Source organism: Aythya ferina, assembly GCF_964211825.1.
Source record: "Aythya ferina genome assembly, chromosome: 26".
NCBI classification, from domain to species: domain Eukaryota; kingdom Metazoa; phylum Chordata; class Aves; order Anseriformes; family Anatidae; genus Aythya; species Aythya ferina.
In genome coordinates, this window is record NC_140324.1 from 1933991 (window position 1) to 2000289 (window position 66299).

General features: G+C 65.7%; 3 protein-coding genes across 4 annotated transcripts; 2 read left to right on the top strand and 1 right to left on the bottom strand.

The window, feature by feature from the left end:
- The first annotated feature begins 2264 nt into the window (after positions 1 to 2264).
- MEX3D (mex-3 RNA binding family member D) lies at positions 2265 to 13021 on the top strand. Its single transcript, XM_084498593.1, has 2 exons — positions 2265 to 2904; positions 11543 to 13021. Exons 1-2 carry the CDS (start codon positions 2331 to 2333, stop codon positions 12808 to 12810), a joined length of 1842 nt encoding a protein of 613 aa, XP_084354719.1. The 5' UTR covers positions 2265 to 2330; the 3' UTR covers positions 12811 to 13021.
- A 2389-nt stretch (positions 13022 to 15410) lies between these two features.
- On the top strand, positions 15411 to 29439 carry LOC311423937 (unconventional myosin-Vb-like). The gene is made up of 37 exons (XM_084498559.1): positions 15411 to 15454; positions 16406 to 16516; positions 16771 to 16933; positions 17019 to 17163; positions 17297 to 17453; positions 17599 to 17739; positions 17865 to 17946; positions 18126 to 18227; positions 18453 to 18565; positions 18645 to 18910; positions 19097 to 19178; positions 19394 to 19534; positions 19613 to 19735; positions 20023 to 20106; positions 20586 to 20729; positions 20823 to 20920; positions 21050 to 21136; positions 21212 to 21323; positions 21584 to 21795; positions 21901 to 22057; positions 22326 to 22565; positions 23131 to 23340; positions 23465 to 23558; positions 23675 to 23820; positions 24163 to 24276; positions 24411 to 24638; positions 24716 to 24810; positions 26118 to 26304; positions 26472 to 26565; positions 26780 to 26914; positions 27076 to 27227; positions 27472 to 27561; positions 27815 to 27965; positions 28317 to 28587; positions 28673 to 28847; positions 28932 to 29012; positions 29100 to 29439. The coding sequence occupies exons 1-37, from the start codon at positions 15428 to 15430 to the stop codon at positions 29256 to 29258; spliced, it is 5169 nt and encodes a 1722-aa protein (XP_084354685.1). The 5' UTR covers positions 15411 to 15427; the 3' UTR covers positions 29259 to 29439.
- Positions 29440 to 30344: 905 nt separating this feature from the next.
- On the bottom strand, positions 30345 to 59484 carry UNC13A (unc-13 homolog A). Of its 2 annotated transcripts, XM_084498561.1 has the most exons (40): positions 59389 to 59484; positions 56536 to 56565; positions 56180 to 56279; positions 55843 to 55960; positions 55492 to 55615; positions 55291 to 55364; positions 55158 to 55212; positions 54656 to 54691; positions 53948 to 54158; positions 51513 to 52076; positions 50399 to 50492; positions 49567 to 49616; positions 48953 to 49031; positions 47660 to 47731; positions 47201 to 47420; positions 46726 to 46953; positions 46168 to 46309; positions 45824 to 45993; positions 45403 to 45518; positions 45137 to 45300; positions 44802 to 44952; positions 42957 to 43025; positions 42740 to 42829; positions 42518 to 42652; positions 42205 to 42338; positions 41897 to 41982; positions 41536 to 41662; positions 41350 to 41446; positions 41076 to 41219; positions 40498 to 40581; positions 40182 to 40259; positions 39858 to 39946; positions 39580 to 39732; positions 39337 to 39460; positions 34455 to 34511; positions 34264 to 34344; positions 34007 to 34154; positions 32150 to 32242; positions 31892 to 32051; positions 30345 to 31430 (listed from the first exon to the last, which is right to left on the bottom strand). In XM_084498561.1, the coding sequence occupies exons 1-40, from the start codon at positions 59408 to 59410 to the stop codon at positions 31142 to 31144; spliced, it is 5058 nt and encodes a 1685-aa protein (XP_084354687.1). In that variant the 5' UTR covers positions 59411 to 59484; the 3' UTR covers positions 30345 to 31141. The 2 variants fall into 2 exon arrangements, with proteins under 2 accessions (XP_084354687.1, XP_084354686.1); XM_084498560.1 differs by lacking the exons at positions 48953 to 49031; positions 49567 to 49616; positions 50399 to 50492; ... (8 more) ...; positions 56536 to 56565; positions 59389 to 59484 and adding an exon at positions 47818 to 47890.
- Positions 59485 to 66299: the final 6815 nt, after the last annotated feature.

Sequence of the window (66299 nt, forward strand, 5' to 3'; positions counted from 1 at the left end):
ATGGAAAACCCACTATTTTTAGTAGTTCAGCGGGGTGTTTCAACTTAGTGAATTCAATATTTTGGGAAGTGAGAGGAGGAGATGTCTCTCAGCCAGCCTGCGTGGCTGAGATCTGCTGGTTTTGCCACATCTGTCCCTCAAGGAGAAGCCTCAGCCTGCAGCAGGGCGAGCTGTCCCTAACGCGCCGGGAGCTGCCAGCCCGTGGCACGGGGATGGGAAAGGGGAAGAGGAGGCTGAGGTGGGAGGAAGCAAGGAGATGTGCTCGTGCTGGTGCATCTCTGCAAGAGCTGAGGAGGTTGGGCAGACGCGGCCTGATCCTGGTGAAACGGAGCTGTGAATGCCTGGGGAAGGAGAAGTTGCAGCCGTCTCCTTTTTGCAGCCACCCAAGAAGAGCCGGCCAGCTCAAAACCAAGAAAGAGCTCTGAGGTGAAAGGAGGAAACTTCACATATTTTCCAGGTGCTGAAAATCCTTCATGGAAACATTTTACATTTAGATGGGTAGGTAAGAGGAATGGAAAGAAGGACGGGGGCAGTTCCCCATGGCTGTTATCTCGCTGAGAAGATGACATACAAGTTGAACCATCCGGAGTGTCAGAAGTATGGGGTGAAAGTCCATCCCTGTAGCAGAGTCACCAACTGAAGGGCAAAATGTGGAAGCCGAGGGACTGCCCGTGTGTTTGGGCTGCTGGCTGGCAGGAGTTAATGTTTACAGGGCTCTGTGAAACGCAAACAGAGCGCGGCTGTTTGGAAGGGGGTTTCTGGACCAGACGCGGGTGGTGGTGCTCGCAATTAAAAACAACCCCAAGCTGCCTGGCTGAATTAGTCCCAAAGACAGCGCTTTGGGAAGGCAGTTACGTGAGAATGGAGAAAATGAAGCTTGAGAATGGGACCTGTGGAATTTGAGCAGGGAATCTGGGCATGTGAGGTAGCGGGTGACCTAACAATTGGTGCATTAGGGTGAGTTAGCGTGTCGTCACTGCCAGGAAGGGTTTCTTAAAGCTCCGTCTGTGGAAATTCCCTATAACCCCGTGGCCCAGGTGGAGAAAATGATTTGGGGGAAGTTGTTCTGCAGGGAGCTGGTCGGTGGGGGGCAGCCCTACAGTGACAGCGTGGTGGGCAGCAGTACGTTGGAAAATAACGGGGTTCTAACAAGCTCTTCCTTCTTCCCCAGTTACTCAACAAATTTCTTTCTCTACCTGAAGCCTGCTGCAGAACAGCTCCTACAGAGGTGGCAGCCAGGGGAGCTCCCAGAACTGGGGGGCACAGCTGGGGAGCCCCCACACTGCACCCTCGGCTGGCAGAGAGGAAAGGGGCTGGAAAGGAAAGCCGTGAGTTAGCCTGGGGGGGCAGGAGGTGTTTTATGCCTGGAGCCAGCCCTTTGGGGACCTCTGTGGGTGTCAGGGGCTGTAGGGCTGGAAGAGCAGCTGGGCCGGGAGCCCAGACCCTTGAATTTGTGACCATGGGGGCTTGACCTGGGCTGGCTGCCTGTGTTTGGGGGGGGGAGCGGGTGGGCTGCGGCCGACCCTTTGCTGCTGTGTCCTCCGTCCTGGGGGAGAGGTGCCGCAGCAAATAAAGGGCTGTGCAGAGCCGGACATGCTGTGTCCCTGCTGTCACTGCTGGGGGCTCCTGGGGTGGCTGGGGTGGGACTGGGGGGGCTGGGGAGAGCCTGGGGGTCCTGAAGGCAGCCCCCAAGCTGGAGAGTCCTGGAGCACTGGGGTCCCGCATTGGGGGTCCCGAAGGCAGCCCCTAAGCTTGGGGGTCCCCGCACTGGGGGTCCCGCAGGCAGCCCCCAAGCCTGGCGGTCCCGGAGCCTCGGGCCCCAGCCCCGGGGGTCCCGCAGCCCCCCCCCCCGCCCACCTCCCCCATTCTTACATCGTGTTCCGGACCCTCCCCAGGCGGGGCCGGGCTCCGGCTCCCTCCAGCCCCCGGGGGGGTCCCCGCGGGGCCGTGGCCGTGCCCCGGGGTTCAGCTCCCGGAGCCGGGGGGGGGGGCGGAGCCACGACGAAAGTGGGCGTGACCATGGAACGAGGGGGGCGGAGTCACGCGGAGGGGGCGGGGCCGAGGAGCGAGGGGCGGGGCGGAGCCGTGCGAGCGGCGAGGCGGAGCGCGAGGGAGGGGGCGTGGCTCCGTTAGGCCCCGCCCCTCCCCTTGCACGCGCAGGCGCGCGGCGGGGCGCGGCCCATTGTCGGGGCGGGGCGGGGCGGGGCCGAGGGGGGGGGCGGTGGCGGGGTGGGGGGGGGAGGGGGCGCAGAGCGGCGGCGGCGGCGTGCGGCGGGCACCGGGCCCCGGGCACCGGCACCGGCACCGCCCCGGCCGCTCCTCCCGCCGCCATGCCCGGCTCCATCTACCAGCCCGACGGCGGGCAGGCTGCCCGCGGCCCGCCCCGCTGCCTGGCGCTGCTCAGCCCTCCGCCGCCGCCACCGCCGCCGCCGCCCAGCGGGCAGGAACCGGAGCCCGAGGCGGAGCGGGAGGAGCAGCAGCAGCCGCCGCCAGCACCGCCGCCGGACGAAGCGGCCGCCCTGCGGTTCGCCCTGTCGCAGCTGTCGCTGCTGGGGCTGGACGAGGCGGCGGGGGAGGCTCTGGAGGAAGCGGAGCCCGGCGAGGCTCGGGGAGGCCACCGGGGGAGCGGGGGCAGCCCCCCGCTAACCGGCACCGCCTCCCCCCCCCCCCCTCCTCCCGCTGCTGCTGCCGCTGCTCTTCCTCCCCCCCCTCCTCCTCCTCCTCCTCCTCCTCACCCTCACCACCCCCACCCCCCCCATCCCGGCGTTTTCGGGCCCTTCGCCCCGCCGCTGCCGCTGCCCGAGCAGATGAGCATCCTGGGCGGCAGGAAGAAAAGCGTCAACATGACCGAGTGCGTGCCCGTGCCCAGCTCCGAGCACGTCGCCGAGATCGTGGGACGCCAAGGTAACGGCCCCGGGACCCCCCCCCCTCGGGACATCCCCCCCCTGACCCCGCTCCCACCCTCGGGGACCGGCCCCGGGGGATGCCCGGAGCCGCCCCCCCCCCCCCTCGGTGCCGCTCCGCTCCCCCCGTTTGGGTTTTTCTTGAATTCTTGCTTTGTCCCCTCCCCTCCGATTTGGGTCACTTTTCGGGCTTTGTCTCTTTTTTTCCCCTCGAAGCGGCGCGGAGGCGGAAACTTGACGGCAATAAATCCCTGCCCCCCCCCCCCCCCAAAAAAAAAAAAAACACATACAAAAAAAAACCAAAAAAAAACAAAAAAACTCTTCCTGGCGGCACCCGCTCGCCTCGGGGCTTTTACGAGCGAGCTGCGATTTTTATGGGGGGGGGGGGAAATTAAAAAAAAATAAAAATAAAAGCAAGGGTAAATATGAATTAAAGCACGTAGGCCAGCACGGGCGGAATAAACGCCTGGCGCGTAGGGAAAGTTCTCGGGATGGCTGGACTTCTCGCAAGTCGGTGGCAGCGGGGTGGGTAGGGACGGGCACGGCCTGCGGGGAGAGCCTTGATTTTATTTTAGCCCAGAAACCTCCCCCCCCCCCACCACCACACCCTCCCGTCTCTCCCCCCTTCGCCCTGCGCTAACGCTGGGCGTTTCGGAGCCCGCGGCCAAAGGGCGCCCATCGGATGGATCCGCTGGTGGAAATAGGTGAAACTCCCCAGATTTGGAGCAGTTTGGGGCGGGGGGGAGCCCAGCTCGCTGGGATCTGTCACAAAAGGACACCCGGGCACGCCTCAGCCCTGGGCGTGTGTGTGCCAGGCGTGGGCTTTGTCTCGAGGAAATCCCAAATAGCCGTTTCCCCGAGTTGCACCTTGAAGGAAAAAGCCCCCCGGTAAGGAAATTAAAAGTAAAATTAAAAAAAAAAAAAAAAAAAGACAGAAAGGGGGGTAAAAAAAATAAAATAAAAAGGAAGGGAGCTGCTCCCGCAGAGATCCAGGTGGAGCTGGGTCCTGGGGCTGCTCGCGCCCCGACCTGGGGGCGTTTTGGTGCCGCTCGCCGCTCCCGCTGCCCCCAGCCCCGCTGCCCCGGCCCCGTCCCTCCCGGAGGGGCTCGGTGCGGGGGTCCCGGGGGGCATTTTATCGGCGGGGAAGCGGGGCGCTGGGCAGCCTCATTGTTCTCTTTGTTAGCCCGAGCCACGCTGCGATGAGCGTGGTGACATCATGCTCTGCGCTTCCCATTGGCCTGCGCTGCCTCCCCGCCAGCCGCGCTCCCGGCCGGCCCCAACTTTTCCACCGCGCACCCCTCGCCGGCACACCGGGAGGCCCAGCCCGGCACAACGGCACCGCCGAGCCCGGGACGTCGCCGGCGGCTCGAGGAGAGGGGAGAGGAGCGCCGCGGGGAGAGCAGCGCGCTCCGCTCGGGATGCGGGCGTGGATTCGGCTGCGTGGCGAGGGGCTCGCGGCCCCCCGGGGGTCCCTCGGTGGTTGGCGATCCCACGGTGAGGTCCGTGCCTCCGCTGGGAAGCGTCTTCGTGGGTGGGTTGGGTGAACCTGACTTTGTCCAGGTGTCCTGCCTCCGGCAGCACCTGGCCTCGGGGTGGCTTCTGCTCCCCGAGGAGCTCGCCGTGTGCCCGGGTACCCGCACACCTCGCTCGGAGCTCAGGGTGCTCGGGGAGCCCCGTGGGGCTGCAGGGAGAGATGCTTGGTGCTACGTCGAGGTGGGGTGAGTGGGGTGCTGCTGCGGGGTTTGGGGGGACACGGTGCCAGCGATGGGCCGTGGGTGCCCCAGCCCGCCCACAGCGCCCGTCCCCATGGGATTTGCTCTGTGGGTGCCTTTGGCTCCCCGAGGATGCTGCGGCCCCTTTGTGCTGGGGTTTTGGTGTGAGGAGGGGTCAGCATTTGGCACCCTGTGTTTCTGCTGGCAGGGGGCTGCTGTGGTATATAGGGGCTGGTTCAGCAGCACGTGGGGGCACAGGGGTGTCACCGGGGTGTCACCAGGGTGTCTCTGTGCTCCCGCTGCGCTCTGCTTCCTCCAGTGCTGCTGGCAGCTGCTCTAAGTCAGGGAAGTGCAAGGCCATTGCAGCACCGGGGGCTTTAAACTGAGCAGAGCCCTTCCTCCTCAGGGCTCCTGTGCCTCGTCCTCCTGCGGCAGCACTGGCACCGTGTCCCTCGGGTCCCCAGGTCCCCCTGTGGGTGCAGCAGTGTGCTGCGGGTGTCCCCTGGGGGGGCACCAAGCCTGGGGTGCTTTGCAGTGTCCGCGGTCGTTCCAGCAGCGAGCCGTGCTGTGGGCTCAGGTCGGGTCCCACCAAGCCATGTCCCCATTGCTCTCGTTTCTCCTGTGCCTGCTTCCATCCTGAGCGCCCAGCCCGGCCAAGAGCCTGGAACAGGCTCTTGTGGTGCCACGCGTGGGCAGGGACCGGGATCCCTGGTGGCTGAAAGGCTCGGGAGGCTTTGTCACCTCCCCGCCACCCGGGCTCTGCTCCCTGCCTCCCATCCCCTCAGCTCCGCCGCAACAAAAGAGGCAGCGCCATCAGAAATGTGTGTCCCAAAGGTGCTGCCCTGGGGCATCGCTGGTGGCTCTGGGGTGATGCTCGGCTGCGGGGCCAAGCCCGCGGGGTCCCTGCGTCCCCGGCCAGGCGATGGCTGGAGCAGGAGGGCTGCGCTCACGAGCGGTGAGGTGCAGGTGCTGAGCGTCTCTGCGAGCTGGGGGTGGGTGTGTGCACCTGACGGCACCTCGTGTGCTGGAGCAGCTCTCGGGGTGCTTTGGGGACCCATCTCCTGTCCCCAAGGCCCAGCAGTGCCTCTGCCCATGCCGCTTATCGGGGTGGAGGCAGGTCCCGTAGGCAGGCAGCGCTGTCCCCATCCAGCCGGCGCGAGGCTGTCCCATGGGCTGCTGCGTGACAGAGGGCGTTGGCCGGGATTTCTCCAATTCCTCCTTTTTCTTTGATTTCTCTCCTCCAGACCTGCTAAGTTACACCTTTCCCGAAGGGAGCAGCAGCTCAGGAAGCAAACCTTTGCTGCGCAAAGCACCTCGGTGTTGTGTCGGCTGGGCCGGAGGCTGTGGCTGCAGCCCCTCATGTCCAGCCTGGCTCCGGTGGCAGCGCGGTGCCTGCCTGCATCCGAGGCCCTTCTCGTCCCTGCCCACACCGCTCCCGAAAGGCAGCGTGGCCGGGCAGGATTACGTGGTCATGCCTTCGCGTGCAAGCCCATTCATGACTCTTGCCGTGGGAGGGACTGTCTCCAAAAAGCGCTGTGGGCATTGATCGCGTTCTGCTCTTTCCAGCCAGCAGAAGTAGGGCGGTGACGTGAAGGTGATCGAAGCCGTGCCGGGGAAAGGGGAGGCTGGGGCACGGGGCGGGCTGGCTGCTGGAGCCCCAAGCCCCGTGCGGGCATTGCTGGGGGGTCCGTGCCCAGCAGCGTGTGTCCTGGGGGCTGCCGGAGCATCCCGAGGGCTTGGGGTTCTGCTTTTGGCTCTGCCCCGTGCAGCTTCGCTGCCTGGTTCCACTTCCCCGCTGCGACATGCGGGCACTTCTCAGCTCTGTGCAGGATTTTGGGAAGTTGCTGTTTATAGGAGACGCTGGGATGCTCGAAGGGGAGATGCAGGAAGGATGAAATGCGGCCGCTCTCCTCCCTGCCGGAGTGCAGCGGGTGTTTCGGTGCTTGGAAAATGTACAGAGAGACTGTGGGCCTCATTTTTTGAGCCAGCCCCAGCGTCTGCAAACCAACCTGCGGCGTTTGGCTGGGCCTGCCGGTGAGCCCCTCGCCGCGCCGTCCTCCGCCCGCCGTGCCATGTCCTTTCGGCTGGCCCGGCCACCTCCTGCTGCCTCGTCTGATCTGAGCAGAGCCAGAAAGTCCTGGGGTTGGCAGCTCAGGTTGGGCCGGTCGCTGAAGGCTCTGCCTCTGGATCTTGTCTCTGGCACCAGCTCCCTCCTCTCCGTCTCGTGGCGAGGAGCCCAGCCTCCCTGCCTCGCTTTCCCCGGAGTCTGGAGAAGAAACAAAGGTGTGAGGTGCCCGCCTCCCGCAGAGCTGTTGTGAGGGAGAATTAATTACTGTTTGTAGAGAGGTGGAGAGAAGCGCTCAGCAAGAGGGGAGAAGAGATGCGGCAGAGGAGCAACGTGTGCTTCTCCACGTCTGGTCCTGGTGCTGCTCGCGCGGACCAAAGGGGGCCGGTGGCTCCGTGGTGCAGGGTCGGAGGCGAGGAAGTGCCGGGGAAGAGGAAGGCCAAGGTCTTCTTGGAGGCTCTGCAGGCAGCAGTCCTGCTGGTTAACGCCACCAGGGACTCCTCCAGAGAAGCCCGGTTGCCCCCTGGGTTTTCGTAGCTCAGGGTTGGGGCACCACAAGCCAAAGCTCCTCGTGCAAACGGAGACGTGGCCTGGTCACCAGCCAGGGAGCCAGCTGGCGTTGTCCTCCTCACGTGGAGGGGCCACACCGTGTCCCAGCGGGCTGTGGCCAGGCTGTGCTTGGGACCAGCGAGCAGATTGGCCACGTGCCGTGGTGGGTTTCTTGTCTCCTGCCCAGATGACTCCGGGAGTGTGGAGGATGGCGAGGTGCCTCCCATCCCACTCTGCAGGTTTCGTGGGCACCTGCGATGCTCACAGCCCCGAGCGGCGTGGGGCTGCTGGCAGAGGGCCGGGGCCTCGTTGGCGGTGCCGTGCGAGGGTGCCCTGAGTGAAAAACCCCCCTCGGTGGGTGCCATCACGGCGATGATCCCCCGGGTTCTGTTCTTGTAACCTGCTAGCGAGGGGCAGCCCCGTGGGCAGGTGCCATGGGCGCATCCGTGGGGCTGGCAGAGGGCGGCTCGTAGACGGAGGGTGTGGAGACTGCGGGTTGGGAGCATTTTGGAGAGCAGCCTCCAGCTTGCGTCCTGCCGCTGCCGTTTGCAGGCAGTCAGGGCAGGTCTCTGGTGCAAGGGGCTTTGCCCCGTGGCTGTCACCTGGTGGGGGTGCGCGTGGCAGACCCCTGGAGTGAAGGTGCTGGCTGGCAGCATCACGGGGCCGTGGGTTGTTGTAAAATAGGGTCCACGGGGCGCCGAGCTGTCCCCAAGAGCCGTAGCTTGGAGACAGAGCAGCTCCTGGGGCTGGCGGGGATGTGTCGGGAAGGGATCTGTGCGGGCTGCAGCTCCCCAGGGTCTGCCCCCCTGTTTTGTTGGGTTGGTTTTTTTTTTTGGATCCAAAACACACTTTTAAAGCCACCTTATTTATAGACTCGTAGCAAAGTCTGGCACCTTGTTTTCCTCCTCCCTCATAATTACTGCTGCGCGTCGGCCACCCCAACAAGCTAAACCCTGGGAATGCCAACCGCTGCCACGTGGCTGGGGCTCGGTGCTGGGTCTGGGGCGAGGGCTGGCGACACCGCAGGACGCCCGGACCTCCCCGCAGCCCCCGTCCCGCACGGTCCCCGCCCGCTGGGGTTGCGCTGTGCGGACTCGAGATGGATGCGGCCATCTGGGATGGAGGCTTGCGCAGCGCGCTTGGGTGGGGGCGTGTTGAGACTGATCTAAAATAGCTCGTACTGGTACAGAGCATTCCCCCAGTTGCAGGTTGCGGGTGAAACCATGTGTGGTGCGCGGTCTGAGGCCGCCGGGCTCAGTTGGGGTCCCCCAGGCGGGCTGCGGGGTGCTCGGCACGAGCGCTTTGGCACCTCCCAGAGCCCCCTGGGGAGGAGCAGGATCAGCTCAGCCACCTCACCAGGGAGAGGGTTTGCTGGGGTCTGTGCCAGTGCAAGGCTGGGTGTCCTCTGCAGTCCCCAGGACTCGCAGACCCATGGTTCACTGTGCAGCGTGGGTTTAAATGTGGTCCTGAATCTGAGCCCGGGGAAGCTGCCCATCCGCCGGTGGTGGCCGTGACCTTCAGAGCACCGCAGCTCCCACCCGCTGCTCGGGCAGCCCCACAGCCAGCAGCTGCCAGCCCCGTTTCTCTGGCTTAGGTGGAGTTTGGGGACCAGGGACGGATGCAGCCAGTCCCCAGCCGGTCCCTGCAGCTGCTCGGGGCCGTGGGGCTCTCCCGGTGCCCGTCCCAGCAGCGAGCACTTCTCTGACATCCCCGTGGTGCCCGTCTGTGAGTGCTCGTCTGCTCATCACGCCAGGCTCCTCGCATGGAGCCGTGAGAGCGCTGTTCCTGCACAGGCACGGAGGTGGCCGCAGGTGAGCAGCTTCCCCAGCCCCTGCCTCGGGTGCTCAATCACTCAGAAACCCCCGTGCGGCTCCGCGAGCAGCTCTCGGTGTGTCCCCAGGGGCCGTTGTCACCGAGCAGCTCCCAGAACTGCTGGCAGCTTTTGATAGCTCCTTGTCTTGAAATCACTTTTCCGATCAAAGAACAGTTTCAGATCTCAGCTGCAGGGATGGCATCCGGGGAGGGGGGACCAGCAAAGTGCCCCTGCAGCTCTCAGGGGGGCAGATCCTGCCTGCTGCCCCTGTGGATGTCACTTCAGTGCCACCGTGTCCCCGGAGGGGGCTGGAAGGAGGGTGCTGGCAGCTATGTGGGATCTCAGGGCACCAAACATGCTGCATCCCCCCAACCAGAGCACCTGTCCCCGCAGCAAGCGACACCCTCAGAGCCTTGCTGCTGCCTCCAGCATTTTGGGAGAGTCTCTGTGGGCTCCCACGGGCTTGGTGCAGCTCTCCCCACCCCGAGCCCCCCCAAATGGTGCCAGGTGGTTTTAGCACAGATTTATTTCCCCGCCATACCCCAGAGCAGGGTGTGAGCATCCCTCTGCTCCACTTTACGGCATCGCCTGGGCTTGAGGTGCCCCTCTCCATAACCGGGCTGAGCGTCGCCTCGGGGGAGCGAGCCCCCTGCTTGGTGCTGCTGACACCGCCCGTGCCGGCCTCGTGCTGCCGAGACGTGGAGCAGGGAGGGAGCTTGCAGCAGGTGCTGGAATAAATCTGGGAGGGCAACGTGGGGCTGCCAGGCTCCCTGCTCCAGGCAGCCTCGCCAGGACTGACACATGCTTGTTTAAAAAAAAAAAAAAAAAAAAAAAAAGGGTCTTTGATGGTTGCTCGTTCTGCCCTGCCCTGGTGACTGGGCCATTGCTTTCCCCACCCCTGTGCTGCCCCCAGCCATAAATACACCTTCCAGTTGTTGTCCTAAATTAGGAAAAGCCCAGACAAACCCTTCTCCACCCACATTCTTCCTCTGCGAGCTCCCGCAGCCGCTCAGTGGCTTTCCCATCTCCAGGAGCCGGCGTGGGACCGGGCAGCCCCGTGCTGAGCCCTGCTGCAGGAAGGCTGAGCCTGGGCGGGTGCTAATCCCCGGGGCAACACACGGCAAGAGGGGCTCGAGGTGGTGGATTGCAACAAGTGCTTGGAGGTGGCCTCCAAAGACACTTGGTGTGGCCCGTGTGAAGTCCCAGCCCGTAGCTGGTGGCTTTGCTGTGTCCCCAGTTGTGCCTGGTCGCTCCTCTCTCTGCCCCAGAGCCGGGCTGCTGGCACAAGCCACAGTTTTTTGGAGGTGGTGTCCGGACAGGCTGGCTTCGTACCCCCTCAGTTCCCCCTGGACGTGGCAAACGGAGGGCTCAGCGCAGCCACAGAGCGGGGTGTGACACCTGGAACGGCCGCTGCTCGCTGATTTTGACAGCTTTTTAACTTTCAATTATTCATGACACTTAATGCCCTGCTGAGCACGCTGGTCTCCAGGAACAGCGCAGCCTGTCAGGGCTCTGCTCGCTGGCGGCAGTGCCGAAAGGGAGCCGAGCGTGGGTCGGTGCCCCTGCGTGGGACAGGGCTGCCCGGGTGTCCTGCTCCAGCCCTGGCCCCGGCTGCGTCGCGGCAGCCTCCCGGGGCTCTGCTTTTTGCAGCCTCGCTGCTGGCAGAGCAGCCCTGCCCTCCCACGGGGCAGGAGGAGGAGCGATGCCCTGAGCCAGCCGGGTGCTCGCAGCCGCCGTGTCTGCGTCCGCGAGCAGCCGAGCCCTCCCTGGTGCCGTGCAGCAATTTCGTGGGTTATCAGCAGGGGTCTGCAGCAGCCGAGTTGGCGGAGGGCAGGGATGGGCTTCGGGCTCCGTTCCTGCAGCCTCCGTCCCCACAGGCTCCCAGCTTTGCTTCGGGTGTGATGTGCAGCAGGCGCCTGGATCGTGTGCGCTTGGTGAAGCGTGGGCAGAGCCGGAGCAAGCAGCGGGGCTGGGAGGGTGCTGCGGGGACAGGGGCTCAGTCGGGTGGGAGCAGAGGGGCAGGGGCTCAGCCGGGCTGTGCGAGGCACCAAACCCCAGGCTCCTGTGTCCCAGCACAGGCTCTGCCCGCTGAATCACGCTCCTGGTGCGGGGCGAGCAGGTCTTTCCAGAAACAGGAGTGCTGGCAGCCTGTCCCTCATGCAGTGTCCCTGCATTGGTGTCCCCTGTGTCCCTTCAGGGAGGAATTAGGGAGGAGGCGAGGAGGGGGTGCTGGTGCTTGGCTCCCCCTTCCCTCCACATACATCCCCGCTGCCTTTGGGCACGGCTGGGGCTGTTTCCTGGTGTTGGCAGCTGGTGCGAGGTGCAGGCAAACCAGCAAGAGCCCTTTCCAGGGGTGTCTGTGCTGCTGCTGCAGAGCTGGGGGACCTGCTGGGACCTGCTGGGTCCCGCTGGGTCTGCATGTCCCCCCCAGGCGGTGAGCAGGGGTCCCCGTGGGGTCTCGCTTTTGACGTGATGTTTCTTTTCCGCTCTCGCTCTGCAGGCTGCAAAATCAAAGCCCTGCGTGCCAAGACCAACACGTACATCAAGACGCCGGTCAGGGGCGAGGAGCCCGTTTTCATCGTGACCGGGAGGAAGGAGGACGTGGAGATGGCCAAGAGGGAGATCCTCTCGGCCGCCGAGCACTTCTCCATGATCCGGGCGACGCGCAACAAAGTGAACGGGCTGACGGGCGCCATGCAGGGGCCCCCCAACCTGCCGGGACAGACCACCATCCAGGTGAGGGTCCCGTACCGCGTGGTGGGGCTGGTGGTGGGCCCCAAGGGAGCCACCATCAAGCGCATCCAGCAGCAGACGCACACCTACATCGTGACGCCCAGCCGGGACAAGGAGCCCGTCTTTGAGGTGACGGGCATGCCCGAGAACGTGGACCGGGCCCGGGAGGAGATCGAGGCGCACATCACCATGCGGACAGGCTCCTTCATCGACGTCAACGCCGACAACGACTTCCACACCAACGGCACCGACGTCTGCCTCGACCTGCAGGGCGGCGCGGCCGTCTTGTGGGCCAAGGCCCCGCACCCTGCCCGGCGCCCCGCCGCCGCCCTGCGCAACGACAGCCTCAGCTCCCTGGGCAGCGCCTCCACCGAGTCCTTCTACAGTGGGCGGGTGGCGGACGCCAGCCCCACCAGCCCCTACAGCACCAGCAGCGGCTTCGCCTTCAGCGAGCCGCCGGCCTCGCTGGGCTCGGAGGAGTGCGACTTCGGCTTCGACTTCTTGGCCCTGGACCTCACGACGCCCACCACCATCTGGTCGCCCTTCGAGCGCGCCGCCAACCCCCTGCAGGCCTTCAGCGGCTGCTCCTCCTCCGTCGGTGGCTCGCAGAGACGCGGCAGCGGGGCGGCCACGCCGCGCCACTCGCCCACCCTGCCCGAGAGCGCTGGCGGGGCGCTGGAGCACCCCTTGGCCCGCCGCATCCAGAGCGACCCCGTCAGCACCTTGTCCTGGCTGCCCACCCAAGGCTCGCTCTCCTCCTTCTCCACCAGCACGGGCTACTCCTCCTCCTCCTCCCTGCCCGGCAGCATCTCGGCCGCCTCGGGCTCGCCCACCGACTCGAGCAGCTCCGACGGGCACCGCAAGAGCTCCCGCGAGTGCATGGTGTGCTTCGAGAGCGAGGTGATCGCCGCCCTGGTGCCCTGCGGCCACAACCTCTTCTGCATGGAGTGCGCCATGCGCATCTGCGGCAAAGCCGAGCCCGAGTGCCCCGCGTGCCACACGCCGGCCACCCAAGCCATCCACATCTTCTCCTAGCCGGGGCCGGCCAGCCGGGGCGGTCAGCCCTCCCCCCCTCCCCCCCAACACAGCTTTTTAAGGACTTTAAACTGTTGGAATCAACCTTTTTATTTAACGGATCAGACTGGGGGCGCGGGGGGGGGGACAGAGATGCTATTTCTCTTGCTGGATGGAAGCCGGAGGGCAGGATCGTGGGGAGGGAGGGGCGGACAGAAAAAAAAAAAATAAAGGGGTCGGGAGGGGTGGGGAGAAAGGGGTGGACGAAGACGACGAGGAAGAGGGGCGCAAAACCGCAGAGAGGAGCAAAATCAAATGTTTACAGAATAGCTTTAACTCTTAACCCGGCTGTGGCGGCTGGGAGGAGAAAGCCCAGCTGTTCTTCAACAGTCCTTTCCAAATAACAGTATTCAGTTTGCAAAGTTAAATAAACAGAAAGAAAAGGTCCGGTTGCACTTTTTATTTTAGGACACGCAAGGGTTGTCTTTTATTTTTTTAAAAGCATTCTATTATTATTATAATTTTTTTGTTGTCGTTCTTTTTGTATGTAGTTATTTTTTTGGATGATTCTTGACGGTTCTATAAATATATATATATTTTTTTTGTAACACAGGTCTTATCTTCTATTTTGCCAATGTGAAAACTGCCCAAAACGCGCATTACGAGAGGCTGGGGGTCCCGGGCGGGGGCTGGAGGGGGCACGGTGGACACGTCACGTCGCAAAAACCTGACAGATTTCTATCTCCTTTTTATTTCACAGTCGTTTTTGTGTTTGTTTTTTTTTTTTTTAGTTTTATTTTTTTATTTTTTACCTCTTTATGTATATGTAGGGAATTTATAGGAAAATATGTACTTTATTGAATAAATTTTAAAAACTAAAATATATTTTATTTTAAAAAGAAAATAACGGACCTTTAACCTTACATGGCTAAAGTACTGATTATATATTTGCTGAGCTGACTTGACGGTTATGAAAATTGTATCAAGAGTTTTATTTTTTGACTTCAAAGCCTTCTTAATAAAGACTTTTTACTATATACGAACCCATGTGCTGCCTCCACTGCATCGCTGCCCGCAGCGTCTCGGCACCAGGCTCCTTGGGCACGGCTGTCCCACAGCACTCCCGTCTGTCTGTCTGTCTGTGTCCCCACTTGGTGATCCCCGGGGTGGTTTGGCCGGGTTTTGGGACCAGTTTGGGGAGAAAAAAACAACTAAAGGTTGCCCAGCACTTGCTGTCTCCCTGGCTTTTGGGGCCTGGGCCGGTGTCCGCAGGGTGCGCACGGCGCGAGCCCACCTATGGGATTCGTTAACGAGCCACGTGGCGCTGACGGACCTCGAGTGAGTGGGGATTAATTATTGCATCAGAAAACATCCCTGTTGCAGGGATGTCTTTGTCCTACAGGGGGACAAGGCTCCCCTCCTCCCATTTGCCCAGCAGAGCGCCCCGTGGGATTGCTTCAGAGCACAGCAGGCGGGTGCCTGGGGCAAGAGCGGGGTCCCAAGGGGATGTTGCCACGGGGTGAATTGTCCCCATCCTGGCCAGCACCCCCACTTTGTCCCCAGGGCTGCTCGCTGTCCCCTACCTCTTACCCTGCCTGGGCAGCCCCTCATCCCCCTGTCCCCAGCTGCCAGGCCAACCCCACGGCCTCATCTTGGTCACCAACCCTGAGCCCCTCGGCACAGGGCCATCAGCCACCTCCTCGCGGCATCCAGGGCCACCGTGGGCACGTGGGACCCATGGGGCAGGAGGACCCACAGAAAAGGGTGCCCACAGGCCATGAGGACCCACAGGCTGTGTCACCCGTGGACAGTGGCACCCATGGACCACAAGGATCCACAGAAAATAGCACCCACAGGCCGTGGGGACCTACTCCCAAGGGCTGTGGCCACACATGGGCAGCAGCACCCCCAGACACCCACCAGCACACCGCAGGTGCAGGGTGCCACCCCCCAGACCCAGGGACCTGGGGCAAGGAAGTCAGGGCCCCACAGGGACTGCACATGGTAGGGGGCCCCAGATGAGGGTCCCAAACTGGGTCCCCCCCCCATGCACCCATGGCATGAGTCAGTGAAAAAGGCTGGAGGTGCGCTGAGAAAAAATCCCTTCATGGACTGAGCTGAACTCAGCCGGGGGTAGCTCAGCAGCACCCCGCTCCGTCACTCACCCATGGGTGCTTGGGGTGCCCTGGGTGGGGGCCGGGGTGTGGGTGGCCCAAGTTTCCCTGCATGAGGGCAATTTTGGGGTGTCTTAGATAGGAGAGGCTTGGGGTGCCCTCCATGGTCCCAGGTAGGGGGGTGATTCAAGGGGTCTTGGGTTGTCCCCTTCTCAGGGGGGTCCCAGGAGGGGGTTTGGATGTCCCAAATGGGAGGTGGGGGTGTCTTGGGGGTGCCTACAAGGTGGGGGTCTCTTAGGGTGCTGCAGCTGTGGGGTGGGGAGAAGCTAGCCACAGCCCCTCATCATCTCCCCTAGCGGGTGAGGGTGTGTGGGGCTGACCAGGTAGCAGAGCAGGGCAGGACCCCCCCAGCCAATTAGCAGCAATTAGTGGGTGGGGACCCCCCCAGCCAATTAGCAGCAATTAACAGCCATAAAGGGACCACAGGCGAGGGGGGGCAGCAGTGTGGCAGAAGTGGGGAGACCATGGCAGCAGGGCAGCCCTACGGGCAGGTAAGGCTTGGTGCTTCTGGGGGTGGGGGGAAAGGGCTGCAATGCTGGCCCCCCCCCCCCAGCACCTCTGGGACCGCTGCTGGTCCCTGCGAGGGGGCACCCAAAGCGCAGCCCCCTTTGCGCCCCCTCCCCAGCCTGCTGGGCTTGTGTTTGCTGGGCTCCAGCAGGGCAGCGATGTGGGTGCTCCCCAGACCTGGGGGTTCGCTGCCCACTGCCCCCCTGGGTTTGTGGATTCAGCAGCAGGATGGCATCGCCAGCCCTGGCCCCTGATGAGGGGCTGGGGTGGGAGCGGGGTGTGAGAGCAGCAGAGGGCTCCGAGGTGGCGTGTGGAAGCAGTGAGGTGCTCCCTGAGCCCAGCAGCAGCGCTGCAGCCATTAGAGGAGCTTTTTTTCCCTTTTTAAGCTTGCAATATGGCCTCGTGCCTGCCTGCACGGAGCAGCGGGGGCACCGGCCCCCTGCAGCAGCCCTCGCTCCTTGCAGGCTGGCGGAGCCGCTGCAGTGGGGTCCTGGAGCTGTGGGTTCCCCATCTCCCTGCATCCTGCAGTGGGGCAGGGCCAGTCCTACAGCACTAGGGCAGGGGGTGCTGCCTGCTGGGGTGGGAGAGCCATGGGGCTGGGTCAGAACAAGGAACCTGGGGCTGGGGTATCTCCCTGGCTCTGTTTCTGGGGTGCCAGAGCTGGTTTTGATCCCATTCTTGCAGAAGCTTTCTGGTGTCGGGCTCTGATCTTTGCTGATCCCACAGCAGTAGCCCCAGTGCCCTCCTGCACAGCTGGGCAGGATTCCTGCCAGCAGGAGCAGCAGGTCCATGGGTGCCCGGTGGTGATGCTGAGCACCAGGCCGCTGCCTGCGAGAGCCACAGGGGGCTGCGATGCCCAGCTCAGGGCTGTCTGCATCTCCTGTCCTGTGTTTGAGGCCATCTGCTGGGACCTCGTCCCTTCTGTGTCCCCGCAGGGTGCCCGGGTCTGGATCCCTGACTCTGTCCAGGTCTGGAGGGCAGCAGAACTAACCAGAGACTACAAGGAAGGAGATGCCGTTCTGCACCTCCGCCTGGAGGATGGCTCGGTGAGGCTGGGGCCTCGTGGCCCCGTGGGTCCCTTTGCTCACTGCATGGCCGGGCATCCCGAGCTGGGTGCTGGGGCTCGCTCTGTGCCCCCAAACCAGCCTGGGCTCCTCAGCGGGGAGCAGAGAGGCCGTGGATGTGCCCGGTGGCTTGTCTGCTGTCTGAGCACAGCGTGCTGTGGCCACATCCCCTGCCTGTGCTGCCACCGTGGGGCCGCCTGCCCCTGCTCAGCACTCATCCTGCCCCGTCCCCGCAGATGCTGGCTTACCCCCTCGAGTCCCAGCTGCCGCCTCTCTGCAACCCCGAGTGCCTCTCGGGCAAGGATGACCTGGTGGCCCTGAGCTACCTGCACGAGCCGGCCGTGCTGCACTCGCTCCGCGTGCGCTTCCTGGAGGCCAACGCCATCTACACCTACTGCGGTGAGCCCCCTGCACCCCATGTCCCCCCCCACACCCCGGGATTGGTGCCCTCGTGCCCCTTCCCTGTGCACATCCCCTTCTCCAGGTATCATCCTGGTTGCCATCAACCCCTACAAGCCGCTGCCCATCTATGAGGAGGAGGTGATCTACGCCTACAGCGGCCGAGAGATGGGGGACATGGACCCCCACATCTTCGCGCTGGCGGAGGAGGCGTACAAGGAGATGGTGAGGTGAGAGCAGCACCATGGGGGGGGTCTTGCTGTGAGAGCAGCCCCCTGGGTGTGGTGGGGCAGGGCTGGAGCCCCCATACGGCCCATGGAGAGCCTTCCCCCTGGGGCACGGGCTCATGTCCCCCTCCTGCAGGTTCGGGAAGAATCAGTCCCTCATCATCAGCGGCGAGTCGGGTGCAGGGAAGACTGCGTCGGCCAAGTATGCCATGAGGTACTTCACCACCGTCGGGGGCTGCCTGGGGGATTCCAGCATGGAGGAGAAGGTGCTGGCCTCCAGCCCCGTCATGGAGGTGGGTCCCTGCCCGTCCCAGGCTCTCCCTGTGCTCCTCGTGGCCTTGCATCCCTGATGTTCCCCCCAGTAACATGGGTGGGTGGAGGGGACTGAAGGTCTCCGGAGCACCTGGAGGTCTGAGGCCACCTGACGCCTCCTGCCAGGCCTTTGGGAATGCGAAGACAACCAGGAATGACAACAGCAGCCGCTTTGGAAAGTACATCGAGATTGGCTTCAGCCAAGCCCGTGTCACTGGGGCCACCATCAAAACCTACCTGCTGGAGAAGTCCCGCATCACCTTCCAGGTGGGTCTCGGGGCTGCACGGGGCTGCTGTGCTCCTCCTGGGTCAAGCTGGAAGAGCAAAGTGTCCATTGTCCCCAGCCTGGGGCTTTCTGGGGCCCCGAGGTGACCTGGCTGCTCTTCCCACAGGCGGGAGCAGAGAGGAACTACCACATCTTCTACCAGCTCTGTGCCTCGGCCGCCCTGCCCGAGCTGCAGGGCCTGGGTCTCCGTGAGTACCGCGGCCCCGTGGCATGGCATGGGCAGTGCTGGTGTTCCTGCTGTTCCCCAAAACGGGGGCAGGATTGGGCCACACAGCTGGGTGCTGTGTGTGCTCTGCACCTCAGGATGAGGGGGTTTGGGGCCTGGTGGGGCTGTTCTGGTTTCACCACGTGCACATCTTGCCCGCAGGTGGGGCGGAGACCTTCCACTACACCCGCCAGGGGCAGTGCACTGCTGGCATTGATGATGCAGCCGACCTGGACAACACGCGGCACGCCTTCTCCCTCCTGGGTACTGTCCTGGTGGGACACGGGTGGGGGAGACTGTGGGGGTGGGCAGGGCTGGTCCCCACCATCCCACTGCCCTCATCCCGTTGCTGGTGGGAGCACCGGGGATGGACACCCCGGTGCTGGGGAGCCCAGATATCTGCTGGCTGTTCCCATATCCCCAGCCTGTGGGATGTGGGGATCCCCCCAGCACTGGGGGCAGCCCCTCATGCCCCCACTGTGCCCGCAGGTGTCCCCGAGGCCGACCAGCTGGAGCTCTTCTCCGTCCTTGCTGCCATCCTGCATCTGGGTGACATCGTGGTCAGAGGGAGGGACCGCCACGGGGACGGGTGCTTCGTGGAGGTGGGCGAGAGCTCACAATGCCCAGCTGCATTGGGACCCACATCCCGGTGGTGCTGGTGACACTTCTGTCCCTCTGCAGCCTGCTGATGAGGCCCTGAGACAGTTCTGCAAGCTGCTGGGCATCGAGGAGGCGCAGGTCACACGCTGGCTCTGCCACCGCAAGCTGGTGACTGCTGGGGAGACCTACCTGAAGCCGCTCTCCAGGCAGCAGGCACTGGACTCCCGGGACGCCCTGGCCAAGCACATGTACGGGCAGGTCTTCAGGTGGATGGCGAGCAGGGTCAACCGTGCCCTGCGGTCACCGGAGGGCCACCACACCTCCATCGGCATCCTGGACATCTACGGGTAAGGATGGCTCCCCTCTGCCATGCTGCGTGGAAGAGCACGGTCCTGCTCCTGCCACGGGTCTGTGGCCACCAGCTGGGTCCTGGGGCAGTGCCTGTCCCTGCAGCGGGGTTGGGTCCGTGGCCACCTGCAGCTCCAGGCTGGTTGGGGTGGCTCTGTCCTGCTCAGCCGGGTCTCTCCCCGCAGGTTTGAGATGTTTGAGTTCAACAGCTTTGAGCAGTTCTGCATCAACTATGCCAACGAGAAGCTGCAGCAGCTCTTCAACCTGGTGGGTGTCACCCAGATGTCCCCTCCAGCACCCTGCTGTGCCGGTGCCTCTGGCTTTCTGCCCTGGGGATGTGGCTGGTGCTCTGGGAGGCTGCTGGAGCTGGGCACAGCCCCAGAAGTGCCCCTGCCCTGCAGAAACCCAGCTGCTGCCTGTAAACAGGCCGGTGACCGGCCACCTCTGCCCCACCTCATCCTGCTCCCCATCTCTCCCTCCAGCATGTCTTCAAGCTGGAGCAGGAGGAGTATGTGACCGAGGAGATCCCTTGGGTCTTTGTCGACTTCTGTGACAACCAGCCATGCATTGAGCTCATCGAGGGCCGCCTCGGCATCCTGGACCTGCTGAACGAGGAGTGCAAGGTGGGCACGAGGCACTGGAGCAGGCTGCTGTGGCTGTCCTGAGCCCTCGGCCACCCCTCCAACCCCTCTGCCTTTCAGATGCCCCAAGGCAGTGACGGGAGCTGGGCGCAGAAGCTCTACCAGACCCACCTCGGCAGCTCCCACTTCCAGAAGCCCAAGAGGCCCATGGATGCCTTCATTGTCTGCCACTTCGCTGGCAAGGTAGGAGAGCTGCAGTGGTGGTGGTACCTTGCTGGGTGGGGGGCTTGGCAGCACCCAGCCTGACCCTCAGGAGCTGCTGGGGACATCTCCTGCAGCCTCTGCCCTCTCCGTGCTGGGCTGCAGCTCCAAGGGCAGGAATTACAGAAAACAAGAGGTCCTGTGGTGGTGGTGCCATCAGTAGTGTGGCCACAGCCAGCCCTGGCTCCTGCAAGGGTCCTTTCCAAGAGCCCTGCCCCAATCCAGGCAGGGAAGCCCCTAACGCTGGTGCTGGTGTTGTCCCCTGCCAGGTGGAGTACCAGTGCAGTGGGTTTGTGGAGAAGAACAGGGACACCATCCCTGAGGAGCTGGTGGGGCTGCTGCGAGCCAGCAAGGTGAGAGCCAGCCCCGTGGGTGCTGGGAGGGGTGGGTGTTGAGGGAGGTGGAAGCCGTGCAGGGTGAGCCCTGCGTTTCCTGGGGGTGGTGACCCACGGTCAGGGTGCCCTGTGATGTGGGTACCCCAATTTCATTCTCCTGCCCTCGGGCTGGGGTGTGCTGCTGCTCCCATGTCACTAATGCTGTCTTCTCCTCCCCTCTGCTCCATGTGGCCCTGGCAGAAGGTAAGGGACATCTGGGGGGAGAGCTTTTGTTCACCCGGGAGGGTGCCCACGTTTTGTTCACCCGGGAGGGTGCCCACGACTTGCCCTTGGGTTCCCCTAGGTGGCACAGCCGGTCCCTGCACATTTAGGGCACACTGGGGCTGTGGCCGTGTCAGGATCCTGCACGGGGCTGGCCTCTGGGGCCGTGTCCTGGCGGTACTGGCTCTGGGGCGGTGTGGGGTGCTGCTTGCTGCTCACAGCTCTGCTCCGTGCAGTCTGCCCTGCTGGCCGAGCTCTTTCTGGAGGATGGGGACGTGTCCCTGCAGTCCCGCAGGTCCAGCGGCCACCGGCTGCCCGGCCGCCCCAGCCGCAGGTCTCTGCCTGGCAGCCAGAGGAGCAAGAAGTCCATCTCCAGCCAGGTACAGGATGGGGGAGCCCCGAGCCCTGCCCTGTCCCAGGGGACCCCCAGGCCCTCCTGCTGGCCCTGACCACCTCCCCATTGTGCTCTGCAGTTCAGAGCCTCCCTGAACCGGCTGATGGAGACGCTGGGCAGCACCACGCCGCACTACGTCCGCTGCATCAAACCCAACGATGAGAAGCTGCCCTTCGTGTGAGTGCAGTGGGGGCACCACGGGGCTCTGCTCCCACCCTCCAAGCCCTGTCCCTCCTGCCCTGCATGCCTTGGTGCACACCTGATGAGCTGCATGGGATCAGTTGTTTTTTTTATCTTTGGCCCCAGGTTTGACTCCAGGCGAGCAGTGGAGCAGCTGCGAGCCTGTGGGGTCCTGGAGACCATCCGGATCAGTGCCGCGGGCTACCCCTCCAGGTACCCCCTGCTTCCCTGACACCCCAGGGCTTCCCCTGGCCAGAACACCCCCCTGATCCCCTCTGTGCCCCACAGGTGGACATACCAGGAGTTCTTCGACAGATACAGGGCTCTGGTGAGCGGAGAGGAGCTGGGGGGTGCTGATGTGAAGCAGAGCTGCAGCCTTGCCCTGGGGAGATTGCTCCAGGTAAGGGCTCTGCTCAGGGGGTGCAGCTGTAGTACCTGAGCATCCCTTGCTGATGCTTTTTCCCATCTTTCTCCCAGTGTGTGTGTACGTGCCCCATGGGGTGCAGGAATGGGTGTAATATTGGTGGGGAGGATTTGGGATTCCCCCAGCCACTGGGGAAGCTGAGCAAGGGAGGTTGGGAGCATGCAGAGCATCGCTTTAGAGGAACCTGTCCAGGGCGTGCCTCCTCCCTGGTTCTGACTCCCCTCTTCTGCCCCCAGGACCCCAGCAAGTACCAGTGTGGGAAGAGCAAGGTGTTTTTCCGGGCCGGCCAGGTGGCGTACCTGGAGGAGCTGCGGTACCGGCGGCTGTGGGCAGCCTGCACCCTGCTGCAGCGGCACCTGCGGGGCTGGCTGGCGCGGCGGCGCTTCGGGCGGGTGCGTGCCGCGGTGCTCTGCCTGCAGCGCCATGCCCGGGGCCTGCTGGCCCGCAGGTGAGCAGGGATGGGGCTTTGAGGGAGATGCAACGAGCAGAAACCCGGCTCTGGGGTGGGCTGGGGGCTCTGCTGCCCTGCACCCAGCTCCTCGCCTCCCCGCAGGCTTGCTGCGATGCTGCGGAGGAGCAGGGCTGCCGTGGTGCTGCAGAAGACCGTGAGGATGGTGCTGGCCCGGCGCTCCTACCTGCGCACACGCCGGGCTGCTGTCACCATCCAAGCCTTTGCCCGAGGCATGTTTGCCCGGCGTCTGTACCGGCAGGTAGGAGCCTGGCAGGGTGCTGGGTGCCCCCATCCTGTGGTGGGGAGCCCCTGCCCCATGCAGCTGGGGGAGCAGCGTGCTCTCGGTGATGCTGTCACCTTCCTGACACCTTGGTGACATCTTGCCATGCTGCTTGGGGTCAGCTGGCATCACAGCACCTCTTGGTGACAGTGTGGCACTGCCCCCGGTGTCCCCAGGTGCACAGGGCTGGCATCACCATTGCCCCTGCACCTGCTGGCGGTGCCACTGCCCCGTCTCTCCCTTGCAGATGGTGCAGCACCAGAAAGCTGTGGTGATCCAGGCAGCTGTCAGGGGCTGGCTGGCCCGGAGACACTACACCCGGCTGCGTGGGGCCGTGCTCTACCTGCAGTGCTGCTACCGCCGGGCACGGGCGCGCCGGGAGCTGCGGCGCCTGCGGGCGGAGGCACGCTCGGTGGAGCACTACAAGCAGCTGCACAAGGGCATGGAGATCAAGGTGATGCAGCTGCAGTGCAGGCTGGATGAGCAGGTGGGTGCTGCAGCCTGCCTCGGACCTGCCTTTGCCGACCAGTCCCTGTATCACCAGAAGCACGGCCCTGGGCTGCCCCATCCTGCCCATGGAGCTGGCCCTGCAGGACGCGTGTCCCCAGGCAGGAGTGCTGCACTGAGGGGTCAGTGCTGGGTTTCTGATGCACCCCAGGGAGGTGCTGGAGCCCTCCTGGGTGCTTGGGTGGGCACAGCCTCACAGCACAGCAGCGTGTGCCAGAATGGCTCCGGCACAGCGCGTTCTCCCACCGGCCACATCTCCTGCTGCCATCTGGGTGAGCGTCTCGGCTCCGGCTGCCACTGCTCCAGCTCTGGGGGTGGCTGCGGGGTGGGAGGGAGGGCCCCTGCGGTGCTGCCCTGTCCCTGGAGGTGGGGAGCAGGATGTGAAGGCATGGCAAAGCTCATGATGCGTGGCTCCATCTGGGATGGTGCCTGATGGACAGCTCTGCGTGGTGGGGGGGTACCCAAGGCGCAGGGCTCCCACTGATGGGGAGAAGGGGACCTGAGGGGATGCCCCCAGCACCCCATAACCTGCTCTGCCCCCCCAGGCCCAGGAGAAGCAGCGGCTGGCGGAGCAGCTCTCGGCGCTGAACACTGCCCACGCCGAGGAGGTGCAGCGCCTGCGGGCCGAGATGCAGGGGCTGCGGGAGGATGCAGCTCGTGATGCCCAGGTCCAGCAGCTGCAGGAGCGGCTGGCAGAGCTGGAGAGGCACAGCGCCGAGAGCCGTCTGGCACAGGAGGTTGATGAGCTCCGGAAGGTCTGTTGTGGGGATAGCTGGGGCTGCTCTTGATCTGTGGGGGTTTTCCAGGGCACTGAGCCTGGTGCTGAGTGCCCACAGAGAGGTCTCTGGGCTGTACTGACCCCTCTGCTTCCCCCCCCAGCGCCTGGCAGAGGTGGAGGCGGTGAAACTGCACCTGGGGGAGGAGAGGGATGCCCTGATCCAACGCACCTTGGAGCAGTCGCAGGATCTGGAAGGTAAAGGGTTCCCCTGCCCCATCCTGCACGAGGCTGGTCCTGCAGGCCTGGTGTTCCCCCCCTCATTGCAGGGGCCGCGTCTCGTCCCCTACCCGTGTGTCCCCTGTCCCCTGCAGAGCAGCACCAGCGCGCGGTGCGGGAGAGCCGGGGGCTGCAGCAGGAGCTGGAGGAGGAGCGGGCGCGCTACCAGAGCCTGGTGAAGGAGTACGCCCGCCTGGAGCAGGGCTACGAGAACCTGCGGGATGAGGTGGCCTTCCACAGGGTGAGGGGCTGGGGGGCTCGACCCCCCTGGGGACCCCTGGACTATGGGAAGTGGGCAACTGGGTTCGTGTGCTGGGGGCTCCCCCAGCTAAGGCAGCCTGGGGGGCTTCAAAGCCACTGTCCTTTAAAGGGGGGGGGGCTCCAAAGCCATCATCCTTTGGGGGGGCTTCAAAACCACCTTTCTTTAAGGGGGAGGCTCCAAAACTACCTTCTGTTAAGCTGTGGGGTTGGAGGGCTGAGCTGCCCTGTCCTTGTGCCCCATCCTGGGGCGGGGACAAGTGGTGTGTGCTGGCCGGTCGGTGTTTGGGGTGCGGGGCACCAACCCTGCCCTCCTCCCCCTCAGCAAAGCACCTTCAGGCGCTCCCCTTCATCCGAGAGCTTCCTGGGCTCCGAGAGCAGCTACCTGTCCTCCATGTCCACCGCCCCATCGCGGGATGGCTCCGACCAACAGCCTGAGGTAGTGGGGACAATGGTGGGGCTGGCAGGGTCGGGGGTGACAAGGAGCCTGTGGGGCCACCATGCGCCCACCTGGGGGTGTTTGCAGGGATTTCAGCCCCTGGCTCCCACCCCAAGCCCCCTCCTTGCACCCAGGGGCCGGAGGAGCGCTGTCAGCCGGTGTCTGAGGGTCCCCAGCCCGCGGCAGAGCCACTGCCCAACGGTGGTGCGGGGCAGGACCCCTTGGAGCAGGCGTACCTCCTGCTGCTGGGGCAGCTCAACGCCGTCACCGAGGAGCTGGCCCGCACCCGTGAGGAGCTGCGGAGGAGCAAAGCCTCTGCTGAGCACGAGGAGAAGAAACCCCTGGACTTCCTCAAGCGAAGGGTGAGTCCTTGCCCCACTGATATGGGGCTGGATGGGGCTGCTGGGGCTGCTCTCACCCTGCCCTGCTGTCCTGGCAGAACATCGCTGGGATGCTGGGGCTGGGCAGGAGCCCGGAGAAGGCAGCAGACGATGACTTGAAGCATGCATATGACGCTGTGCAGGTTGCCAACAAGTGAGTGGGGCCACAGGGAGGGTCTGGCTGGGGCTGGGTTCCCTGCAGTGGGGTGCAGCATCGTGGGGTGCTGCTGGGGGGTTCCCTGCTGTCCTGGCCGACTGCAGCCACCTCACCAGTGCAGTGCTGTGGTGCTGGGCAGCTCCAAACCTCTAAAGCAGCAGTCTCCCTACCTGCGTCCTTGGCTCCTCTTCCCTGCTGTGCTGCATCCTCTTGGGAGGCTGGAGCTCCCCAGAATGGGTGCCCCCACCCCACAAGCTTGCTGGGTGCCCCCAGCTGGCCTTGGTGCATCCAGAGGGAAGATCAGGGCAGGGGGCAAGTCCCAAGCTTGCAGGCTTTGAGGGACAAATGATGCCCTGAGGAATGGGGTGTGATGATTGACAGCACCATGGAGAGGTTTGAGTTGGAAGGGACCTCGAAGCCCACGCTGTCCCACCCGTGCCACGGGCATGACCCCCCCCCAGCAGCCCAGGCTGCCCCCAGCCCCATCCAGCCTGGCCTTGGGCCCTGCCAGGGATGGGGCACCCACAGCTCCTCAGGGAAGCCTCAGCCAGGGCCTCACCGCCCTCAGAGGGAAGAATTTCTTCCTAACAGCTCATCTGAACCTACCCTCTTTTAGTTTAAATCCCTTACCCCTTGTCATATCAGTACGTGCCCTTGTGGAAAAAGTCTCTCTTACAAGTCCCCTTCAGGCACTGGCAGGCCGCTGTGAGGTCTCCCCAGAGCCTTCTCTTCTCCAGACTGAGCACCCCCAGGTCTCCCAGCCTGTCCTCATAGCAGAGCTGCTCCATCCCCTGAGCATCCCTGTGGCCTCCTCTGGACTCTCTAGCAGCTCCCTGACCTTGTGCTCCAGGTGGGGTCCCACAGGGGCAGAGCAGAGGGGCACAATCCCCTCCTCACCCCAGCCAGGGTGCTGCTGGCTTCCTGGGCTGTGAGCAGGCGCTGCTGGTTCATGTCCTATTTCCCACCCACCAGTACCCCAAGCCCTTCTCCACGGGGCTGCTCTCCATCCCTCTGTCCTGTGCTGATGTCTGGGACTGCCCCGACCCAGGCGCAGTGCCCTGCGTGTGGTCGTGTTGGTCTGCACGAGGTTCCCGTGGGCACACCTCTGAGCCCTGCCAGGTCCCTGGGGATGGCACCCCCTCCTCCTGGGTCTGCACCCCTCAGCGGGGTGCACGGGCATGCTGAGGGTGCTCTCGACCCCGCTGTGTGTCACTGACAGTGATAATGTCAGCACGGGTCCCAGGCCAGGCCAGGCAGGTGACACCGGCCTGGCTCGGTGACTCGGGTTCCCCCGGCGCACGCAGGCTGCTGGCGAGCCAGCTGCAGGAGGAGAAGCAGCAGCACGAGGAGGAGGTGGAGGGGCTGCACCTTGACATCCGCTCGCTCAAGCAGCTGAGCCAGCAGCAGGCAGCCCTCATCCAGGACCTGCAGCGGCACCAGGGCCAGGAGGGGCTGCAGCACCACGTCGTGCGGCTCAAGGAGGAGAATTGGGTAAGGGGGGGGGGCACAGGGCTCGGGCAGCTCCCCCCACCCCATAGCGAGCCCCAGCATCCCACTGGGGAGTGATGCAGGGGACCCAAGGCATCCCCCAGCTCTGTACCCCATGAGCTGGGTGCTGGTGGGGGTGGCTGAGCCCTACAAGAGCTGTCCCTGCCCAGGAGCTGTCCCAGAAGCTGGAGAAGCAGGAGAGGACCACCATGAAGCTCCAGAAGCAGCTCAGAGCCTATGCAAAGCAGATCCAGGACTTCACAGGTGAGTGCCTGCATGGGGAGGGGGGGGAGCACGAGGCTGGCTGGGGTGGGGGGGGCAGGCTGTTTTGGGGCTGGTGCATCACCCGGCCTCAAGGTGTGGGGACCAGGGTACCTACAAACCCCGGGGAGCTCTTCTTGGGCTGAGCCGAAGGGACCTGCTCCAGGTCCCCCAGCCCAGGACACAGCAGGATGTGACCCCTGTTCCTCCCCACCAGTGAAAAGAGAGACCACCGGGCTGCGGCAGGAGCCAGCAGCGTCCCAAGCAGCCCCATCCCCACCGGGGCTGTCCCAGGCCATGCTGGCATGGAGGATGGAGGACGAAGGGCGCATCATCAAGGCCGTCATCACAGGTAGGGTTTGGGTGGATGGGGACCCCATTACCCAACGGAGCAGCTTGCTCCCTACTAGGGTTTCTTCCCCAGAGGATGGTCTCATCCTTCCCACCTTGCTGGGGCAGCACCCTGCCCCCTTCAGCTCCCAGTAAGTGCCTGTCCCCTGCTCCCCCCTGCAGACTACCGCCCGCAGAGCAGCCCTGGGGCGCTGCCGGAGCTGCCGGCCTTCCTCCTCTTCCTCTGCCTCCGCCACGCAGACCACTGCCGTGACGAGCCGCGGGCCCGCTCCCTGCTGGATGCAGCCATCAATGCCATCAAGAGGGTGATGAAGGTGCTGGGCCTGGCCCCCGGGGGGGGATTTGGGCTGAGGAGCAGGAGCTCTGCTGGCACATGGGGGGGAGGCACTGGGGCTGCAGCCTGGTCCCCAGGGCTTTGTGTGGGGGAGGTGGGGAGTCCAACCTGAGCATCCCCTGGGGCTGGGGGGGTTTGGAGAAAGCATGGGGTGGGGGTGCTTGCTGCTGGCACTGCTGGAGCCTTGCTGACCCCCCCACTGTGCTCACTTCCCCCCCTTGCAGAAGCACAGCGATGACTTTGAAGTTGTGGCCCTCTGGCTGGCAAACACCTGCCAGCTTCTGAACTGCCTGCGCCAGTACGGCCGGGATGAGGTGAGGTTGGGCTGGGGAGGGGGACATCACACCCCTACACCCTTCCTGGGAAGTGTGGGGGCTTTGGGGACTTTGGGAAGGGGGCAGTGAAGCTTGCCCAGGGCTGGGGCTGCATCCCAAGAATCCCAACCTGGGTGTGCATGGGGCTGTAGAGGGATGGAGCCGATGCGCTCATCCCCCAGGAGGGATGGGGGGGGTACCCTGTATTTCTTTATTCTTATTTTTTGTCCCCCTGACCTGGCCGTGCCCGCAGAGCTGCTCCCAGGGGAACACAGCGCGGCAGAGCACACACCGCCTGCAGCACCTGGACCTGCAGAGCGCCGGCCGCAGCCTGGGTGCCTTGGCCGTGCAGCTCTACCAGCAGCTCATCCGCACCGCCGAGAAGCGCCTCAAGCCCATGATCGGTACCCGGGGGCTCAGGGAATGGGGGCTGGGGGGCTCGCAGGGCCCCTGTGCTGGGATGCTGGCTTGGGGAGGGGAGTGCTGCAGGAGCAACCTGTGGTGTGCCCGGAGCTGGGCTTGGAATTGGGTCTCTGTGGGGTCCTGCTGCTCCCTGAGCCTCCCAGCTTGGAAGGGGGAGCTGGAGGGGGCTCAGCACCCCTGGGTAGCCCTGGGGGGGCTCCCTCACCCCCCTACTCTACCAGTCTTTATGTCCCCAACCACGATGCAGAGCTAAGGAGCCCTGCAAAGCACAACACAGCACCTCTTTGCTCTGACCAACCTTTTTTTCCCCTTTTTTCTTCCTAACCCTCCAGTTTCTGCAATGCTGGAGAGCGAGACCATCCAGGGCTTGGCCTCCTCCTGCCCTCCCGGCCTCCACCGGCCCTCGGCCCCTGTAGCCCACACCCTGCCCGAGCTCCTGCAGCAGCTGGGCTCCTTCCACCAGCTGCTGGGTCGCCACGGGCTGGCCCCGGCCGTGGGGCACCAGGTCCTGCGCCAGCTCCTCTTCCTCGTCAGCGGCACCACCCTCAACTACCTGCTGCTGAGGAAGGACGCCTGCTCCTGGACCCGCGGCATCCAGCTCAGGTTGGTGCCCCCACGGGCTTGTAGTGCATTTTGGAGGTGTTGGGACACGGTGGGTGCCTCCCCCTGACCCCCTTTGTCACGGCAGGTACAACATCAGCCAGCTGGAGCAGTGGCTGCGGGCGCAGGGGCTGCAGCACAGCGGGGCCCGCGAGATGCTGGAGCCGCTGGTGCAGGCTGCCCAGCTGCTGCAGGTGAAGAAGGCGACGGAGGAGGATGCTGGGGCGATCTGCAGCCTGTGCACGGTGCTGTCCCCGCAGCAGGTACCAGGGAGGGGATTGGGGGTCACCCCCTGGGGCTGGGATCTGGGGCAGGGGGGTCACAGGGCTCCCCCGATGTCCCTCCAGGTTGTGAAGATCCTGCGGGCGTACACCCCCGCTGCGGGGCTGGAGGAGCGCGTGAGCCCCGACTTCATCAGCACCGTGGAGGTAAGCGGGGACCTCGGCCCCGGGCTCTGTCCCCATTTTGCCGTCCCCATTTTGCTACCCGCTTGCTGAGCGCCATGTCCCTTGCAGAAGCGACTGCAAGAGCAGCAGCAGGGGGGTCCCAGCCAGCTGCTGGTGGACACCAGCCACCTCTTCCCTGTCAACCTGCCCTTCGTCGCCTCCCCCGTGCACCTGGACGAGCTCCGCATCCCCGACACCATGGACCTGGCCTTCCTCCTCCGCCTCTGAGCCCCGTCTGACCCCCCAGGAGCAGGAGGACGGCGGCGATTTGGGGTTTGCTGCGCTGCGTGGTGCTCCCCTGGGGGCTGTTTGTTGCTGAGACCCGCGGGTACTTTGTTTTGTGGTGCAGCCACATCTGTTCTGGCCACTTTTTAATCCTTTTGGTGCTAATAAAAGTCTTTGCAGATAATTTGGGTGTCTGAAGTTGGCTGTGGGCATGCGCTCTTTGCAGGGTGGGGGTGGTTGGAGGTGGGGGGGGCGGGTGTTTGGGGTCTGCCCCAGTCCCCTTTAACCCCTGGGATGGAGTTTGGCCTTTACATGGGGTGGGAAGAGCAAATCCTGAGCTGTGGGGAGGGTGGTGCAGCATCCCTGGGGTCCTTATCCTTGGGGTTGAGCTTAAAAGGGGGGGGCAGTGGGGATAGGGTGCCCCTGGGTACCTGCTCCTCCCTCCCCCAGCACCCGCAGCCACAGCCAAGGGTGTGCTTTTTAATGTCAGTTATAATAAAATATTTTTACAGAGCCCAAAAAAGTCAAAATAGTGCAAAACATCTCACGGTCATGCATCCATGGTAGCCCCCCTGGCGGGGGGAGGTACAGACACAGGGGCATCGGTGACACGGGTACAGGAGCGGGGGGGTCGGTTCAATCACATGCCAAACAGGACTGGGGGGAGAGGGGGCACATTTTTTTTTTGGGGGGGGGGGAGAATGGGGCTGGGCCCCCCCCGGGAGCAGCAGTTAGAAAAGGGGTGTAAACATTGAACAGAAATGAGTGGATACCTAAACCCTTTGGTCCCAGGCAAATCCTATAGAAAAAGGACTGGGAGGGGGGGGGCTGGGTTACCCTGTTTTGGGGTGGGGAGGGGGCTGAGAGGTATATATTGACCTGGGGGGGCTTCAGGCTTCTGTCCCCCCTGGTGCTGAGGGGTGGCCGTCCCTCTCAGCATGGGGGGGACGCTGTGCTCCCTATCCACCCCCCTGAGACACGCACACCACTGATCACACAGAAATGGTGGTTAATGGGGAATATGGGGGGGGGGGGGTCCTATTGGGGAGGGGGCCAAGGGTCTTGCTTGTGCCAAAGAGGTCCCATGGGGGCTGCTGCAGAGACCTTGTGCCACATGGGGGGGTGGGGGGGGGCAGTCCCTGCTCACCAGAGCCAAGGGAGATGGGTGCCCCCCCAGCCCGTGGGAGGGGGGTGCCCCCACCCTGGCACCCTGGGGGGGGGCAGCGGGGCCACCCGCACGGCGGCCAGGCAGGGAAGACAGGATAGGGGCCGGGGGCTGCTCCCTGCTGCTCCCGGCCCTGGTGGTGCCACCGCCGGCTGGGGGGGGGACCCTGTGGTGGGGGCTGTGCCCACCGGCCCCCCAGCCCCTATAGCCCTTCGGGGTGCGGGACACGGCCGTGTCCTGCTGCCCCGTGTATGTACAGCTATTTACATATGTACAGGGTGCTGGGTTGGGGGGGCCCTGCCCCTGGTTAACACCGGGTGGGGGACAAGGGGTCATCGCGCTGGGAAGACCCCCCCGCAACCTCCCACCCCCCCATCCCAGTGCTTCCCTTGTGTCACTCGATGAGGTTTAGGGCCGGGTGGGGTGGGGATGGGGCATGAGGGTCCCTCCAGCCCAGGCTGGGAAGGGGCAGAGCCTCCCCATCGCCCAGCTTGGGGTCCAGCCCTTCCCTGCAGCCCCCCCAGCCCCATCGGGGTGGGACGGGGGGGTGCTCGTGCTCAGCGCTACCACCCAGGGGAGGGACGGGGGGGGTCCAACACTGCCCCTGCACCCCCCCAAACACCGGGGCCGGGCAGGCGCCTCCTCTCGTGGCCGCTCTTATGGCTTATACGTGGCTGGAGGACGCTGGGCTGGGTAGGGGGGGGGACAAGGGGGGGGGGATTTAACTGCTGCCCTCCTCGGCCGAGCGCGTGTCGGACTTGAGCTTGACGAACTCCTTGGCCACCTCGTCGTTGTTGCGCTGGGAGAGGATGCGCAGCACGGTGAGCCCGGTGTCGTCCATGTGGATGCGGCGGCCCAGGGGCAGCCAGCAGGCGCAGCTGGCGCGCTGCAGGATGTCGCGGAGCTGCAGCACGGCGATGCCCACCGTGCGGTCCTCCCGCGCGAAGCAGTAATCCTTCACGCACACCTGCAGCTCGTAGCACTCGGGGCCCGTCTCCGTCCCCAGGGTGCTGCGGGGGGGACAAGGGACAGGCGGCGTTGGCACGGGGAGGGGGCTCCGAGACAGCGGCGCATGTGGGCGCTGCCCGCCTGCCCCCCAAAAATCCCTTTTTTGTTTTTGTTTTTGTTTTTGTTTTTCCTGCTTTCCCTGTGTGGTTTTTGCCAAGGTGAAAATACCCAAAATATCCCAGTGGGGATGAGCAACCGCAGCTGAAACTGGTGGTGGTGTCCCCATCCCTGTGTCCCCAGGGGTCCCCATCCCTGCGTCCCCATCTCCATGTCCCCAGGGGTCCTCATCCCCATGTCCCCATCCCTGTGTCCCCCTCCCTGTGTCCCCAGGGGTCCTCATCCCTTTGTCCTCATCCCCGTGTCCCCCTCCCTGTATCCCCTGGGGTCCCCATGCCCGTGTCCCAAGCCTGTGTCCCCAGGGGTCCCCATCCCCGTGTCCCCATCCCCGGGGGCCGCCACTCACAACTGGAAGCTCTCGTTGTACTTGGGGGCCCAGCTGTTGTTCTTGGACTTGGTGGCGAATTTCCTCTTCTTGTCGCTGAGGTGGGGCCCGATGATGTTGACCTCGATGAAGGGACGGAAGATGCCCGACGTCTGCCACTTCAGGTCGTTGGCGGCCACCACTGCGTGCAGGAGGCGCGGGGGGCTCACAGGGTGTCACCACCCCCCCGGGACCCCCACCACCCCCCGGTCCCCTGCCCCCCAGGCCACCAGCACCCACCTTTAACGGTGACTTTGTGTTCTCCGGTGCCGGGGTGCGTGAAGAGCTCCACGTGGATGGACACCTCCCCGACGGGGTCGTCCACGCCGGAGCCTGCGTGGCCGAGGGGGGGGCAGTGTGAGTGCCAGCCCCCCCCCGTGTCCCCGGTGTCCCCTGCCTGCCACTCACCCCGCTGGAGGAGGCAGGTCACCGCCACCGGGTGGGGACAGTGGGGTTGGTCCCCATGTGGGGACGGCTGGGTCACTGCTGTCCCCCCCCCAGTCTGTGGGTCCTGGGCCCCAGCCCCTTGCCCTGATGGGGCAGAGGGGGGACAGGGTGGGGGTGCCTGTGGGCTGAGGGGGGGTCAGTGCTCCAGGGGACCTGTCCCAGCCCCTGTGCCACCACCAGGGCCACCAGTGGCCCCACGTTGCCCCTCCATCTCGGGGACCACATCCAGTCCCGGGGATCTGGTGACCTGCAACCCCCCCACCCCACCCCCTGAGCCGTGCATGCACCCATGGGTGAAGGAGTGGGGGGTGCAAGGCGAAGGGGGGGGCCAGGCTCGGTGGGGCAAGGCAGGCTCAGGGCATCCGACCGAGCCGGTGGGAAGGAAATCAGAGCGAGAAGGACACGTCCCCGGGTGTCACAGCACGGCGCAGGGGGGCACAGCGCTGCGGCCATGCCACGCTCCAGCCTCCATCCTCTGCCCCCCCCAGCCCCCCGTCCCCACGGGCACCCCTGCCTGGGCAGTGCCGCATGCTGAGCCGGAATGGAGGCGATGGAGGGCGAGGGGGGGGGGCTGGGTGCAGGAGGCCAAGCAGGGGGGGTGCAGACCCGGCCCCCCCACCCCGGCGGTGTGCGATGGAGGCCAAGCGGGGCCCGGGGGGGGCTGTGCTCATTCCTCGAGGGGGGGGCTCGCCGGAGCAAGGCTAGTAATGGTCCTTCTGGCAGCGGGGTGGGGGGCCACGGGGGTGGCCACGGGTGGTGGCAGGTGCCCCCCCCAGCAGCAGCTCTGGGGACACCGTGGGGGCGCCCCGAGCTCACGAGTGAAGGTGAGCACCAGCACCCCCAGCTGCAGTGATGGGGAGGGGGCTGAGCGCCCCCAAATTCCTCCCGATTCAGCCCAAAGCGGCTGCGCTCGGTTGGGGCGGGGGTGGGGGCACAGATCTTGGCATGGGGGGGGTGGGGGGGGACGGTTACTAGCCCAGGCCGGCGGCTGCAGGCAGGGTGCTGGGGCGGGCGAGCGGTGCACCTACCCTTCTCAGGATAAATCTCTTCACTAAGGGTAAACCTAACACCTTTTCCACCATGAACTGGTGGGAAGGAGAGAGAGAGACGGAGACACGGCACGGAGCGGACGGAGAGAGGAGAAGGAGACAACGTGCGTGGGGGGGGTCAGCAAAAGGAAAAGGAAAAGGGGAGGGAACAGAAAGAGAGAGAAAGAGAGATCAGATCGGGCAGACAGACGCACGGCCGACAGCCGGACGACACTGCAGCGACACGGAGGCGCCGGGCACCACCCCGGCACCCGGGGGTGCTGCGGGCACCCGTGGGACCCCGCCGGCCCCCGGACGGCTGGCACAGGAGGCACAGACAGACGGACGGACGGACGTCCCTCGGGACACGCACAGACAGCACACGCACGCCCCGGGGGCGCAGACAAGCCTGGCACCGGGGCCACGCTGCTCTTCCTGGGGGGGGGATGAGGTTGCCCCGGGCACCCCACGGCCCCTCTTTATCCACAGAACTCATCCAACCCACCCCAGCCTCACGCCCGCAGCCTCCGGGACCCCAGCACCACCAGGACGGGGGCAGGATACGGCCCTGGGAGGGGTGGGAGGGGAAGAAGCAGGCCGGGGGGGTGGGGGGGGGCCCTACCTTGTGAAGCCTGGGTCTGCACGAAGGTTTTGATCAGGAGGTCGGTGGCTTGGGTGTAGAGGGACAGGGCGTAGCGCAGCGACTGCAGGTCGGGGCTCTTCTCCAGGAAGGTTTTCTTCAGCCCCACGCCGCCGGCGTGGAAGTATTGCTGCAGGGATGGACGGCCATGGGGTGGGGGCTCTGCTTGCTGCCCCCCCTCCCCACATTCCCCCATGGGCTCCCCCCCATCTCCCCGTTGCGCCCCAGGGTGCCCTCACCTTGATGGTGTCCAGGGCCAGCTCCACCACGGCGCACTGCTTCGGGGTCAGGCTCTTGGCTTCCTCCCGCACCATGTGGTCCTGCCGGGGACAAATCCTGCCCTCAGAGCGGGGCCAGCGGGACCCTGCAAGGGGGACGGTGCCGCTCGTCCCGGCACCGAGAGGATCTGGGCCCTCCCCCACACCCTCACCTTCAGCTTGGAGAGCTGCCCCAGCTCCTTGGCCGCGTTGAAGATCATCTGCGTGCCCTGCGGAGAGCAGAGAGAAGGGAACGGCGCCGGTGAGCGGCCAGGGTGCAAGGCTGGGTGCGCTGCTGCCTGGGGGCTCCCCGGCACCCCCAGGCTCTGGGGGTCTCCTCCGAGCCCTCTGGGCTTCCCCAAGAGCCCAGAACACAGGGCACAGTGATGACGAGGCTCGGGGACACCAGGGCAGGGTGTCACCCTGGAGCCAGGCACCGCACGCCCTGGGGTCCCAGCCTGCTCCCCAAGCACCCGCGTCCGTGTCCCCGAGCACCGGGCACTGCTGGCACCGCAGGGACGAGAGTGCAGCGGGGTGGGGGGACGGAGAGAGCGCAGGGGGACAGCCGTGGCACCTGGCACCGTCCCCCTGTGTCCCATGGTGCTGGTGTCGAGGCCGCATGGCACCCCCCTGCCCCCCCAGTCAGGGGACACCACGGCTCGGTGTCACCGGTCCCCACGGTGCCGGTCCCCAGCTGCCCCGCACCGTGCCACCCCCATGGATGGGGACACGACGCCGTCCCACGGGCAGCACCGGCACGGCCCCAGGGGGTGCAGCCCCACGGCATGGGGTGTAGGGGTGTCACCCACCCCCGGGGCTGCACCCGCTCATCAGGCTGAGCCCCAGCTCCCCGTCCCAGGCCCTCCAGTGTGCAACTGGGCAAACTGGGACAGAGCCAGCGAGGCCCGGCTCCTCCCAGCACCAGCAGCTCCAGTCCTTCCCAGCAGTGAGACCCCCACGAACCGCTGCCTTACGCAAGGGTTTGGCCCCCCCACACCTTCATTTCGTAACATCCCCCCCCCGACCCCAAATTAACCTTTTGTGGCCCCAACTCCTGCCCCGTTAACCCTTCCCTTCCTGGCCCCATTCCCCGGCCGGTGAGCAGCCCAGGGATGCGGCTGTCAAACGGAGCCCAATGGGACACGGCACAGAGCCGGGACCCCCACGGGACACGGTACAGAGCTGGGACCCCCCCACCCCACAGCGCACGGGACAAGGCCGGGGAGCAGAGGAGCCGTGTCCTTCCTGCAGTGTGACTGGGCAGCTTCACCCTGCTCTGAGGAGAACAGCGAGGGACAGTTACAGTGCCGGGTCTCGTCCCTACTGGGGGGGGTCCTCGCTCCCTGCAGCCCCCCACGGCTGGGGAATTGCAGCCGGTGGAGGAACACAGCGGGGCAGGACCTGGGGGTCCCCTGAGTCACAGCATGGGGACAGTGGGGCCGGGCACCACGGCATCGCCCCACAGGGTGCCGGTGTGGCTTTTTGGGGCACCCGGGGTTGGGGAGCAGGGGGGGCGGCTGTTGGGGGCCGTGTTGGCCCCCAGCCTGGCAGTGGGGAGCACCTGGGTGGAGGGAGCACCCGCCGGCCTGCCCTGCCTGCAGAAACGCTTTTGGGAGGGTCGTGGGGCTCAGCGAGCATTGCTGGTCCCCCAGGCATGGGGCTGGGGGGGGGGCAGAGATCCAGGGGATCCCAGCAGCCCCCTGACCCCCCCAGCATGGCCCAGAGCCCCGTTCCCGAGGCCAGCAGCACTGGGATGGGCTCGTGCCCAGCTTCCCTCGAGCACACACACCCCGTACCCCAGCAGGATGCTGAGCCCCCCCGGGTCCATCTCCATGGGGCAGCGTCCCCCATGCCTGCCTGGGATGGGAAACACCCCCCACACACACACAGAGGCTGGTGGGGGACACACAGCACAACCCCACCCTGTAACACAGACACGGGTCACGGCCCCATCCCGCACACGTCCTGGACAACACGGCACAGCGCGACACCACAGCACGCCACAGCCAGACAGCACGACAGAGGAAGCACGGACAGGCCCCGGGGGGTGTGGGGGGGCCGGGTGTGGGGCCACCAGGGTGGCCCCCCGGGGCGAGGACACACACGGAGCCCACGGGCTATTTACCTTCTCTGTCCCCTTGCCATGTTTTCTCAAAAGCGTGCCCTGTAGAAGCAATGTCAGAGGTTGAGCGGTGGCGGGGGGGCAGCGTGGGATGGGGCGGGGGGGGGACGTGAGGAGTGGGAGCCGCAGGCTGGAGGCGAGGGCATCGCTGAGCTCCTAAGGGGTGGGGGGCACTGGTCCCTCTGGGATGCTGGATGTCGTGCTGGTGGGAGACCGGTCCCCACCCTAGGGTGCTGGGCTGGGGGTAACTGGTTCCTACTGGGACGCTGGGCCAGTGGAGGACTGGGTCCTGCTGGGACGCAGGGTCCCTGGGGGACTGGTCCGTGCTGGGATGCAGATGCTGGGCTCCGAGGGAAGTGGACCCTGTGGGATATTGGGCTCAGGGGGAATTGGTCCCCATGGGACGCCGGGGTCAGGGAACTGGTCCCCATGGGATATTGGGCTCAGAGGGAACTGGTCCCCATTGGGGTCAGGAAACTGGTCCCCATGGGCTGTGGGGCAGCAGGAGCTGTGTGTGGGCAGCCCCCGGTGCCCTGCCGTTCCCTCCAGCACTGGTGGGTGCTCACAGCACGGGGGGGGCACACTCAGGGTGGGTGGGCACAGGCAGAGCTCTGGTCCCAGCGTTGGCCCCGTGCCCAGGCCCCGCAGGGATGGGGCCAACAGCGGGGTCACACGGTGGGGGTCAGGAGCAGCCTCCTGGGGGGGCTGGAGCACGTCTGAATGAGGAGGGGGCAGCAGAGGGGGTGAGAGAGCCTGCGGGGGGGTGGGGGAGCAGGGGGATGAGGGGTGAGGCGGGGGGGGGAGCAGCACGGTTGGGCCAAGCAGGGCTACCAGGAGGGTTCCCTACCCTGGAGGGAAACTGAGGCACGGGGTGATGGGGGGACAGGGGGACCTCGTGCCCCACAGAGCTGGCACCACACAGACCCCCCCCCAGGGATGTGGGGTCGGGGGGGAGGAGGGGGCAGGCCCCAGTTCTCTCCAAATGCTGCTGTTGGAAATTAAAGGCCCGGGGGGAACAGGGACGGGTGTTTGTCCCTGCAGGTCAGCACCCGGTCGCACCCACGCTGCTGCTGCGCCTCCCGTACTCGAGGAGGGCTCAGGCCGGGGGGGATTTGGCCCTTCCCTTGCCCCGGACAGCCCCAGACCCAGCAGACGAGGAAGGACTGAAGCCGCCTGGTCTGAGAACCAGCAGCAGCACCAAGAGAGGGAGCCACGAGTCCAGGCTCCGGTGCCCTGCCCGGGGAAAAGCCTCGCGCCCGCTGCCAGCCGCCCGGCCGGGACCTCGTGTCCCAGCACGATGCTCCCCGCAGCCCTCACCACGGCCACAGCCCGGCCACGGGGAAACTGAGGCACGAGGGGGTGAGGAAGAGCCGCCGTCTGCCCGGCACACACCGCTCCCCCTGCTCTGGCTCCATTGGCCCCCGGCCCCCCCGGCACGGAGCAAGAAGTCGGGCTCAGCCCGGCCTCGGCTGCCCCGAACGCGTGGCACTGCCCCAGCTGCCCAGCACCGTCCCCTCCCCAGCACTGAGCCTTGCACCCCCAAATCCAGGCACCCCAAAAGTGTCCAGGTTCTGTCCCCCCCCCCCCACTAAAAACCCAGCTGGGGCCGGTGCCAAGCGGGCAGCGAGAGGACGGGGACCGGCGGGGGGCACAGGGGGCCGGAGGAGGGCGCGGGCAGGGCGCGGGCAGCCACACGAGACAGGAACCGGCGAGGCCAGGACCGACACACAGCGGACAGACAGACAGACAGACAGGGAGCTGCCGTACTTACAATCATCTGCCATTGAGGGGCGAGCGGAGCAATTGGAGAGAACAACCGTGGCGTGAGTGTTGGCCCCCTCCTCCGTGTCCCCCACCCCAGGTGCCAGCCCCCGGCCGCCCCCTCCCCGGGGCGAGGGTCCGGGGGCGTCCCCCACCAGCCGTGCCGCGGTGTCGATACCCTGCTGTCAGCACCATGGCCCCGTCCCAACCCGCCCCGTCCTTCCCTGCAGCAGCGGGGGGCTCTTTCAAGGGGACCTGGCTCCGACACGCAGCCCTGCGCCCCCTGGGTGGGCAGAGCCCTGCTATAGGGACCAGCCTCACACCCCCGAGGGCTGCCTCCCCTTGCAAAAAATCACCCCGGGGGGGGCTTTCAGCCACCTGCACGTCCCTGCCACCTCCCCTTGGCACAGGGCATACTGCCACTGTGGCGTGGCGGAGCCATGTGTGGCTTGGAGGGACAGGGACCGGGATGGGGACCGAGAGCCGGTGGCACCGACACAGCGCAAGAAGCCCCAGAGCCCTGCAGAGCTGACAGCCACTGGTGGCTCCAGGGCAGAGCCAGACCCCAGCCCTGTGACAGTGACAAAAGCCACCGAGAACGACAGGCTCAGCTCCGAGCCCTTGGTGGCACCCAAGGGGGGACTTTCCCCGTCCCTGCCTGAGAGCCTGGGGGTGCCTCGCTGCGTGGGGGAGGACGGGCGCACAGCACGGTGACACAGAGCCTTGAAGCGTGCAGGAAACCTCCCCCCACAGAGGGACATTCCTGGGCTTCTCTGCCCCAGCCCCGTGTTCCCCCCGGGCCTGCACACCCCCAGCCCTTTGGCAAGGCTCCCCCCGCACCCCCAAATCTCCACAGTCCCCTCCTGACACAGGGCACAGGGTGCTGCCCCAGCGTGGCGGGGAGGAGAGGACGGGTCCCCCCTCCTGGTGCCATGATGGCACCAGGTGACTGTCAGTGAGGTCAGCCGAGCAGGCGCTGGCTTCACTGGGCACTCAGGTCAAGGGTGACCTTTCCCTCCTCCATCCTGTCCCCAGCCACGAGCTGGGGACACGTTTGGGGGTGCCACCGAAGCCTGCACCCCTCAAGAAGCCAGCGAGGGGCCCTGGCACCGACGTCCCGCGTGGCCGCAGCTCCAGGGTCCCTGTCCCTGGTCCCCGTCCCTGTCACTCACCGTCTGGTCGGTGAGCGGGGGCAGGACGATGGTCTTCTCCATCGTGTTCATCACCAGCTTCCAGAGCTCCTTCAGCACCCGCTTCAGCACCGTCTTCTCGCAGATCTTGGCGAAGAGCGTCAGGCTGCAGAGAGGGGACGGGGCTGAAGGTTCCGGCATGGCCACCGCAGCCCTGCTGGTCCCCCCTGCTCCTGGGGTGGTTTGGGGACATCGGGGGGTCCCTGCGCACCCGTCCCCACTCACTTGCTGTCCAGGAGGTCCATGATGGGCTGCAGGACGTTGTCGGCATCCTGCGCGACGCTGCTGCAGGTGCTGGCGGGGACGTTGCCGGTGCCCTTCACCTGGCCCAGGATGTCACCCATCTGCTTGACGCACTCCTCGATGTGCGGCTGGAAGCTGGGGACCGCAGCGCCCAGGAGGCTCAGCGTCCCCCCCGGTGACACCACAGGGCCAGGCCCCCAGCCCGGCCACGACCACGGCTCCCGGACCCCAGCCCCTGGCCCACCGCCCGCGCCCCTCACCTGGTGGCGAAGACTCGGCTCAGCTCGTCCAGGACGTTGTTGAGTTTCACCTGCAGCTCCTTGAGGATGTCGCTGGCTTCGGTGTCCAGCTGGAGGGGGAACAGGTTGGAGAAGGCAGCAGGGCCCCCGGGGGGCTGCCTCCACATCCCAAACCCTGCCCGTCCGTGTCTGGTGTGGTGGGAGAGCAGGGTGGGACGGGGTGGGGTGACCCGTGCAGAAGCGAGGAGCTGGGACTGCTCCAGCGCTGTGGAGCCAGGGAAAAAGAACAGATCTGGCCCCTCCCTGTGGTGTCCCCCCCACTCCCCAGAGACCCCTGATACGCACCTCCTTCCCCCCCATGGCTTCAAACATCTTCTCGAGCTGGACGCGGAGCTGCTGGATGTTGTTCATCAGGATGCAGGGCTGGAGGGGCAGGATGGGGGGGTCAGCACCAGCACACATGGCTGCAACAGCCCCCCGTGAGCTCCCCACCCTGCATGGGGGGCATCAGAGCCCCACGGCACCGAGCCCTGCAGTATTTTGGGGTCCACCATTGGGCACCAAGACCGTGGGCAGGCTGGTCACAGGGACCAGCTCTTGAGCTAGGTGACAGCCAGGGCCACCGCGCGGGGACAGCGGCGAGCAGCAGGAGATACGTCACCACTTTCTCCTTCTCCTTGGAGCAGTAGGAGGCGAAATCCTTGGAGATGATCTCGGCGTACTGCAGCAGCACGTTGCTGATGGTCTGCAGCCGGACAAGAGACGGGGACCGGCCCGGTGAGCAGCAAACAGAAGGAGGAAGGAGGAGAGAAGAAGACCATGAGTCCCAGAGCACCAAAGCAACCTCCCAGGCTGGGATCCACAGCGGGACCCCCGGCCCCGTGGATGTGCCGGGAGCGTGGGCGCAGCCAGACTGAGCGCACCCGGTCTCTGCGGGCAGCTCCGTGCCGGTGCAGGAGGGAAGGCACCGGCTGCCGAGCCCGCCTGCAGCTCCCTCCCACTCTGCAGCAAGCCAGTGGCATTTAATTAATTGAGATTAATTAACTAATCAATGCATTCATTAGATAATGGCCCACGCTAGCAAAGCGGGGGGACACACGGGGTCTGGTGGTGGCACATCCCCTTGAGCAGCGCGCACTTTGTGCTCTGCGGCTGGGTGGGAGGTGGCAGAGAGGGCACCGGGTTGGCGCGGGGGGGCTGGGGTCCCGGGGGTGCTGGGACCCCCCGTGAGCTGCCCACCTTGGCAAACCTCCGCATGTAGTGCCCGACGATCTGCGGGTCAGGGCACTCGAGCTTCTTGATGATCTCGAAGCTCTGGTTGAGCTGGGAGAAGACGTCCACCACGGAGCAGGAGAAGAGCGCGTGCTCCGACGTCTGCTGGAACTGGGGGGCGAGAGGAAGGGTGAGCGTGCGGCGGGGACGAGGGATTTCTGCCCCAGTGGGGACACGCCGGGCATTGCCCCGCTCCAGCAGCCTGGGACGCTCCCGTGCCCATCGGCTGCCCCGGCCTTACCCCGTCCTTCTTGTCCCTCTCCAGCGCTCCGTGCAGGAAATCCCGCGACACCTCCTCGTTCTCATCCAGCCACTGGATAACGAAGGGCTCAAACCAGCTGGAGGAGACACACATCCCCGGTGAGACCAGGCAGCATGGAGCCACGAGCCCCCTGCCTGACCCCCCACCCCCCAGGGCTGCACTCACGCGGGGTACTCGGGCACGCGGCTCTTGAAGGAGGGCAGCTCGGTGACATACTCGTTGTACAGCCACTTCACCTTGAAGTGCAGGTTCATGTAGTCCGCGCTCTTGCACAGGCGGTGCTTGTCGTGCTCTGCACGGGGAAGGCGAGAGCACGGGGCGGTCGCTTCCAGCCCCAAACCCTGGCGGGGGAATTTGGGCAGCTCCAGGGATGCCAGGGGGATGGGGAGAAGATGGGAGTGCCTCTTGGGAGGGATTTAAGCTAGGCGTGGTTTTGATGAGGGGTGAAATGTGTTTGCCTATTTCTCCAGGGGAATATTTGAGGTGGCTCCTGCCCAGCTCCTCCGCCCAGCACGGGGGCACTCACCCTCCATCGCGTACTTCATGTCCTGCGCAAAGAGGTTCCACATCACCTCGGCGCTGATCTTCCCCACATTCAGCTCCTGGGGGAACCTGGGGCAGGGGGGCAGCGTGGGCACAAGGTGCTCAGAGCGTGAGAAGGGGCTCCCGTGACTGCAGACCCAGCCCCCAGCCTCCTCCCCGCTGCCTCAGTTTCCCCAGCTGTGCAAGGGGTGCTGCGCCCCACGTCCAGAGGGCAAACCCAGCTTCGCTGGCACATTGTGAGCATCCCCCCCGAGCATCCCCTTCTTGGCGATAAATTAATTGGCGACTCACTGGTTCAGGCAGGGCGTGTAGGAGTTCTTGTCCTCTTCGATAATGGACACGATCAGGGTGATGAGCTTGGACCAGAAATCCAGGTTTTTGATGCTGGGCCCCTGCTCCTCGGGGGGCACCTCGCCCTTCTTGCTCTGGAGCGATGGGGATACAGCAGAGGCTCCAGTCACCCGTCTGCCCCACGGGGCTCATGGGGAGCATCACGGGGGGGAGAAGGGAAGGATGAGTGCAGGGGGGTGATGGAGAAGGGCAGGGGATGGATGGAGGGGAGCACCGGGGTCCCTGCAGCGCCCGGTGGCCCAGGCCCACGCACCGGGTCCGTCTGGTACTCGCGGCTGTAGAGCTCGTGGCAGTTGTTGAAGATGTACTCGTAGGTGGAGTTGAGGCAGGCTTTCACGCAGTCCTTCACCACCTGGCTGGCTCGGGGTGGGCTCTGCAGCTCCTGGACCTGCGTGGGGAGGCAGCGGGGCTGTGGGCAGAGCCGGCAGCCGGGGAGCCCGGGCTCCAAAGCTGCAACTCCTGAGGGGGCAAATACCTTCATCCGGAAAAAGGTGATGCTGGTCAGCAAATCCACCGTGGACTTGAGGTCCTGCAGCCGCTCGGGACTGCTGGCAGGGAAGTTATTCTGGGGGAGAAAAAAGAAGAGTTGGTGGCAAAAGAAGAGCTGCTGGCAGGACTCCGTCTGGGGGGAGGTGAAAGCAGACCTTATTAAACATGAAAATGTCTAAAACTGAGGCTCGGCAGTGCCTTACCCGGTACATGGAGAGGTCGATGCGCAGTGAGTTGTGCAGCTGGTCCAGGAGTTTGACAAAACGCTCTTTCTGCGGAGAAAGCCCCGGGGCCGGGTGAACGGGGGGAGGAAGCGGGGGCCGCCCCCCTCCCCGCTGCGCCTGCCTCTGCGCCCCAGCCCGCTCGGCCCTGTCCTGCCGCCCTGCCTCCCCTCCTGCCTCCATCCCTGCCTTCCTTCCCTCCTGCCACCACCACCACGCTGTGCCTGGGCGCTGGGGTGCCCACGGAGCAGCCCGTGCTCTCCGGTGACTGGGACTCGGTGGCAGCACTTGGTGGCTCTGGGGCACGCGTGGCCCCTGCAGAGTGGGGACCCCTCGGTGCAGGACCGAGAGGCAGAATGCATCCCCTCAGCTCCTGCAGTGCTGGAGGGGGATGGGGGGACCCCTGCCCTGCCCACTCGGGTGCCTCCAAGCCTGGGCTTGAGGCAGGAGCATGGAGGGGGCTGCAGCATCGCACCTCCAGGTGCACAGCGCCGGGAACGAAGCCTTCGGAGAACTCAGGAAAAAAGGGCATGGGGAGAGCAGCTGTGCTGGGGCTGCATTTTCCCAGCTTTGGGTCTGAGCTGCTTCAGGACAAAGCAAGGCTGCTGGAGACGGAGTGTTGTTGGACAAAGCAGGAGGTGGGTGCTCTGAGGGCTCCTTGCTTCCTTGCCCAGGCTGCTCGGAGGGGAAACGCCGTGGGCTGACGGTCTTTGGGGATGAGAGGCTTTAACTCAGCTCCCAGACACTGCGCATGGGGTGAAGGGATGTGAACCTCACATCGGGTTGCAAATCAGGCACATGAGATGGAAGCAAAGCAACTGGGAGGCACTTTGCTGTGCCCCTGTGCTGGGGTTGGATGGGGAGGGGTTGGACACCCCCACGTCAGCTGTGATGGAGCCAGGGCTATCCCAGGACCTGGCATCCCCCTGCCTCCAAGTGGGGCCGGGGACGAGTCCCACGTCCACCTGGCCACGGCTCGGCCGAGCCTGCAGCCTGCGCTGGCGCCCGCAAACCTTCGGAGTGCCAGAGACAGCAACGGCCCCCGGCACCGAGCGGCTGCAGCGCGCTTAAAACCGGACACGCTGGCACTCGGGGATAAAGCGACACGGCCGGGCACTTTAGGACCCAGCCTTAGGCTCTCTAAAAAAAGAGAAAGAAACAAGTTTTTAAAACCCTCCACGTCAGAGAAAAGGTTTGTCGTGTGGTCTCCTCCTTCCGCACGGCCCTGCGGCACGGCTCGCTCGGCTCTCGCTATCCCGTCCCTCGCTACCCAGCGCTTCGCCCTAACCGGGGCTGGGCTCCGACCCCGCAGCGCCCGCGTGCACCCAGGGGAGACGCGGGGGCAGCCGGGGTGAGAGCGCAGCCCCCTCCTCACCCGCGTCCCCACGGGCGCACCCAGTCCCGGCGCAAACTCAGCCCCGTTCAGCGAGGCACCCATGGGTGCTGGCACAGCCGGGTGAGTTTGCAGCGGTCAGGGCTCGCACCCGACGCGTGCAGGGCTGTGCAAAGCTCCCGGCCAGCTTTGGCACCGAGGGTGCACGGCGTGTTGCCATCCCAGCCGGCCCTGACTTCAAGCCAGCTTTCACCATAATAATTTTGGGAGCGAATTTAGACCTTCTCCTAGGAAGGTGGTGGCTCATTTCCTTCCCCAAAAATGGGAGAGGGATGAATCTGGGAGCAAGCGGGGGCCAATATCCCACTGCCCAGCTGCCGTTGGGTGGGGAGCTGCCTTGCACGGCCCTTTTCGCCCCCTTTTTGCCCCCCAACCCCCATCCCCAGAGAAAAGAGAAGAAGAAGGAAGGAGTGTTTACGCACCATCGGACTTACCCCGAAATTGGAAGCGGCAAAGCGGTCGGAGGCCGAGACGTTGGTGGAGGCGGTGGTGTGGGCGTAGTAGGCGTTGATGTTGGCGAGCAGGGTGCTCATCACCGCCGGCACCCCCGGGCACATGTACTTGGAGGAGAGGCAGGCAAAATGCCTGGCGGGGAGAGGAGCGAGGTGAGGGCGCTGGGTGCCGCGGGGCTCGGGGTGCTCATGGAGAAGGAGGTGGCAAGCACATGCAAGCAGGGTGGGTGCGTGTCCCCATGGTGAGGGTGGGAGCACAAACAGCAGCATGTGGGGAGGACAAGGGCCAGGAGTGACGCCAGGGGCGAGGAACTCACGTCATGGCCTGGTAGATGGACTCCACCCCGTAGCGCATGGCAAACTCATCCACGATCTCCTGCGCTGTCTCGTCAAAGTACACCTTCCAGGCGTCATCCCCCTTGGCATCGGGGATCTTCACCACACCGTTGTTTTGCAAATCCGTCACGAAATGGAAAAGGTTCTGGGGGCACACACACGAGTCCCATCAGGTCCCCGGGCCCGGCGGTGGCACGGCGGGGACCGGCACGCTGCGGTGCGGAGATGTGGTCCGTGCATGGCTCACCTCGTGCAGGCACGTGTACTGCACGTGGTAGGGAGCCACCTTCTCCTCGCCCTTGATCTCCACGCTGATGTGCAGCCGGATGGCTCCCGACACGGCCGACTTGTCCGTCCGCTTGTCTGGAGGGCACAGAGAGTGGGGTGAGGAGTGAGCCCCCTGGAGCCACTCTGTTCACCCCCATCCTGTAGCGGCTCCACCGCGGAGGGTCCGAAGTACAAAGCAACCGAGGCATCACAGACAGGGATTCAACTGGATCCTCAGGTACTACAGGGATGGGGCCCCTCTCCGTGTCTCAGTTTCCCTGAGCGACCCCACACAAACACTTGATCCCAGTATCTCATGATGTTTTTAACAGCAGACCCCACACCAACAAGCCGAAAGCCCCCTTTGCAGCAGGGTGGGTGGCACACGGACGGCTGCTTACCCAGGTTGTACCAGACATCCATCTCCCCGCTCAGCGTCCGCACCTCGATGATCGTCTGGCCCAGGAAGTCGTCGGACTCCCTCTTGAAGCGCTGCTTGACGCGGGACTTGATGTCGTCATCTTCGTCCCAGACGCGGACCTTGATGCGGTCAGAGGAGTTATGGCACTCGCTGGGGGAGAGAGGGGCGAGGTGAGCAGGGAAACCCGGCCTCCGGTTCCCCAAACCAGGGCTAGGGACAGCCCTGGCACTCAGCAGCACCCCCCCGTCCTCAGCTGGGGCAGGTCCCTGCCGCCCACCACCCAAACGGCCAAGGAGGGGCTGAAAGGGCCAGGGGCCAACTTACAAATGGAAATTCTCCTCCCAGACCGGGTTGAGATTGCCGTAGATAGTTTTAGTCCTTTTTTTTGTCTTTCCAACTTGGACGGTAACGTACGGGTCACTGGAGCCCGTCTTATCCTTTGCTTGCAGGCCCTGGGCACAAACGACTGCGGCACGGCACAGCACGGCACAGCACGTACAGCCATCCACGCCAGGCACACGTGTGGCATAGCGGAGAGAACAGAGAGCAAAGTCAGTGCTGTGGCCACACCAAGGTCCCCATGATGAGCACCCGATGTCACCCCAGTGTTATCCCACAGAGCCCCGGGGACCAAAGCCACTCTGCAGGACATGCAGGGCTGGCGCACAAAGCATGCTTGTGCATGGGGACAGCCACATCTGCAGGGACAAGAAGTGTGTGGAGGGACAGCGTGGCTCAGGGAGCACGTCTCCACTCTCACCCCAAATGCTGTGGCTCTTAGAGGGATCAGGCAGGGGGGGCAGGAGCTGTGCCCACAGGGTGACCCCTTGGAGGGCCACAGGGTCCCCGCAGCATGGGACGCCAGGCGCAGCCGGTGCCCACCCGTGATGCTGATCTTGGCCGACCACTTGGAGGTGCCGTCCAGGACGCTCTGCTTCACCGCCTTCATCTGCTGCGTGTGCGTGGTCTTGGTGACCCCAAACACCTCCTGGATCAGCTCGAAGATCTCCGGCTTGTTGCGCTCCCGGATCTTCATACGGTCTTTGAGCACCATGATGATGTTCTGGGTTCGGTCCTCTGCTCCGTGCTTGGAGCTCTTCTCCGCTGCCCCTGGGAGAGGACAGCAGCAGGTGGGATTGGGGGGGGACAGCCAGTGCCTGGGAAAGAGCCAAGACCTCCCCAAGCTCCCCACGATGAACAAATTCAAACCTGGAGGGGTTTACACCCTGCCCGGAGCAGCTCTGCCCTGCTCACCACCTCCCCACGCATGCAGCAGACCAGCTCCCAGATCGCTGCTCGCTCGCTCCGTGCCACCCCAAGGCGAGAAGGGCCGAGGCCACGGGCGGTGGCTCCTTACTCTGCAGGCAGTCGGCGTTGAGCAGGTCCTGGCACTTCTCGTGGCACTTCACGCCGCACTCGGCGCAGCGCATGCCCTGCCGGGCGATGCCCCAGAGCAGCCCCTCGCACTCGTAGCAGTAGGTGGGGGTGGTGGCCGTCCACACCTCGAAGTTGTGGGGCGTCGTGCAGGAGATGGGGTACACTAAGGCTTGCAGGGTCTTCTTGTAAACATGGTTTTTCTGGGCAAGGAAGGGAGAGAGAGGGGGGAGAAGCTCATGCAGAGCCCCCAACCATGGGTGTTGGGACACCCGCAGCATCACCGCTGGATGGGGACGAGCTCAGCACCATGTGGAGCAGGCAAAGGACAAATGCCACTGTCCCCAAACATGGCTGCACTGTCACTGCCGGAGGATGGCAGGGTGGACCCTGCATCCCCGTCACTGTCATCGCCCCGTGCCCCATCCCGCCTGGCACCTACCAGCTCCTCGTTGTTTAAGGTGCTTGAGGCCAGCGCGGACGTGATTCCGGCTTTCCTGGACTGGACCAAGGACTGTGGGAAAGAAACAGAGACCCCAGATCCAGCACGGCCCCTCACCGTGGGTCCGAGACCCCCAGGACTGGGGTGGGGGCACTCACCATTGCCTGCGGGCAGCCAGGGCCAGCGAGGAGGGAATTAAAGGCCGTTATTAGGAGCCATTTCACAGCAGAAGGAGTGTCCCCGCTTTGTCCCCTGCCAAATCCCACCAGGACAAGGCAGCAGCCCCCACCTCCTCCCTCCCACAGTGCCCACCCCACTGCCACCCACAACCCAGCATCCCGAAACCCCGACACCGACACAGCACAGCAGAAGCATCAGCAGGTGCCCTGAGCAGGCTGGGGACAAGGGCAGCGAGGGGGAGCAGCGGGGTGGGACAGGGCAGGGGGCTGGGGACAGGATGGGGACACCCTGGAGGTGGAGGAAGGAGGCGAAGGTCACCTAATTCTGGGCACAACAGGTGTCTGGTTTCCAAAATCGCCGTCTTTTGTCACCAGAGGTGACAGCAGGGGAACCCTGTGCATTGCAGGGGCTGGATGGGACCGCGGTGCCCAGCGAGGGGATGGCACAGCCCATCAGGATGCTGGGGAGGAGAGCACGGGGTCCAAAAACCAGCACTCCTGCAGCACACGGGTCCGTCTGCTTGGCACCGTCACCGCCCGAGCCCTGGGGACCGCAGGTGGGTGGGACAGGAGGGGACTGGGGACAAGTCCGTGCTCTTGTGGCACCGGCAAAACTCAGGAAACCAGACGCCTCGGGCTGATGCTTGGTGTCGGGGCCCTGCAGCTCCGTTAAAGAGAAGCACCCTTGGGTGGGGAGAGCCCGGCCACGCCGTCCTCACAGCCCCCACCCACGGTCCTGGGCCAGGAGACCCCAAATCAGCCCGGGACCCCCCTCCACCACCACCACCACCATCAGGAGCAGAGGCTGCTCGGTGGGGCCGGCTGGCAGCACCCAAGGGTGCTCTCCCTTTAACCCCTCGGCCCGCGCTCACCAGATCGCTGACTAGAGGGAGAGATTTGCGTCCGGGCTTAATGTCGGGCATGCTGTTAATGCAGCGCAGAAACCTTACCGCCGCCCCCCTGCAGCCGGGGGCGGCCAAGCCAGGCCGGAGGAGAGAGAACAGAGAACACAAAGCAAGTTAGAGGCGGCCGGGGAGCGGGGCGCGGGCGGCGCGGTCCAGCGGGAGCGAAGCCGGCGGCTGTGGGGTGCAAGGCGTTACGGGAGGAACCTCACCAAATCGCTAACTAAGGGGATGGGTTTTCGCTTGCGAATGTCCGGCATGCTGTCTATAATGATCAGCCCGCCGCCAGGCCTGCAAGAGAGAGGAAAGTCAGCGGGGAAGGGGGAAACTGAGGCAGGAAGGGACCCCCGCCACGCTCCTGGGGCCAGGCTGGAAGGCGCGGGGAAGGGGGGGGCTGCTGGAAAGCTGCGGCTTGCCCCACGGTGAGCCGGTTTGCTGCGGTGGTGCGGGGGGAAATGGAGTGAAAAACAGCCTTTGGGGGCTTTTCGGTGCGGAGCGGGGCTGCCTGTGAGGGTGAGATGGGGGCTCGGGGTGCCCCGTGGCATCGCTCAGGTCCCGGACAGCAGGAGGGATGCGGGAGCTGCCACCTGGCTCCATGCCCCCCTGTCCCACTCACCTCCTTGCTGTCCCCTTGGTGGTGCCTCTTTGGGGACACAGCAGCAGCCGGAGACGTCTCCAAAAGCACCAAACGACCATCTTCCAGCCCAAAAACCCAGCCCCCAGCTCATGGGGCCAACCTCCCCATGTCTCTCCCCAGCCCCACAAAGCGTTCATCCCGTCCTACAGTCAGCAGGAGGGGCCAGCCCCGCGCCCCCCGGGTACTCACCCGCCTTTGAACCACAGCGATTTAGCTTCTCCATCGCCTTCCCCGCGGGCCTGCAAAACACAGGGGGGCCTGTGAGCACCCGGCACCTGGTCCTAAAAGGATGGGGCTCTACGATAGCTTCGAGAGGCTGAGCAGGGTGAGAGGAGGCCAAACGGCCCCGAAAGCTCGGTGGTGGAGTTGGGTGGGGGCGGCTGCACCGTGCAGAACCACAGCTTTTGGGGAGTGGGAGCAGCACTCGAGGGCACAGCAGAGCTGGAGCTGAGGGAGATGGCAGGGAAGGGGGTGTGTGCAGGGACCCCTGGGGAATATTTTTTTGGGGGGGTGAAAAAAAAAGGAGGAAAGAGCCAATTCTTCCTCCCTCGCGGGGCAATCCCTGCACACACGCACGCACACGGGGAAGGCACGCACGGAGCGGGGCCGGTTCCTTTCGGACATGCTTACCTGCAGGCGGGCTACAGCCCTCCCCTGCGGGCAGGGGAGACGCGGGCGCAAGGGCCATGGTGGTGGAGAACTGAAAAGAGAAGCGGCAGGGAGGGGGACTGAAGCCCCGTGGGGTGAATCCAGAGCCAAAACAAAAAGAAAAGATGGAGGATGGAGTCTAAAAACAGAACAAAAAAGTGTCAGCGCAACGCAGGGGACGGGGCGGAGGGGCTGGCACCGGCATGCAGCACACACGGGGAAGGTCCTCAGCGCTCCCTGCCCCTCGTGGGGCCACCAACGGGCTGGGGACAGCCGGGTCCCCGCTGCCCTCGAGGTGCGGGTCGCCACGGGGTGGGCAGCGGAGGTGCCAGGCAGGGCTCGCCGTGCCGTGCCGTGCCACGGGGACGCTCACCTCCTGCAGCTGCAGGCAGACCTTGTTGAAGGCTCTCAGCCAGTTGGCCTTGGCTCGGGCTTTGGGGTCCTGCACCTCCGCCTCCGCCAGCTCCCTGCAAGGACACACAGCCCGCTCACCGCCCGCACGGCACCGGGACGCGGGCACGGATGAGGTCTAGGGGTCCCAATGGGTCCTGAGCAAACGTGGCCATGGCAAATGTCACTTTCCTACCAGGGAGGGCTCTGCAGTGGTGGCAGGTCCCAAGCAAAGGGCTCAAGGCAGAGTGAGGAGAAGCCGGAGTCCCCTCACCCTTAGGGGACCCTGCCCCGGGCACCCAAGGGAGCTGGAGGGCTTCCCATCACACCAGGGCTAGGAGCAGGTGGATGCACCCAGGGATGAATTTCCAGCCTGGACGTGCTGATGGGGTTGTTTTCCTCCTCTCTTTGTAAAATCCAGAAAAGGAGGAAAGGAAGAGAAATGCTCCCAACCTCCCAGCCTCCTGGAGAGCCCGGTGTGAGGTGGCAGCGGGGCTGGTGCCTGGATGAGGCCACGGGGAGCCGGGGACACACTGAGGGACCTCACCCGTGCTTTGGGTGGTCCCCAGTGCGGGGCCACCCAGTAGCTGCCCACAGAACGGGCCCTGCAGGCACACCTGAACCGACAGCACCTTTGCCAGGGCTCTCGCCAGCCCTTGTGCCTAAAAAAGACTTTTTTTCATGCAAAAAAAAATCATTGTGTCTTCCTTTAAATCAGAGCTTCCCCAGGTCCAGTCTATAATTTAAACCAAAATAAAGACCAGAAAGCTTCCCCTCTGCGCGGAGCTGTTGTGCTCACCGAACCATGGCACAATGGGTGCATTCAGAAACTGAAGGCAGCGACCGGCACCTGAATTATCCACGCGCCGTGCCAGGGACTCAGCCACCCCCACCTCCTCTGTGCAGCACGGGAGACCACGGCCGAGCTTTCACCAAACTCCCTCCTCTGACCGTGCTGGTGCCCAGCTGCTGGCTGGGGCAATCTCCAGGCAGGGGACACAGGGGTGACAGCAGAGCCACCACGGCCGGTTTGGAGGGTCCAGAGCATCCCCATGGTGCCATCCCAGTGCCACCCCAGGACAAAATCACCCTCCTACCTCTCAGCTGGTTTGGGGGGCTCAGGCTCAGGCTCTGCCTCTGGCAGGGGGGCTTCGTCCCCTCCCCGCTGGGCCTCCGGGGTCTCTTGTGGGACAGAGGTGTCCTTGTCCTCCTTCTTCTCCTCTTTCCTCTCCTCCTTCCTCTCCTGCTGCTGTGGCTTCGCCTGCGGGACCAGCTGGGGCTGTGGGACCTGCTGCTGCTGCTGCTGCTGTGCCTTCTGTGTTGGGGGGTAGGTGTCGTGCTCGGGGGCTTCGTAGGTGCCTGGCTCCCGCAGCTCTTCCTCCTCTTCCTCCTCCTCTTTGGGGTAGCCTTCCTCATTCTCGCTGTAGTCCTCGTTGAACTCCTCCTCCTCCTCCTCCAGGTAGAGGTCGTCGTCCTCATCCTCCTCCCAGCGCGGGGAGTCCTTGCGGTAGCTGACGGAGCTGTGGCAGGAGTGGTAGGAGTCGCCGTCCCGCTCGTCCAGCTCCGAGTCCCGCAGGCTCTCGTTCTCGAAGTCCTCGCTCAGCTGGGAGCTGCCCTGGCTCAGCTCGGCCGACGAGGCGTAGCGGCTGCTCCCCGTGGGGCTGCGGGGCGAGGGGGACAAGGACGGGGTTCCCGTGGGTCCGTGCCACGGCACTGCCCGCCCCGCACCCCCTCGCCCCCCAAGGACCCCGCGGCAGCAGGGCTGGATGGGGTTGGCGTGGCGGGGGCTCCCCCGGGACCTGCCCCTGGGTGGGCACCGGGCTCCTCGTCCTGGTGGTCGAAGGCACGAACCCAAGGCTGGGACCGGACCCCCAGGCTGGTGGGGGGTGCTGGGGGGGCCGGACCTTCGTGGCTGTCCCCTGGGCTCACCCCTGCCAAGGGTGGGGGCACAGCGTGGCAGGGTGGCACCCACAGCCAGCTCTGGCCTCCTGCCCCCCCCTCCTGCAAAATCTGCCCCCCGACCCCATCTCTGCTCTCCTGCACCCCTCACGGATGCCCCCTCCCCACAGACACCCCCTGGGGTCCCCTCTCTGCTCTTGTTGTGGGGCCAGGCCCTTTCCACCGCCCCCTTCCCGCTGCACCCTCCTCTCGCTGCTGCCGGCACCCATGGGTGCAGCAGGGCGGGGGGACTCCTTGCACCCCAGGTGCTGCTGGGGACGGGGTGGCCCGGTGGCCGCGGGGCTGCGGGGACTCACAGAAGCACACATGCAGACAGGACAGGGACAGGGACATGCCTAGGAAGAGGCCGACACCACGTCTCCAGCCGGGGCTCGGGGTGGGCTCGGGGGACACGGGAAGGGGTCGGGCAGCGCCCTGGGGAAGGCAGGGAGCCAGCAGGAGGATGGGGACACGCTGCGGGGAGCAGGGCGCCGGGGACACCCAGGGGTGCTGGGGACACCCAGGGGCGCAGGCATCATCTGGCAACAGAGGGGTTCCTCGGGGAAGGGGGCTTGGGGCACAGGGGTGCAGGAGACACGGCTCATGCCTGGAAACCCGGCCTGACCCTGGCCCGAGGGGGACCCCTGGGTGAGTCTCGGGTCCCAAATCACTGCGGGGGGGTTTTGCCTGGCGAGCTGTAGCAGCCTGGGAGGCGGTTGGGGACGCAGGTGGCCTTCGTGTCCCCGCGGCACCGGCTCCCGCGCCGCGATGGGGACCTGATCGCTGCGCCCCGACACGGGCACATCCCCACCACCGGCTCCGGCACAGCAGCAAGAGGGGCGAAAATACCCCCCCCCTCCTCCTCCCCCCCACCTCGGAGCATCCCAAGGCTGCTCCCGTGCTGGGGGGACCCCACGGCGGGGCGCGAAGCCGCCCTTGCCGGGACTGGTGTTGGCCTCACCGCGGCTGCAAGGAGCGACCACAGCACTCTGCGACGGCACACGGCACGCGACGAGGACGCGACCCACCTATCCGATAGGTCTAGGGACCGCCTGCTCTCAAGGGAAGGCTGGCGGCTGGTCCGCCTGCTCGACGCGGAAGCGGACTCAGCGTCGTTTGCGGCAGAGTCTACGCTACCGTAGCGTCTGCCGGGGAGGAGAGGAAGACGATGGTGAGCGAGGTCCCGGCGCCGCGCCGCCGCCGCCACCCGCCGTGCCCCAGCTTCCCCCCGCCGCTGCGGGGACGTGGGCTGGGGGGGCTCCGTCCTGGGGACGGGGCTGGCACCTTGTGCTGGCGGGGAGCTGTGACCGTGTGGCTCATCCCCCACCTGCCCTATGGCCACGTCTGCGTCCCCGGCTCGCTCAGGGCTTGGGGACGCCACTGGGGACAGGGCGAGTTGACCCAAGCGAGCTGGAGAACTCCGCGGTCCCCAGCGAGGAGAGGCTCGGGGCCGGCACCGTCCCCCTCCTCTTCCTCGCCTCTCCATCGTCCCTCCATCACCCTTAATGTCCCCGGTGCCACCCCGCTGGCCTCGGCCACCCGCGGGAGGGTGGGAAGAGCAGGCTGAGGTGGGCGCCGGCCGCCGGGGCGCTACCTGATGGGCCGCTGGTCCGAGTAGTCCAGCTCGTAGCTCTGCATGGAGTCGGTGTAGGAGTCGCGGGAGCTCTGCTGCTGGTGCCGCATCGGGTACTGGTGGACCGAGGCGTTGGGCTGCGAGGTGGTGTAGTAGGGCGGGGGGATGCTGTTGCTGGTCTCGCTGCGGTAGTCGCTGTCCCGGTCGTCCACCGTGCTGTCGGGGTCGTCGTCTGCAAGGGGGTGCCGTGAGCGGGATGGGGGGGGCACCCCGAAACCGCGCGTCCCCACGGCCACGGGAGGGTGCAGGGAGCAGGATGCGGGGAAGGGGCTGGGGGGCTGCGTGGGACCCCTCACAGAGGGGATTTGGGGGCGAGGGGAGGGTGTGTGTCCCGTTCCAGGGACATCGGAGGGGGAATAGGATACATGGAAAAGGGGAGAGGAGGACGGGGTGCGGGGACCCCCCTGCACCCCCAGGATGCTCTGCCACGGAGGCAAAGCCTGAGCTGCTCATCGGCCCCCGGGCAGCCTGAGGGGACAGAGCCTCGTGTCCCCACCAGCCCCTGGGGACAACCCTGCCCGGGACAGGGCGCTCGGTGTCCCCGTCCTCGCCCAGCACAGAGCCACAGCGCAAAGCCACCAGCGGGACCCCAGCCCAGGCTGTGGCAGGGTGAAGGGGACGCCTTGGGGACCGTGGGGCTGGAAGGCGAGGAGGGGACGGGATACTCACTCTGCTGCTCTCCCCAGCCAAAATAATTCCAGTTGCCTACAAAGAAAAGGGGCAGAGGAAATAAGGATGGTGGCGGCTCTGGGGTGGCACCGAGCTGGGCTGGGGACAGCGCCAGGGCTGGGCACGGCCCCGGAGCGACTGCAAAGGGGGAAACTGAGGCACGGGCTGGGACAAACCAAGCTGCCCCCGGGGCCCCCTGCTCCTGCCCCCACTCAGCAGCCCCCACACCAGCCCCCAGGCTCCCCGTGCCACCCCCATTGCCCCCCCTGCCCCTGTCCCCCACGACTCAGCCCCACGGGGGGGTCCCACGCAAGGGCGACAAAACACCAGCAGAGAGGGGAGGGACGGAAAATGGGGACAGGGACAGGGACAGGGACAGGGACAGGGACAGGGTGCGGGGTGTGGGGTGAGGTTGAGCCCCCCTTGGGCTGGGGTCCAGCAGCCCCGAGCCCACCGCATGGGGGGGGCAGGATAAAGGGGGGGCACCCGGGGCAGCACTTACAGCACTGGGAGCCGTGGACGGGCAGCGGCTTCTCCTGCTCCTCCTGGAAGGCGTACTGGGGGGGGACAGCGGGCGGTGAGGGCTGCCCGTGGCCCCCCCCAGCCCTGCCCACCCCCAGCCCCCCCCCACTCACATCGTCCTGGTCCCGCATGGCGTTGAGCTGCTCCAGCTTCTTGGCCCAGTACCTCGCCTCCTCCTCGGGGATATCTGCAGGGGGAAAAACCCCAAAAAAGCTCAGATCCCCCCAAAAAGCGGGCGGGGGGCTGCAGGATCGGACCCCCTGAACCCCCCCTTCCCCCCGGAGGAGGGTGCAGCCCCCAGGGGGGGCACCCACCCAGCGGCAGCTCGAAGCGGGTGTCCAGGAGGATGCGGTGGAAGGTGGGGTCCTTGGTGCCCGAGATCTCGTTGTCGGTCATGATGACCTGCGAGTCCAGCGTCAGCCACTCCCCAGGACCCTCCTGGTTTTTTGGGGGGGGGAAATTGGGGCTCAGGGGGGGGCACCGGGGACACCCCCGAGCCCCTCGGTGACCCAGGCGCCCAGCCCTGGTGTGGGGACACCCCGAGGGGCCAGCACCCAAGGGGGCTCCCGGTGCCCCCAAATCACGGGGTGCAGGGACGGGGGAGCCACCTATGGCGGGGGGGGGGGGCTCCGTGTCATTTGGGGTGCCGGGGGGGGGGGCCCTACCTCGTTGGACTGCCGGATGGTGCGGAGGGGGATCCACACCGTGCCCACCATGGTGTCCCAGATGAGCCCCTTGTTCCACACCTCCACTGTCAGGCCCAGGTCCAGCCGGTTGATTTCACTGTGGGGGGGGGGAAAAAAAAGGGGTCACCCCCACCCCAGTCCCACCCCCCAGCCCCCTCCCCAGCCCCCCAGGACTCAGCCGGGGCTGGGGGCAGGGGGAGCAGCGGCGGGGAGGGACCGGGGGGGTCCTTCTGGGGGCCGCAGGGGGCGGCGGGGAGGGGAAGGGAGGGGAGTTGGGGGGGGGTCCCGGCTGGGGGTGCCCCCCCCGGACACTCACAACATGAAGTCCTGCTCCCAGGCGGGCAGGTTGCCCCGCACCGCGATGGTCGTGCTCTTGACATTTTGCACCTTCAGCGTCACGTAGGTGTTGAACTTCTCTGCGGGAGCGAGCGGGGGGGGGTGAGGGGACCCCCAGTGTGTGCCCCCCCCCACCCCCCCACCCCAAACACCCCCCCCCCTGCTGCTGGGGTGGCCTGGCCATGACCCCCCCCCCCTCCCCTAATTCCATCCAGGGCACCCCCAGCCCTGTCCCCCCAGCGATGTCCCCAGGGGTAAGGCTGAGCCTGGGGTCCCCTTGTGCCCCCCCCCCACAGCCAAACCCCCCCCCCCCGGTGACAGGCGGGGGGCGCTCACCTTGGGGCCCGTCGAACTTGGCCTTTTTGACTGCAGGGACAGAGACAGAGGGAGGGGGCTCAGCCGGGGTGGGGGCTGAGGACCCCCCCCGAGGCTGCCAAGGGGGTGGGGGGGTCCCCAGGCCTGTCCTCCCCCCCCCACTGCAGCCAAACCCCGAGACCGGGGGAGGCGGTGGGACCCCTCCCCAGCAAAGCCCCCCCACCCCAAAAAGAAAACCCACAGAAGGTGTGGGACAAGCGATGGCAACCCAAAATGAAGCAGCCTTCATTTTTTGGCGGGGGTCACAAATTTGGGGGGGGGGGTCCCAAATTGGGGGGGGTCCCCCTTTTGAATCTGGGTCCGTTTTGGGGAAATAACGCCCCACGTGAGCAGGGTCAGCGCCCCCCCAGCCCCCCCCCCAAGCCCACCCTGCAGGCAGCCCCCGACCCCCCCAGCCAGGAGATGGGGAGGGGGGAGTTCATGGAGGGGGGGGGGCATTTCCACCCCCCAGCTGGGATGGGGGGGGAGCTGGGGGGGTCCCCAGCGGTGTCCCGGGGGTGGCAGGAGGGGACGTGGGGGGGGGGCAGGATGACACAGCACCCGCAGAACGGGGGAATGACGCGGGCGGCAGCGGGCGGGGGGGGGCGGCGGGGGGGTGGCGGTGGCGGGGGGGGTGGCGGGGGGGGGGGGGGGGGAACAACGTGACCGAGGAGGGATGAAAATAGCCCTGGCGCTATCCGAGGCGATTGCATTTCGGGGCCGTGCCACCGCGGGGGCCACGTGCACGGGGAGGGGGGGACAGGGGGACACGGGGGGGGGGGCACATGGGGTGGGTGGCCCCTGCCCAGCCCTGGGGGGGGGAAATCAGGCGGGGGGGGGGGCGGCACGTGCACCATGGGGACGTGGGTGTCGGGGGGGGCGCGGTGTGGCCTCGGGGGGGCTGGGGGGGGACACCCCGGTACCGGGGGGCATCCAGGCCCCGTGCGCCCTCCACCAGCCGCTGCCCCCGAAACGGGAGAAAAAAAAAACAAAAATAGCCCGGGAATATTTGGGGAAAGCTCCCAAAATACCCGAGGTGACGGAACGAACCCCCGGGGGAACGCGCGGCCCCCCCCCGGCTGTCATCTGCCACCATCTGCGGCCCCCCCCGAGCCCCCCGAAGCAGGACCCCAGGGCCTGGGGGGGGCTGTCTGTCTGTCTGTCCGTCTGTCCGTCCCGCTGTCTGTCTGTCCATCCATCCGCCCCCCCACCTGTCTGTCTGTCCGTCCACCCCCCCGTCCGTCCGTCTCTCTGTCCCCCTGTCCATCCACCCCTGCACCCGCCCGTCCATCCGTCTGTCCGTCCAGCCACCCCCCCATCCCCCTGTCCGTCTGTCCGTCCACCCCCCCATCCCTCTGCCCCCCCCCATCCTGCCCCCCGTCCGTCTGTCCGTCCGTCACCCCACACCCCCAGGGGCCTCTTTTGCCCCCCCCCCCGTCACAGCTCCTTTGGGTGCTGTGGGTGGCCGCAGCCCCTCGGGAAGGGGGGGATGGGGACATTTGGGGAGGGGGGGGGGGCGCAGAGGTGGCACCTCCGCCCCCGTGGCCCCAGAAATAGGGTGACAGGAGGAGCGCTGCCGGGGGGGGGCCGTGTGTCACCGTCCTCCCCCGGGTGCCACCCCCTGGGACAGCCCCTCCAGCACGGCCCCCCCCTGTGAACCCCAAATCTGGGGGTCCCCCAAATCTGGGGGGGGTGATAAGGGCTGCCCTATAACCGGGGGGGGGGCACATGGGGATGTGCCCAGACTCTGCCCCCCCCCCGGGAGCTGCTCCCTGGGTGCTGCGGGGGCTGGGACACACGGGGGGGGGCCCCCAATTTCCTCCCGAACGCTGGAGGGGGAATCCCAGTCCCCCTGCGCCCCCCCCTTGCTCCTCCCAGTTATTCCCAGTATGGCGTGACTGGCACCCCCAGTAGGCCCCCCCCAGCACCCAGCCGCCCTCCTGCTGCCCTGAACCCCCCCGGGAGAACCCGGCCCCCCCCGCGGTGGGGTGGGGGCATGGGGGGGTATTAGGGGCTGGGGGGGAAACTGGGGGGGAATGGGGGTGTCATTGGGGTGGGGGGGTGTAATTGGGGTGGGGGCTGTTTGGGGGGGTTGGGGAAAGATGGAGGGGTTGGGAACGGATGGGGGGGTGGGAATGTGGGTTTGGGGGTAGAAGGGGGGGTGGGGCTGGGGGGGCATGGGGGGGCATTGGGGCTGGTGGTGTAATGGGGTGGGGGCTATTTGGGGTTCGGGGGGTGCTTGGGGAAAGATGGGGGGGTCGGGGGTGGATGGGGGGGGCAGGGATGGATGGGGCGCATCCGGGGGAGCGGGGGGAAATGGGGGGGTGTTGGGGGGTGGGGGGGGAGGCTTTAGGGTGGGGGTGCTCGGGGGCGTGGGGTCCGCGGGGGGGTGCTCGGGGAGAGATGGGGGGATGCGGGGGGGGGCGGGGGGGTGGATGGGGGGTGGATGGGGGGGGTGCAGGACGGGAACGGGGGGGAGCTGCTTTTTTTTTGGGGGGGGACACCCCTGCGATGTGGAGGCTGGGGGGGGGCCTCGTTTAACCCCCCCCACCCCCCAAACCCCCCCACCTCCCCCAGCACCACCACATCCCCCGGGTTGTCCCCCCCCCTCTTCCCCCCCCCCCCCCCCCCACTCCATTCACAAACCCGCCGCGATTTTATTTTTATGAATGGAGCCGCCCCCCCCACCCCCCCCACCCCCCCCCTCAAAAAAAAAAAAAAAAACAAAAAAAAAAACGAGCTGAGAGCCGGGGCCTCCCCCTGTGCCCCCCCCCACCCCCGTGGTGGTGTGGGGGGGGTCTCGGTGCCCTCCCCCCCCCCCGGCCCCCCCCGCACCTCGGACGCAGAGCAGAGACATGGTCCCGGCGCTAGCGGGCGGCCATCTTGTTCAGCACCTCGGACAGCGCCGCTGACGTCAGCAGCGCCCCCCCCCCCACCCCCCCCACCGCCCCCGCCCCGGGGCTTCAAGAAGGGGGGGGTCTGGGGGGGGGGGGGGGGATTTAAAAAAAATTTTTTTTTTTTTTTTTTTTTTTTGATGGGAAGGTGGAAGGGCGGCTGCCTGTGTAGCGCTGCTGGAGGGGGGGGGATTTGGGGAGGGGGGGGATTTGGGGAAGGGGATTTGTGGAAGGGGGGGGGATTTGGGGATGGGGGGGGTTGGGGATGGGGGGGTTTGGCCGTGTGGTAGCGTTTGTAAGGCAGCCGGGGGGGGGGTTGTTCTGCCCCTATGGTAGCGGGGGGGATCCTGCCCGTATAACGGGGGGGGGGCTGTCCATATCACAGCGGAGTGGGGGGGGTCCTGCCCCTATGGTATTGGGGGGGGGGGTCAGTTCTGCCCCTATGGAATCAGTCTATCCTGCCCCTATGGCACTGGGGGGCCCCTATGGAAATGGAGGGGGTTCTGTTCTGCCCCTATAGCCCCGGGGGGGTCTGTTCTGTCCCCATAGCCCCGGGGGGGTCTGTTCTGCCCTTTTAACACAAGGGGGTCCTGCCCATATAGCACTGGGGGGGGAGCTGCTCTGTCCATATAACACCGGGGTGGGGTGGGGGGTCCTGCCCATATGGCACTGAGGGGGGGGGGGTCTATTCTGTCCCTATGGAATTGGGGGGGGTCTATTCTGCCCCTATGACCCTGGGGGGGGATCTATGCTGCCCTTATGGCATCGCTGGGATCCATTCTCCCCTATGACCCTGGGGGGGTGGGAATTTTTCTGCCTATTTAACACAAGGCAGATCCTGCCCCCCACCCCATATAGCACCGGGGAGGGAGGGCGAGGTGGGGGGGCTCTTTTCTGCCCCTGTAAGCATCGGGGGTAGGATCTGTTCTGCCCATATAACACTGGGGGTCCTGCCCCTATGGCTCTGGGGAGGGGCTCCTGCTCATACAGGAGGCGGGGGGGGCGTCAATCCTTCTGTATGATCCCAGTGTATGGGGGGGGGGGGTCTTTCCCCTACAACCCTAGTGTACGTAGGGGTCTGTCCTGGCTTTAGGGTGGGGGGTGTCTGTCCGACCCCCATTGCAGTGGGATGGGGCTCTCTGGTTCGCACACCCCTTAGTGGGGGGAGCAGGGGGGCTGATTTAGGGCTGCAGCCTGGGTCTGTTTCCTGCCCCAAACCCTATTTCGGGTGTCAGTGAGCCTCACCCGAAGGGGAGATATTGGTGAAATGTTTCCTTTTTCTTCCCCGCCTCCCCAAAATCCAGCTTGGGGTCAGAAAAAAGGATTTAAGTGCTGTATTAAATCGGAGAGCAGCCTCCAAGCCTTGAAATAAGCCATTTCCAGGAGCCGAATCCCCACAAACTGCCCCCCCAGCAGTTTCCCCCACCCCCAGGTCCCAGTGCTGGCAGAGCCCAGCCTCACCCCAAAAGCTTCCGATCAACCCCAAATGTTACCGGATCCCCATTGGGCTTAAATCCAGCTTTTCCTATGACCCCTGGAACGCCAACACAAAGAAAAAACAAAACCCCAACCCCCCCAAAAAACCACAACCCTGCAGCTTCTTTTCCCCAATGCCCAGCCCCTGCCACCCCCCGTCCCTTGGGGTCACACCACAAGCCCCACGTCCCCACACGCGGCTGCGGTCCCTGTAGGGGCGAGAGGGGCGCAGCCCCAGATGCATGCGTGCGGGTGGGCTGCACGCAGCCCGTGGGGATGCTTCTGTGTCCCCGTCATGGGTCGGTCCCACAGGCGTGCCTGGCCCTGGGACAGCCTCTGTGGCACAGTGACACCCCCCCGAGGCTCGGTGACACCCCCCCGCCTCCCCAGCCGGGCAGCCCCGGACATCCCAGGCTGGGGCTCATCCAGCGCCTGCTTCATTCCTCTCCCTCCGGCCCCCAAGTGGTTTTAGGGCCCTCGATGGCACTGGGAGGGGGGTGACGGGCACACTGGGGGAACTGGGGCCAGGCGTGGGCGGCAGAAGGGGATGGAGGCGACGGGGACGGCGGCGGCGGCGAGCTCGGTGCGCTGGCAGCTGTGCTACGACGTGACGGCCAAGACGTGGTGGATGGTGAGTGGGGGCGGCCAGCCGGGGGGGGTCACCGCACAAGAAACCGATTTTGGGGTGGGGAGAAGGATCTGGAGGCAAAAACGGGGCTGTGCGCCGAGGAAACGGGGGATTAGGGCTGGGACCGAGGTTGTGTGCAGCAGGAGTTTGGGTTCGTGCCCTCCGCTGCTGGCACTGGCCCTGCTCTGGGTCTCGCCCTGGCTCACCCCCAGCTTCCAAAAATGCTTCTTGGGGGAAACCCCGGGAGCAGCACCCCCCTGCTGGGCTGCCTGGCACCCGCTGGAGTCTGAGTATCACCCGCACGCGGCCGGGCCCCATCCTTGGGACGGTGCCGCGAGGACAGGACCTGGCGGCCACCCGCCAGCACGCACTGCGGCTCGAGGCACAGCTTTGGACGTGGCCCTGAGCTGATTTCGGGCAGGAGACGAATCCCTCAGCGGCTTCAAACCCCCAGGGTGTTGTGTCGGGGCCCCACGGGGCAGTGACGGCTTCAGCCAAGGCGTCTGCGGCAGCTCCCGAGCGCCCGTCCCCCGTGTGCAGATATTACCCAGATGCCGAAGGGTTTTTCTGGGAAGCAGATGGGCTGAGCTGGTTCCTGCCGTGCGGGAGAGCCGGGAAGCACCGGCGCTCAGCCGTGAGCTGCGCAGGGCTCTCGGGGACGGGCAGACCCCGGGGACCCGCGGCTTTCCCCATCCCCACCCGGGCATCGCACCCAGGGAGGCGGGCGGCGGAGCGGTGGCGAGGCTGCAGCCTGGTGACGGAGCCGGGGCCGGATCCTGCCCTGCCCCACCGTGGGCGGCTGCAGCTTCCAGGGCAAGAGGTTGGGTTGGTATCAAAGGGCCGTAGGTGGAGGGCATCGTCCTCCCGGCCCCCCCCCGATCCCCTCCGGGAACACGGTGCCCCTTCGCCCACGCGGCCCCGAGCCCTGCCCGCCCGCTGGCGAACAGAGCCGGGGCTTCAGAGCGAGAAAAGTGGGGCCTTTGAGGCAGCCCCCGCAGCCCGCGGCCCAGCGCTTCCTCCGGCCGCAGCCGCCGGCGTGGGGGAGCCGGGTCACGCCGGGACGCCAGGGTGGCGGTGACGCTGGAAAGGGGCTGGCGGGGACCCAGGGGCTCCGGGACCCCCCCCCTGGGGGCAGCGGGGTAACGCGTGTGCTGGTGTGGGGGAGCGCAGTCGGGATGTGGGTGCATGGGAGGTGAGCAAACGCACAGAAAACGGTGGCAAAGAACCCAACGTGGCTGCAAAGCCTCAAAATTCCCGGTCCTTCCAGCCCACCATGGGGATGTGGTCTGCCATGTTCTGGCTTGTCAAGGGACAAGGGACAAGGGACGAGCACGTTGGCCACTTGCTTTGAACCCCCAAAATGTTTTGGGAACCCACGGGATGGGCCCAGCGGTCCCCAGTTCTGTGTTATCCCACACAACACAGCAGCAAAGGCTCCGGCTCAGAGCTCCCATCCTGCACGCCCAGCTCCCCGCGCGCACCTCCGAGCCACCGAAGGGCGCGTGATGGATTGACCGATGGAGAAAAAATTCATCAGGCTGGAGGTAGCCGTGAATTACGGGGCTAAAAATACCTCCGCGGCCCCTCCTGACAAGACGTCCCCAAGCAAAGCGCAGGGAGCCCGAGCCTCTGCTGACACCCCATCCATCACCCCGACCGCGGGGCTGGTGCGAGCGTCCGCACAGCAGCATGTGGCAAGTTTTTTTTTATCTTTTTGGCATCTTTTTTTTTTTGGCGAGATTTGCAGCCGAGCCCCGGCAGGGCTGTGGCGTGCCCATCCGTCAGTGTCAGCGCGGGGCCCTGAGTCAGCAGCTCTCGGGCACGGGATGAGGACATCGCGGGGATGTGGGGATGAAGGTGTGGGGTGCGGGGTCCCTCTGCGCCCAGCTCCTTGAGGATGGGGGTGAAACGCAGCAGGGGGGTCGCTGCTGGCTGCAGTCAGGGTCCTGCACCCAGCCTGTGTCCGGCGAGGCGGTGGTTTGGGGCGCAGGGGTGTCCCGATGTCACCGAAGCCTCCCCTGGCATCGTGGCTGGGTGGGGTTATTATAGGAAAGGGGGGGTTGCTCCCCGGTTCCTGGGGGTGTTTGTGGCCTGGTGAGCGATGCTGGTGGCCAGGATGGGAGCACTGATAGGGCTGGGGCTAAAAATGCTCTAAAATGAGCCAAGGGAATTTTTCTGTGTGCTCAGAAGAGATTTTTGGCTCAGGTGGGAAAAAATAATAATAAGAAGAAAATCACTCCCTTGCGTTGATATTTGCAGGATTTTGCCCGAAAGGCCAGGTTTTTGGGGGACACGCAGCCCCCCCCCGAGCTGTTAGCAGGGCCGAGCAGCAGCTCCCACCCCCACGATACTGCTGGGGGTCCCCACGGGGCGCAGGGTCCCCCCAAACCCACAGCCTGGGGTCCTTGGGGGGGGGTCCTGCCCTAGCGGCACCTCCCCAAAATCAGCGATCCAGGCGCTGGGGTCCCCAGAGCCCCGTCGCCGGGCGGTGGCACGGCGGTGGCCGGGGGCCACGCGTGATGGGCTCCCCCCGTGGGCCGCCCGTGGGCCCGTGGCGGCTGCCGGTGGCCACGGGGGGGGTGGCTCCGTGCCCCGCGAGCACTAGGTGGCAGCAGAAGAGCGCGCACGGCCACGGCCACGCGTCCCCACGGCTCCGTGGCACCGGGTGGGTGCCCGGGCACAGCCCCCATCTCCCGTGGGTGCCCCCGCGGGCGGCCCTGCCGTGGGCTGCTGGGGACGGCCGTGGGGCTTCCCCGCGTGGGGGAGGTTTGGAGGTGGCCGGGGGAGCGGTCACGGGGGTGTGGGGGGGGTCCTGAGCCCCACCTCCGGCTCTGCTCCTCGTGGGGACACAGGGACACGGGGGGGACCCGGGCCTGCTGGCACCTGCTGGCCCACGGGCACCCTTGGGTGCCAGCACACACACGCGTGCACACACACAGGAACACGCACCCACACAGGCACACGCGTGTGCTGGCACACCCACACGTGCAAACACGTGCACACACAGGCGTGCACACATCCCCCTGCATGCACACCCCAAAAGCACACGTGTGAGCGCATGTAGAAGCACACGCGTGCTGCCAAGCACACGCACACAGGTGCACGCATGCACGCTTGTGCACGTATGCACACAGCCGTGCACCCACACGCACCCAGGCACACCCACAGCCACACGCACACCCCTGGGTGCCCTCAGCTGCCCGTGCACACACGCCTGCAGACCCTTGCAGGCACACACATGCACACCCGCAGGCGCTTGCACACGCGTGCACGGCCCTTCCCAAGGTTGCTTGTTAAAAAGTACCCGGGTAGGTAAATAGCGCGCGGGGCTGGGGGCCGCTGGCCGGGTGGCCGGGGCCGGGCGGGCGCGCTGGGGGGGCTCAGCCCAGCTGCTAATGACCCACGGCCGGTGCCAGCTCTCTAATCCGTGCAGAGGTTCAGGACAAACTGTACCAGCGATTATATAAACCGACTCGCCTCTATTTATTTAATTCCCTTTTATTTATTTACCACTCAGCCAATTGGAGGCGGGGGAGTGGTGCAGCCCCCCGGCCCCGCAGCCCCAGCCGTGCATGGGGGGCAGGGGGGGCCCTGTGTGTGTGTGCCCCCCCCCCCCAGCGTGGGGCAGCCCAGGCTTGGGCCTGCGTGTGCACGCGTGTTTGCACACCCTGTGGTGCGTGCTGCATGACGCACACCCTTGCAGCGGTGTGCACGCGTGCACGTGAGCATGTCCGGTGTGCAGAAGTGTATGGGCACATGCGTGCAAATACACATGTGTGCATGTTGATGTGCACGAGCACACAAGTGCACACACACACACACACGTGTGCATCCCCCCCAGCGCATGCACACACGCGCTTAAACCCAGGTGCCAGCACATCCGTGCACAAACACACGCGTTTTGGCACAAGGCCACCAGGCAGGGGGCGGTTAACCCAACGCCAGAGGTGACACGAGGACACGAGGCCCTGGAGGGGGGACAGCAGCCCCCGGGGGGCGGTGGGGAAGGGGGGGGACGTGCTCAGGGCCCCCATGCCCTCCCCGGTACGGCAATGGCACCAGCTCCAGCCCTGACACCCACCTCCCCCTGGCACAGGAGGGGGGGTCTCGAGGGGCAGCCGGGGGCTGGGGGGGGTGCAGGCAGGGGGATGCTGAGCCCCCCTCTGCCCCCCTACCCCCAGTGCCACCGCCCGCCCTTCCCCCGCCGTTACATAAAGGCGCGATTACAGGAAATCAAGGGGCAAAATGTCTTACTCGAATTAATAACTGACTTCCTGCGGTTGCAGATTCACCTTCTGTGCTTGTTTATAAACCCCAGCCCCCCCCCACCCCCCCCGCCCGCTTCGGTTAATGCTCCCCGGCGCCGTTTGCCATTAACCGGCTCCCCAGGGAGGGCGGCCCAGTCCTCCCAGTATGGTCCGAGTGGGGCTGTGCTGGGACACGGCCAGCACGGGAGCCCTGTCCCCATCCATCCATTGCTCGGGCAGGACCGGGGTCCCCTCCCCTCTGCCACCGCTGGGCTGGTGACACCGGTCCTGGCACCACGGCCACCTCCGTGTGCTGGGGACACGGGGAGGGCACGGCCACGGCACGGCCACGGCACGGCCACGTCTCCCTCCTGTCCCCAGGGGCCACGCTCCCACCGCACCCTGCACCAGCCCATCACAGCACGGTGACCCTCAGCCACCATCGCCCGTCCCCGCCGGCTGTCACCGGGCCCACATCCGTCCCCCCCTTTTACCCCCCAG

Bases quoted from the DNA above. Each gene is read 5' to 3' on its own strand.
- MEX3D (XM_084498593.1), top strand. From the start codon at position 2,331: ATGCCCGGCTCCATCTACCAGCCCGACGGCGGGCAGGCTGCCCGCGGC. The intron at 2,905-11,542 runs GTAACGGCCCCG...CTCGCTCTGCAG, and splicing joins CGAGATCGTGGGACGCCAAG to GCTGCAAAATCAAAGCCCTG.
- LOC311423937 (XM_084498559.1), top strand. From the start codon at position 15,428: ATGGCAGCAGGGCAGCCCTACGGGCAG. The intron at 24,639-24,715 runs GTGAGTCCTTGC...CTGTCCTGGCAG, and splicing joins TGGACTTCCTCAAGCGAAGG to AACATCGCTGGGATGCTGGG. The intron at 28,588-28,672 runs GTTGGTGCCCCC...TTGTCACGGCAG, and splicing joins ACCCGCGGCATCCAGCTCAG to GTACAACATCAGCCAGCTGG.
- UNC13A (XM_084498561.1), bottom strand. From the start codon at position 59,410: ATGTCTCTGCTCTGCGTCCGAG. The intron at 42,339-42,517 runs GTGCGTGGGCCT...CCATCGCTCCAG, and splicing joins GCGAGTACCAGACGGACCCG to AGCAAGAAGGGCGAGGTGCC. The intron at 32,052-32,149 runs GTGGGTGCTGGT...TCCTGCACGCAG, and splicing joins ACACAAAGTCACCGTTAAAG to TGGTGGCCGCCAACGACCTG.